General features: G+C 39.0%; 10 protein-coding genes across 10 annotated transcripts in view; 2 read left to right on the top strand and 8 right to left on the bottom strand. All coding sequences in view use genetic code 11, as the record gives it.

Annotated features, from left to right (window-relative positions):
* The window catches only part of EGR_00938 (Rho GTPase-activating protein), a gene marked incomplete at both ends in the record, with an annotated part of 16,120 nt that extends 14,379 nt beyond the window's left edge, over positions 1-1,741 (bottom strand). Inside the window, 3 exons of the mRNA XM_024490187.1 lie at positions 92-249; positions 367-509; positions 1,726-1,741. Coding sequence (XP_024355590.1) covers positions 92-249; positions 367-509; positions 1,726-1,741 — 317 coding nt within the window. The remainder of the gene's footprint in view (positions 1-91; positions 250-366; positions 510-1,725) is intronic.
* A 17,743-nt stretch (positions 1,742-19,484) lies between these two features.
* On the bottom strand, positions 19,485-20,473 carry EGR_00937 (hypothetical protein; the record flags this gene model as incomplete). Its single annotated transcript, XM_024490186.1, has 2 exons — positions 19,485-19,529; positions 19,580-20,473. The coding sequence occupies 2 exons, from the start codon at positions 20,471-20,473 to the stop codon at positions 19,485-19,487; spliced, it is 939 nt and encodes a 312-aa protein (XP_024355589.1).
* A 2,905-nt stretch (positions 20,474-23,378) lies between these two features.
* Positions 23,379-24,095, top strand: EGR_00936 (Calmodulin; the record flags this gene model as incomplete). Its single annotated transcript, XM_024490185.1, has 2 exons — positions 23,379-23,540; positions 23,784-24,095. The coding sequence occupies 2 exons, from the start codon at positions 23,379-23,381 to the stop codon at positions 24,093-24,095; spliced, it is 474 nt and encodes a 157-aa protein (XP_024355588.1).
* Positions 24,096-24,212: 117 nt separating this feature from the next.
* Positions 24,213-25,127, bottom strand: EGR_00935 (hypothetical protein; the record flags this gene model as incomplete). Its single annotated transcript, XM_024490184.1, has 1 exon — positions 24,213-25,127. One exon carries the CDS (start codon positions 25,125-25,127, stop codon positions 24,213-24,215), a length of 915 nt encoding a protein of 304 aa, XP_024355587.1.
* Positions 25,128-30,177: 5,050 nt separating this feature from the next.
* On the bottom strand, positions 30,178-36,799 carry EGR_00934 (Neurogenic locus Notch protein; the record flags this gene model as incomplete). The annotated part of the gene is made up of 3 exons (XM_024490183.1): positions 30,178-30,348; positions 30,594-30,980; positions 33,086-36,799. The coding sequence occupies 3 exons, from the start codon at positions 36,797-36,799 to the stop codon at positions 30,178-30,180; spliced, it is 4,272 nt and encodes a 1,423-aa protein (XP_024355586.1).
* Positions 36,800-45,049: 8,250 nt separating this feature from the next.
* Positions 45,050-50,025, bottom strand: EGR_00933 (tRNA dimethylallyltransferase; the record flags this gene model as incomplete). Its single annotated transcript, XM_024490182.1, has 5 exons — positions 45,050-45,219; positions 46,396-46,680; positions 47,527-47,944; positions 49,245-49,493; positions 49,864-50,025. 5 exons carry the CDS (start codon positions 50,023-50,025, stop codon positions 45,050-45,052), a joined length of 1,284 nt encoding a protein of 427 aa, XP_024355585.1.
* A 2,319-nt stretch (positions 50,026-52,344) lies between these two features.
* EGR_00932 (Protein kinase C and casein kinase substrate in neurons protein) lies at positions 52,345-60,035 on the top strand (the record flags this gene model as incomplete). The annotated part of the gene is made up of 10 exons (XM_024490181.1): positions 52,345-52,373; positions 52,457-52,607; positions 52,650-52,739; positions 53,351-53,436; positions 53,892-53,967; positions 54,418-54,488; positions 54,560-54,584; positions 55,318-55,545; positions 57,369-57,470; positions 59,955-60,035. 10 exons carry the CDS (start codon positions 52,345-52,347, stop codon positions 60,033-60,035), a joined length of 939 nt encoding a protein of 312 aa, XP_024355584.1.
* A 932-nt stretch (positions 60,036-60,967) lies between these two features.
* On the bottom strand, positions 60,968-64,996 carry EGR_00931 (Dolichyl-P-Man:Man(7)GlcNAc(2)-PP-dolichyl-alpha-1,6-mannosyltransferase; the record flags this gene model as incomplete). The annotated part of the gene is made up of 4 exons (XM_024490180.1): positions 60,968-61,208; positions 63,151-63,226; positions 64,334-64,602; positions 64,776-64,996. The coding sequence occupies 4 exons, from the start codon at positions 64,994-64,996 to the stop codon at positions 60,968-60,970; spliced, it is 807 nt and encodes a 268-aa protein (XP_024355583.1).
* A 1,647-nt stretch (positions 64,997-66,643) lies between these two features.
* Positions 66,644-67,481, bottom strand: EGR_00930 (Dolichyl-P-Man:Man(7)GlcNAc(2)-PP-dolichyl-alpha-1,6-mannosyltransferase; the record flags this gene model as incomplete). The annotated part of the gene is made up of 3 exons (XM_024490179.1): positions 66,644-66,762; positions 66,962-67,289; positions 67,323-67,481. 3 exons carry the CDS (start codon positions 67,479-67,481, stop codon positions 66,644-66,646), a joined length of 606 nt encoding a protein of 201 aa, XP_024355582.1.
* Positions 67,482-69,804: 2,323 nt separating this feature from the next.
* On the bottom strand, positions 69,805-70,173 carry EGR_00929 (hypothetical protein; the record flags this gene model as incomplete). The annotated part of the gene is made up of 1 exon (XM_024490178.1): positions 69,805-70,173. The coding sequence occupies one exon, from the start codon at positions 70,171-70,173 to the stop codon at positions 69,805-69,807; it is 369 nt and encodes a 122-aa protein (XP_024355581.1).
* Positions 70,174-70,229: the final 56 nt, after the last annotated feature.

Here is a 70,229-nt window from a genome sequence, read left to right as displayed (position 1 = left end):
ATTCTGCATTATCTGTACCTGATAGGTGGCACTAATGCTAATATTTTAGTGCAACTGAATTTGTTTTATAAATGTATGCAATTCAACTTACACTTCTTTGAGGGGCTCCTTGATCGTGTGATCTTTTTGATCTCTGTCAATAGTCTTTGTAGTCTGCTTCTTGATGGTTGTCTTTTTTGCCGTGGAACTGAATTCGATGTCGACGAGACTGTGGATTCGAGAAGTCAAGTCACGTTGGGCATCATCTACCTATGTAAAAAGCAAAACACGTTTTACAAACGCTTCTCTCCTGAATCCATTTATATGAAGGAGGTGCTGTTAGTAGTACAAGAAACTTTAAGCCTAAAATTAATGTAGCTAACTTACATCTTCTTGCTTTATTGTTGGCGATGATACAGATGTCGCGTTGAAGGCTTTTTGTCGTTCTCGGGCGTGATTTGCGACACCTTTCTTGTCACAATGCGATGCCACAGGAAGAGAGACTTTTAAAGTCTTTTTGCCTCTCACACCTAAGATGACAAAAAGTACTATTTGCAAATATTGCTGCTATTTAATGCCGTAATTCTTTTACCCTGACTCAATATCTTGTCCAATATTCACCTTGAAGGGGTGTAACATGCTTGTTTGAAAGTCCTATTAAAGCGACTGTTGGGTATGGGATTAAACGCAGGTGGATTCACGTACTCATTTATGGGGTAATTTATGATTTACGTGTCTAAATGATCAACCACGGATGATCGATCTTCATGTTCCAATTTTCATTGCATTAGAGCAAATGAACTGATCTTATATGAAATATGAATAGCAACATTCTGCTTTCTCATATTAATGAAGAATAGAGCTAATTTACTCCGTAGTTGTTGTACTATAAATCTGAGAGACGGTCCTTTGTTTATCGCATAGAGAAGTGAACATTTCCAAAGAATACCATGCTCTTCTTAGAGTGGATACTTGAGATTACAACAACTTTCAGTTTGACACTAGCCCATGCACAAAGTAACCTGTTCTATCTTAACTACTTTTGAGCATGCAGAAACATCACTTAAGTACTTTAGCAAGGTCAACCTTTGTTTATATCACATAATTTTTCATCCCGTTTAAGGGCGAAATATCTAAAGAAGAAATAACCTTAACCAGGTGTACCTTAAAATCGATTTCGGCTACCTCAAACTGCATTTAATTTTTGTAAATACCATATCTAACAAAGTTCTTGTAACAAGTTAGATATTTTCAAATACAAGAATTAAATTGAATTTGGACAATGAAAACTTACATGTACAAAATGTGAAGCCGAAAGTCATATTTGCTCAGAGGTGTCTTATTTCGTGTATTCACCCGTACTCAAGGCTACCAAGCCACAAATGAACGCGTATTAGTTAAGAAAGGGCATTTCTATTCTGTTTGCGTATGCAAATGGCACACTAGCCTGCCTTGTCAAGGATCAGTGCATAGGCGTACAATCTGTGCTACTTGGGTGAGTAGGTGAGCACGTAGACGTGTTCACATGTGCCAGCATGCCACCATCCCGACCTGACTTAGTGGATGGGAAACAGTACGACGACTCAGAAGGAACTCAACCATATTCTTGAGGAATACGTAGGAATTTGACGCAATTTATACCCAGGCATACGATTTTATGGCATGTACTTATGTAGATGATGGAGCAGACAAAAAATTCAAGGATGCTCTACAAAAGCTTGCATTTCCACCTGCCACATTACAAACCGTTTATAGCAATCATTGAACCAGCTTATCATTTAATTAGGTTTTCTAGCAGATTTCTCATGCGTTACCCTCCTACTGCCAATCAATTGGACCAATCATGAAACTATTAAAGTGTGGATAGACAATCGCATGGATTATTTACACTTTGATATTACCCACGAAGGAAAGCATTTTCATAATGAACTGACAAACTCAAAGGTTTCTTTATCACCCGTGCTTAGATTTTTATCGTGCCATCATTGAACGTGGTCCATTCCACCCCTTTCCAATGGTTTATTATCGTTCATTTCGCTCCTTAGCACATAGACTATCTAAATCAGACCGGACAGCGAATTCTATTTACTTATTTGAATAATGCTTTATCATACAATTATATTCGATTAATGAAATCTTAAAAAAGCCTACCAGTCATTCGTCTAGTATTTATTCGTTACGACAACTTATTTGATAGTCAACAAGCCGATAACTATTGATAGCAAACAATTTCGTATGAGAAATACAGCTATAAAAAGTATATGATCCTGTTTATCATTCTGAATGTGTTTATCGAGCAGCGTTTGACATCTAATCGCACTTGTAATGCAAAATTATTGACCATGTTCTCACTCCATGGAGCCAAAAGAGCATGTAACTGCTCCTTTATTCATCTAATATATGGCCTTTTACCATCTTCATGATCAAGGTGGTTAAATAAAAAGTCCTAAAATTGCTAATGCTGGTAGATAACACCATTAAAATTTGCCTTATTAAAGCATATCCACCTTATTAATGTAGAATTACATGCAAACTTCAGCCAGTCCATAAAGTAAACTAGCCAGGTTTGGAGTATTTTAACAACAATAGGAAATTTAGATTAAAAATTGTTCTAGACGGTCCTTTTAAGGGAAATGAAAATGCTATAGCATTAATCAACCGATGTAAGGTGCAAACCACTGGTCGATGTTAGTTGTTCGAAATCCCTCTATAGACTTTAGGAAGCTTTAATAGTTTTCCCCTTTCTACCAGGGTCCTATGAAGGGCAACCTTTGATTCAGTCGCTTTTTAGATAGATGCACAATATTAAGCCATGTTAAGGGATATAAATTAATGTTAAATGGGAGAGCTTCTGTCAAGGCCAGTCAAAAAAGCTCGTAAATATGGTGTAATTCGAATGGCCTGTAAGGCGACAGACCCATTTAGCATGTGAAAACGAGATAATGTAACTGAGAAAATCCGCTTTTTGACCTCCTAACAAGTAATCGTTTGCTTCCCTCAGGTAAGGGAATAATTTAAGAACAGAATGAAACCGACTAAAATTAGCTTTTTACTCACTCTTGCTTTCACATTCGCAGCAGTCACCATGCACTTTATAAGAGATGTGCCTGATGCCTTGTGAAAGGGTAGCATATCATTACTACAGACTTGGATGCGGTTATTAAGGGGTTGAAACGACTAATTGTGTTCAAGTATTGGCGCCAGCATTGGCACAGCTTAAATGCTTCCAGTATATCGCATTTATTATTCAGGTAAAAATATTCCAATTAAGGCCACTATCGTTATTATTCTATAAGTGGCCATTATTCAGCTTTCATTTGTCTGCCTAAGTTGTCAGGTGCTTATCAGGGTTATATTCTTAAAAGCAATAACTTTAAAACTGAGAGGATAAGTTCAAGGTAATCAAACGACTTCAGTACTTGTAAGTCTTTTATAACAGAACCTCAATAATTCAAAGCCTCAAAATATTTCATGCTCAGAAATAGCCATTGCTGTAATCTCTAAACCTTTCCCAATGGGGTACAAACCTACAATTCCCACTTTTCTAAGATGCTTTGTATTAAAAACAAGGAAACCCAGTTGCCTTCGTTCCTGTCTTAGCCCTACCTCCAAACTGTGACTTCACAGGTGAAATTTTCGGTACGAGTTCTTGTCATTGACTGACTAGTCCGGATTGTTTCCAATGCAGTTTCTGCAATCATTCGACCTATATGGTACCTAGTAGATAGGTCATGGCCGTACTTTGTTGATTTCTAGCAAGAAATTCCTAACAAACAATTCACGTCAGCCATGTTATGCACAAAACAGTTTTCTGGGGGCAAAGTGTTATCTAAGAGGCATTAGATGGTAAACAAATCGTTTAGGAATTACTCAAATATGAGCTACTTCAGACTAACAGTTTCCGTTGTCGCGCTCTCTCCGAAGGTTATGTAAGTATTATGAAAAGCATCTGCAAATTTGCAAAGCAGACAAGCTCGCATCACATCATGTTTGACCAGCATTGGGTGATATGAAAGTTTGAAAGAGGAGGAAAATAGTAAACAACATAATATCGAACGTGTAGTCTATAGATCGGCACATATCTACGCTTTACAATGTGCGTAAACAATCAAGGACACTCTAGGAGTACCCACTGGTTTGGAGAAGTTAATGAAACGAGATATACGGAATGCCACATAATCTTTTCAGTCACTTGATTCGTGATGCGGGCTGATATTTAAGCGATTGTGATGTTACTGTAGTGAGGTGGGTGGTTGGGGCATTTTGAATTATTTCATTCTCCAAAACACAAATTAGTGGATTAGTTTCGGGTGCAGTTTTTCAAATGGATGCTGTAAATTACGTGAATCCCCCTTTAAGATGGAGAATGAAATGGCTCCAATGAATACTTTGAAATGTAAGTTGCTTTCACCAATCGTATATGCTCTTCTCCTGAATCCTTAAATAACTTTACTGGTAAAACAATTCAGTGGACAGGTCAACCTTATGGATTTCTAAACAACATAACATCATGAAAATAACTTTGCGCAGTAGAAGCACGCAAATTACCTTCGAATTAATGGCCTCCAATATTTGCAATCGGCCAGTCCATTTTACATTTATGCCATGTTCGTTTAGTCTTAAATGATTTCTTTTCCTTCGGCTTGTGAGCAAAAATATCCCTGTTCCGCACTCCTGTCAAAAATGCTTCAAGGTATTCGCTGATCACTCATATTTCACTTGGTTTACAAGCTAGGCAAGACTAAGGCACTTGTTCTTCAGTCCTTGTTCTATCAGAGACTTGCATCCCGATGGTAAGAAATTAGTCCCAAAATTTGTATAAAATCTTTCAAAGTGAAAAGCGCTAAAAAATGGACATGCGATGACAAAAGGAGCTTCATATTTTTGCATGGACACTTTCTGGGTCTTTTGGAATCGTTTTTGACACAATGATATGCATTAAAATCTACCCTTTTAATGTTAATGAGCCAGTGCGTGTATTTATTATTACATCAGCCATACCGACAAACAGTGAAGTTTCATTTGAAATTGAAGCGTACTTATAAAAGTTGAAAATACTGCTAATTACAGTTACAAAACTGCTTTTAATTACAGAATAAACTGCTTCCCCAAGCGCTCGTTTTAAAGGAACCAATTCCGATTGAACTGGCAAGAAGAATTGATACGGTTCTGTAAGAAGGATAGTTGAGTCAAAATGTTACACATGTTTCGATTAAACTTCCAAAAAATACAGCTGAACCACTGCTAACTGGAATGAACTGAGTTAATATGCCTTTTAGGCGTACAGTACAAGATATCAAAAAACCATACAGTATAATTTGATTGCAGCAATATGCATTAAATAGGTAACAGAGACGTGCGCAATGTCTATATAAAGTACAATTTTGCGTTTTAAGGTTTTCATTTATAGTCGATTCTGTGTTTTCCATAGCTAGATGTTTACCTCAACCTCTCTGACAATTTTAGTTAAGAAAAGGTTAAAAATTTCCAAACGCTCCCGACTATCTTTTTTTATGAATGAAACAGAAAATCTAGTTACCAAAGCAGTATTTGGCGTGCCTTTCCTAAAAGTCTACTAAATGTAAGAGTTTCCAAACCCAAAATCCACCAGCCAAATCTGACACGGCATCCTTGTATACATTACTACACAGGTTTCCTATCTCAAAAGGAAATCTACTTTGGTTTACTTTGATGTACAGTGCATCATAATGATAAGTGACTGTTGATGCATTGGAAATATGCAAAAATTTCCTAATCGTCTAGCAGGAAAGCATTCAGTGGCAAGGTGTGGTAAAAAAAGTGTTTTGCATACCCCATCCTTTCACTCATAGCTGCATGATGGGAATCACTCGGTAGGATATCTCGATGAGATGCTTTAGTTTTTGTTTATAGGGCAAATAAACCACTAAAACTCACTCATGGTTTGTAGCACTAGTTGAAAGTTCAAAAGACTTGCTATACGAAACGGATCAACTTACACGGATTTTATTCTGCTTTGCATACAAGTACAACATTGACTATCTGCACGCGTGAATGCACAGACTTCTCACTGAAAACCCCATAATGGCTTTTAAACACAAACCCTATGAGTTATCGTGGTTTAACTCATTAGATCAAAGGATAAACTAACACGGGTCTCATGCGCAGGCACAGAAAGCCTATCAGAAATAAACGGTTACACAATCTGACAGCGCTGTCAATGACTACTTTGTAATGCAATGGATTTATCACCCATTGGTGAGTCCATTACTTTGTATCCACAAAAACGTCACCAAAGTTCACCCATCACAAATTATTTCAGGCCTACTTTAGCAAAACAGTGAGCCGACAGTATAGGCTAACAACAGGTACATGGGAGAAATGCTGTCTTGGTAAATAACTCCCACATTTGAAGAACAAGTACTTTAGCATTTGTTTAAGAATAAAATCGAGTGCAGCTTCTTAAAATACGATCAATTTAGTGTTACAGTTGCTTTTCATGCTAAATACTATCAGAAAGACCTTACTCTTCCCACACTATTAATGTTCCTATTTTTGGTACTTCACTTCATGTTGCATTTTAGGCTGTGATGCAATTCTTTTAAGGGGACTTCACGATTAACCACTTTCCCTGAATTTAATTGCCTGTGAAGTTATGCTCATTCACTCAGCCATCTATTATATACCTTAAGGTTCTGTAGCGATGTGAACAGTTTTCATAAGGCAAAATGATTTCTAATAGAAACTTTTGTCAACTGCGCTGCACAAAATACGGGTGAAAAACACGAAAACTTTTCAACAATATAATACAAATAAAACCCTGGAAAATCGCATGATGTTTTATCAATGCCTGGGTGGATGGGTGAGTGAGTGGGTGGAAGGATATAATATGTGACTCATTTTATTCCGAAAGTTTTACTCACTAAATTTTAGCTTTTAATACCAAACCAAGAGGAGTTTTAAGAAGTCAGGAGTACATACATTACTGATCATGCGGACTTGAAAACCATTGCTGTTACTCCATGGAGAATGCAGAAGATCCCGTCGGTATGCAAAACTTATATCCTGCCAGTTCCAAAATTTTAGCCATTTTAACCCATTGTTTCCAGCAACTCTGATATCAAACTTTACTGCGTGTCAAGCCGCTATTTTGACCACGTTAAAACGTATCAAAGTACGCCGGATAAGTTTGTATGAAACAAGAGAGTGCTTGTACATTCAAACCTGGATTCTGAAGAAAAAGTGGTCGTTTTGAAGCAGTCATTGTTGTTTACGAATGTTATTTAATAACTAATTATTTGCCTTATTTTGCGTAATTTTCCAGTCTTTGAAGTTCCTATGACTTACTCTGATCTGGTTGGTAACAATAAGGTATCAGTCGAGTTTCTTGATTGAGATATTCTCTTTTCTTCCAAACTGTACCTAATTTTGAGCCTTCAATCCAGTAATAATTTTCATTTCTAAGATGTTGTTTTAAGTCTCCTAGTCTAAAAATAGGCTTCGCAGATAAACAATTCTACACCTTCAATGAGTGTAAACTATTGACCGTTCGATAGCCGTCTCAGTAAGTGTTAAAATTCATTTAGGAACGATTCGTGTGATAACAAAACATCAGTTCGTCTTATACTGGTTTTTACTAGACTTGTGTCATCTTATTTATTCAATAAGTTGAAATTACTTCTTTAATCGAACAGGTTAGCACAGACCTTTGCTTGATTTGGCTTTGTAAAAATGATTAATCCGTATTAAGAATTTTGTTTAAATATGTAAGTCATTCATCATGCAAGACTCAATAAATAAACAATCAGTTCCAAAAGTCGATTCGTTTGCATTTCTAATAAAAAATAGGTATAAAAGAAGAATTGGAGTACATATACAGTTTTTTTATGGAATGGTACCACTATGTTTGATTTCAGTTTAGTCCAATTAGAGATTTGCTTTAAATTCTTTGTTCATCTTTATTTTAATACATTACAGTGGAAAAGTTCTCAATACCATTTTGATTAATTTATGGTGCTTGCTTCCCTTTAATGTGTTTATAAGAACTAAAGTCATTTGATCTAGTAATCCACCATCAAAATAGTTAGAACACGACTGTCTAAGTCTACATAACAATTTTCACCTGGTTTCTGTCCTTAGAAGCTTTAAATTGGCATCTACAAAAAATGATAGCACGAATAAGACCATAATAGAAACCTACCTTTTTCACGAAAATTATTCCGAAATTCATCCAACTGTGATACGTCGGACTGTAGAAGCTCCAAAACTGGATCCAATTCCGCTGTTTTCGATAGTTCAATGGACACTTTGGGAATCAGCTGTTTTGTGGAGTCAGTTTTATCAAACGATTGTTTATTGTTGTCATCCGTTGGTAAAACAGTCCCGTCTATCTGTCTCGAAAGCAGATAATCGTTAAGTGTTTGTCCACTTCTGCTTTTGGAATAAAAACATGAAGCATCACTTTTTCGGCTTTTTCTGTTATCCATTGTGTGCTCCATAAATGTTCCCAGAAAGCTGCCCGTTCGATAGTTAATACAACCAGTCTCCCCCAAGTCAATTGAGTCATTTTTCAATGCATCGCCGAGACTATTCTGGTCAGATGGATAAAGGAAATTTGATGGACATAAGATAGGCACTTGTGTGGTTTGATCGCTTAGTTCCTGACTTTTATTCCCCTGTTTCATCTTTGCCATGCTGATTGCAGCCACGGGAATATCAAATGGCGACACTGAAACGCTTCGTTGTATCAGTACACCTCCTGGATGCTGGACACCTATTTTCAAGTTGGGCGATGAATGTAAGTATTGATAGGGATCCGAAGATGACACTCCAGCGTTTAAGGCACTGAAAGGCTCCACAAGTCGATTATCAGCTGAAAAACTTAAAATTGCTTGGTGTGATATACCACTAGGCAGTAGAACTGATTTTGGGTTTGCTCGCACGCCAAGAGTTTTTCTTGTTAGAGGGACTGACTGGGGACAAGTCAGGAGTGGTCCTTTTACTTGCAGAAACTCGTAGTCAGCTTCTGTCACTTCACCAGACGCGGGCAGAATCTAAGAGGTTAATACCCTGTGATGAGAAAGTTGCATTACTTGCGAAATGGCAGTGATGAGAGCCAGTGTATTACCTGATTGTTAAGAGGTTTATGTGATTGGATGATAGGATGGTCGTTCTGATTGGCCTGACGTCAATACTAGCACAGGCCGATCTTGTAAACAACTAAGCCACTATTTTCAACGCTTTCTTAATGCTCTATGAGTGTGAGCGTGGTGAAATGTCATTCACATGGGCTTGTTTAACTCAACGATTCAGCTACCAATTCAGCTAAGGTGCATCTGTGTTAGACTGTCTTATTGCCCTTCACCACAAATTCGTTCTACCGAATCTACTTCATTGCAATTAATAAAATCATGTCAGATGTTAATCGTATGTGTAAATGACATGAACTAGTGGAATCAAACCTACTGACACTAATCAAACTCATTTCATTCCCTTCCATTGCCATGATCAAGTAAATGAGAGTAAGAATAGCATTTGATAGCATATTTCGCTCTCATGAATCCGATCCTAGCATTTCAGTGATCTTAACGGTTTAAGACCTTGTGATTAAATTTGAAACTAATTTGCACGCTTTAATTTAGAAGTTTTTTGCCAGACAAGTTTGTTTAAAAACTTGGCAATAAAAAGGGATTGACTTACAATGGCATTGCATAGTCGCTTATTACCAGTTTTCCAATATTGTGAATTAGACGAATAATTGCAGATTTCTAGATTGCATTTTGGATTTGTATCAGCCAGATGTGGTGCCAAGGATGAGATGTGCACGTACTTACAACTACCATAAAGGAAATATAAAACGTGGTTTAAGATTTTAGTGGTAATACTAAACGAACATAAGTTATTGCTTGGGAATCATGAAGTAGAAAAAGCATGGTAAACCTATTTATAGCTTATGAATAATAACGCAACTTTGTTACAGGGATCTATCGAAAATTTGTTTACTTGAGAATTGAACACATATAAAGGGTAAAAGATTTACTCTTTTTTATTTTCTGCTACTTTATCATGCGCATCGCTATCCTTTTTAGTTGAAAACGAATGCCCTCTTCGTACCATAACACTGCCACATTGATTGAGGAAATCGAAAGATTGACTTTTGTGGTTTTGCCGATTGTTATTTCGCGATTCCAACTCCTCTTGAAATTCACCTTCGTAGATGTGCCCACCATCCCTCTCTATGCAATGAACATCTCTGTGGACTTTCCACTCCGATTTCTTCAACTCGTTACAACCTGGAAGTTGAAAGTATGGGTTCCTTTAGGGTATGCAACGATGGTCATTGCATATTTTGCACGCCTCTAATTCCACATTTTACCTCCTAATTACCATTCTAGCGGCCACCTGGTTCATAAATGTAGTTGATTATTTAACGGTTTCCTGATGTGATGCATTACTCTGCAAAATTTCTGGTGCTTCTATTTTGTGCATTTTTCGTTGTGCTTACCCGCTGTTTGTTGCCATTGTATAGGTTTTAGTCAACGCAAACATTAAAGATGTGTCTCATTTTAGGGAGTTAAGGAAACTTGAAACCGTGTAAACAATAAATCTTTATACAATCTAATAATGGTTAATTCTCGTTGCGCGCCCATATGGCATTGTTTATACTGTTATAATTACGCGGTGGATGTTTTGATCCTTTATCTGGGGGTTCTACTGGCGGTCCCACGATTTTTAGTAGTAACCATTAACTTTAACTCTGAAACGGTAGTTTGTAAATAACAGTTTGCTTTCCTGCTATTGTTGAACCTGACTATCTGTTCCTGCCCTTATATTTTTATTGGTATTTCACACGGGATGTTAAAACTAATTTTAGAACTTCTGCATTTATTATTGCTTCATTCATTGGATCATTTTATTAACCCCACTTTAGATTTTGCAAAGTCAACAGTGAGCTAGGTTTGAAATGAAATTAGTACACCGATTAACAGCACAACAATCCGGTCTTTGTTGTTTAAAAGCACAAATTTTCCCCGTTGTCACAATTAGTAACGCTAAACAGTTGAAACAGGAAAAAGATTCATCAATAATTATGAAATTAGGCAATATAAATACCTATAGAAAAGAATGATTTCTCCTTATGTCGTTCGAAAAAACCAGTTTGGTTACCTCTTTTTGGAGCTTACTTTTCGGTGGTGCAACATGGTTTTAGGCTCTTCCCTTCAGCCTACCGCAAATGAAATTGTCAGAGTGATAAAAGCTGCTTGAAGATTTTTAGTGGGGGATTAGTAAGATTTATAAATATAACAGCAACTAAGGTCTTTCAAACTATGCATCTCGCTGGGCAGTCAGCGCATTATTTAATTTCACCTCTAAAATTTTGAGTCTAACTGTTGTAATTCTCATGCTATCCTTCTCTTAAATCCTTTATACTTATCCTTATTTATTTGCCAATCCGAAGAAAGCACAATCAGATCTGATTGTGTTTAGTATTGGAAAGTTTACATGTTATATAGATAAGGATAATGATAATGGCTATACTTTTGGTTAAAAAAAACTGGGTTTCCTTTGGAAGATTTTACGAAGTGCTTGAATATTTATATTTCTCTTAGTAATACGTAAGTATCTCGCTTCAGATTTAGTCTGAAAAGTTACTCACAAAGCAGTTTAATACATATTTGTGAATAGTGTACGGTTGGATAGAGTTTTGTATTTAAAAATATGAATACAAATTATTTAAAACACCAAGCGTTGCATTATTTTCCAGAGCACTCAATTTTAAGTAAACAGGAGAAAAAGCGAAATGACTACGCTAGAATTTACCATCAGCCGAAGCGTAATACTGCCGAAGATTTGGTGATGGTATTTCCTTCAGATCATCATCGACCTAGGGGGTAATAAAGTGAACAATTTTCAGTTTGAGGGGAATATTTTGCATTGGCTTCGAGCAAAATAGGGCATAAGGCTTTTTGGAAAACTCTTAAAGTGTCACTCATTAATGTTTTAGCTAATCGACGGCATCGCAATAACCCATGACCAGAAAACAAAATGAGATAATTTTACACCAGAGCACATGCAAAGCATCACCTGCGTCAGCCAAAAAGTAGGAACGGTAAGTTAATGGGTTTTCACTTTTTATACCATGTGTGTGCTTTCATACTTGCAGATTTGGCTCCAAATCATTAAACGACCTAACAGCATTCTTGAAATTTAGTTATATTGGCGCATCATGACAGAGGAGTTCACAATGCGAAGAGTTTGAAATATGTATGAAATTTCTGTTCACTAATAAGCATGCGATTTTTCAGAATTTGACAAGCTCATAAAGCAAATCATGGGTGAAATCAAGTTTGAGAAAGCGCATGTGCGCGTGATGTAGGGTGATTGTGCTTACATGACTTACGAAGCATGTTAGTGCATGTATTTATTTTGCTAGTTCATCCAATGCTCAAAATACTTCGGCTCTGCCAAATTTGCATCACTAGCGGTATATCTTCAGACTGTACACACTGAATATTGAAAACTCCTCCATTGCAAGGAATGCATATTAAAAAGGAATTTTACCGAGTCCATTACCAGGAATGGTGGAACTTGCCCTAGCATCTCTTTTCCATTTCTTTTCCTACCACGTATTTGGATGACAAGCAGTTTCTCTTATTTTCAAGTCAGGAAAGGAATTTCCATTTTTAATTAACGTAAGTTATTTTTATTACCTCGTCTAGGGTAAGTATATCTTCGGGAGAAACAGATGAGTTTGAAATTTTTATATAACTCCCCACACCTCAAAAATTATGCAAACAAATAGTCGGAGTTGTTTTGGGAAGCCTAAATGTGGGTAAAATGACACTTATTTCTAACTAGCAATTCACACAGAAATAGTAACCGTCATTTTATCTCAGTAAATAACGTATTCGTCCCAAGATAACAAAGAATGCTCAAGACCACAGCTTCGGTCCTAATTTTTCCTGATAAGCCTTCTCATTTGGGGGCATTCAATAGAAATTTATTGATCACATTAACGCTTTTCCTTGAAAAGTGTTATCAAATTATTGCAATTTTTTATTACAAGGTCGAAATAGGTTTTCATGTCGACGTCTATTGTATGTCGAGCATTTGTAGACAAATCATTTCTACTGCATAAATATAAGTATAATGACCTAACAGAAGTAATGATGAAGAGAAACGGCATTTGAAATGCAACAAATTGAAGGGGAGGCATGCAGTGAATGTGAAATTGTCGAATACAGATATTTGCTGAAATAAATTTGTCACCACTTTAGTTATTTGTTAATTTGTTTCATTGCCTGTTCGTGACTGTGGGCTTGATTGTGGCATTCAAAATCTGACATACCGCATTTTTTGCTACTTAAGTGATTTTTGAAAATATCTCCAATAACTGCTGCCATTTTGGCTCTTTAGATTTGTGCAACTACTTTTGACATTTAATAATAGCTTGTAACTTGAGATAAATTATTATTCAGTCATTTTTTCCCACTTATGCTTGCAAGTGAGTCACTACATATCTGATATTTGAGTGATTCACATTACCGAATTGAAGCATTCATTTATCCATACAAATGGATATTTGAAATCAAAGAATTAGAGCTCGTAAATCTTCAGTGCATGGAAAAGCGATCGTTGGCAATATTAATGGTGTTTAGCATGAAGTTATCAAACGATGTACCCGTCCTCAAGTCATTCAAAAATAATTGGTAAATTGGATTTTGGTGAGTACGTCAATGAAACACCCTTCGTGCATTCTGACAACTGACGAATGACAAAAAGTATTCCCTCCACAAACACGTCAGATATACCATTTTGTAGAATGCACCATTAAGCACATGAAGGAGCTAGCTAAAAAGAATAAGTCCAAATGCAAACAAAAAAGCTCCCAAACTGTGAACAGATTTTACAAGTCGAAAAATATGACTTCGATAGTAGTAACTGGTATAAATCCATGGCATTGGATAATAGAAGCCTTTGGTTGCCTGTGACATTTTACAGATGTGCGGGTATAAAGGGTTTACAGACAATGATGATTAATTTCGTAAATTAGAGTTTCCTTTTGAAGATTGATGACTGATTGATTTCCCTGGTATCGATGGTATCCAAATCGCATCACTCCTCACAGTCAATGGGGTTCTTACCTGTGTAAAAGGTGTCATTAATGAGTTACATGTGTTTTCACCTCTCTGCATCTTTACTTATAAGGTTTTAAGCGTAAAGCAAAGTCAATCTTAAGACAGAGCATAAATTATGTGAAACAAAATATCCTGATGATTGATACTTTCAGCAGCACAGCTATACAGTATTTTGGTTTGAGAGCCCTCCTATTAACAATGGAGGTAGTCTCTTAATTGTAATTCAAAGAAGATGCATTATCAAATAAATGATTTGATGTAAGCCAATGGAGCCGTGCATTATTATTACTGCAAATGATTGCCATGTTTTTAAAGAATTTTTAGGGCCACTCAACGACAGGAAAAGGTGGGCTCAATACGAACTGTGATATTTCTCTTGGATCTGTCAAGCAAATGCTTTCTTTCAATCGTTGAATTTATTCCTATTTTAGACCTGGTCGTAAACGGAACTCCTCCCTATGGAGGGACTGGTAAATTTTCGTCTATTGTATTGAATAAACTTGTCAAGCCCTAATTTCGGGCTCAATGCCCTCGCCAAATATTTAAAAAGTGAAATGAAGCTGATTACAAGAAACATTTTCTGGATACTTTAGTGCGGATACCGAACTGTTCACCAAGCTATGGACGAAGTCAGCAAATACGGCATTTAAACCCCGTTTATGATGCTTTCCTTGATGCGCAAAATGCTTTCATCCTGCTGTCGCCGCCTCCATCACAATTGCTGTCTTTAAGGACGGGGAGAAAAGGAGCAAATATAAACTGCTGCACTGCTGAAAGCGCGATGACCCAGCACACTCGAGCTAGCAAACACACTACAAATTCTCTCTACTAGTGTGTGCGATCCACCCATATCGTACTGTTTTATTTTCGTCTGTTGTAGTGAAGACGATTTGAAGGTGCATTTGGGTCAAAATGCCCTAAAATAACACTAAGGGAAAATGAAATTTACTGCAAAGGTACAACAATATCAAAAGTTATAATACATTAAATTGCACTTCGCTCTGGTTGTGGTATACCGATTACGTCGCTGAATGTTTAGTCGTAACTTATGACGACCAAAAATTTTTAGGCACTCTCTGATAGAGCTAACTGATCAAACACAGAAATGTCATTTCTTCGTTTTGTACCTTTTGCTGAAATACAGGGGAAAATTTAGTAGAACACAATACATAGATTTTGTGGTTCTTTTTCCCCTTTAACAGAATCCCCCGCATTAGTTTTTTCATAATTTTCAGAAAAGCACAAATGATCGATTTTGTCGTGGATAATCTTTGTGTTATCTCAAATAGACACAACTTTGTCGACACCTGTCTTTACCTTTTTTCGCTTTAGATACATAACGGCTTATTATCAATGGTCCTTACGACTTGGTAATCGAACCCACCTCACGCTTGGAGTAACTAGACTGAATTTTATTCCATTTAAACATATAAAGACAAACTTACCCACGTTGGATTTTAAGTATAATCCAAAAAGTGTCAAACAAACTCTAGGTTGTCTCTATGAGAGGAGCTAAATGTCTAATTTCCTAAATTACATACACATTAAACAAGTGAACTTTGACAGAGAAATGAATTTTAACGAGTTGATTCACAGATCGTAGCTTATTGAAACATTTTGCTTTTGTTTTCAAGCTAGTAGAAATGCGTTCGTTTTATCTTAAATTTGCAATATCTGTTTAAGATAACACTCTAATTGCTGTTCGGTAGCATTGGTTAAGGAAAAGGCAACTAATTAGCATCCGACCCGATATTTGTGGGCCAGCCAGTCAAGACCTCAAATCCATCTCCGAGTTATCCAGTGATCCACAACGAGGTTAAGATATCAGGTGGATGAAGGTGAAGCATATAAGTGTGCAAACGTTCTTTTCCATTACTAAGATGACATTTTAAACTTCAAAATCTGTTTGTGAAAATTGATAAAATTAATTTTTCCTTGAGAAATTACTATATTACGGTGGATTAGTGTAGATAGAGAATGAGATAATTCATTGCTTTTCTTTTTATTTGTTCATTTCGCAAATTTAGTAGTCGCAGAAAATTAACACACTAACATGAAAATGTGCGAAAACTACCATGTGGCATTCACAAGACCATAAGGCATCTTATAACTCCCGTACACTTAAATGCAATCAGGTAAATGTGCAAATTGACAACCAACAAAAAGTAAAGCATGTATGCTTAAATTCAGAGGTGCCTTTGCAGAGCATATTATTCGAATATATGCCATTTTTACGCCATCAGGTTCGAAAAAATACTAACAGCAGCTCCTGTCTTGATCCACATGAGGATAACTAGGTTCTTTTGTTACCAAATATAAGGAGGTTTCGGTCAATATACAAATCAATTTCTCATATCGGATGACAGACTGTGTATGCATTTTCAGAGTTCTGTACTTCGTTCTGCTTTAGCCAAGCACTTGGCATGCACAGCCCTTGGATTCTACTGTAGCTAAAATCAGCACTCTGGACTTCAAAATCATGATATGACAAGAGTGTAAATATTCTTTTGCAACAGTTGGTGGCCGTCAAATTGTCTTTTTGTTGCATCGATAAAAATATACAAATATCTAGTTGGCTGCATAAAGCAAACCTTAGGGCCCGCATGTATGCTAAGGGCTCTGAGGTTTGCCCCATATATGGAATGCTTTTAAAGCAGGCCAATGAAATATTTGAGTATCACCTTTGAGATGGCAAAAGGTAGGGAAGAAGGGGCAATTGTTGTTATTTGAAGATTTGTTCTTTGTTTCATTTCGGATAAGTTCTCCTAATCGGTACAAACTTTATTGTCACATAGGACAACATCACATCGCCAATTCTACTTTCTTTCAATTAAAAATGGGTGCTACATTTCTTGTTTTTACTCATGATTTTAGCCATTTGTAGTAAACAATTTGTACTCTTTTTGCCATTGTTAACGCGACGGGTCTCATGAGACATGTTGATATTTCGCGGAAACACCAATCATAGATAACTCAGAAACTAAAATTGGTAGCCAGAGTGCATGAAGCAGTAAGATGTGACTGTCAAGGTAAGCGCACATTATTTGTGTTCGACCTTTCACGGTAAAAGTGCCGTACCTTCAAATGAGGTCAATGTGGCCTGTAAAATTAAAAGTGCTGTAGGAAGCTGGGAGGAGTATGCCCAGGAAGCGTGTGCCACCGATTAAGTTGTCGGTTCTTTGAAAATGACACCGAGTATATCTCCAACCGATCGCACACTCTGCTAAGTTTCTGCGACTTTAAGGGCTAATGAAGTTACCTTTGGTAAAGGAACAGTAGAAGTACGATTCCAACATTTGAGAAAGCACGATTTCCGATGTGGAAAAATAGATATAAATACTTCAAGTCTACGTGACATATTTTACGTTCATTTTTAAAGAATATCTAAATGAACACAATCTTTCATAATGCCTGAAAATGTTGTTGCGGTTGATTAGCGTTTGCTTTTAGTCACTACTATAGCAATCAACACTTAAAAGTTCAGCATTTTTGATTTTATTGCAAATAAACTCCAAATCGAATAGTAGAACTCATATTTCAGGACTTTTCTTGTTTTAGTAGGAAAATTGACATGGAATGGGTTTACCTCAGTATTATAGGTGTTGCTGCAATCCGTCCAAAGTTGTAAGTACGTAAATAAGTTACTTTTGTCACATGAATTTAATAATTCTTTTCTGCAAATGTATCAAAGTTCATATCTTTTTTCGTTTACCCAGTGTCCCAGTGTACAATGGGAGTTTTTACATTCCCTCCATAAATGTTGGATGAAATATGATATTTGAGAGTGAAACAATAGTAGCATATATGGTGCAATTCCCAAGGCTTCGCTTAACCTGTCATCTATTTAGTAAAAGCCGAATGCACAACTGGCTTTCATACGTTTCTTTTTGTAATGAACATTGAGTTGTGATAACAGTCACTAGCTGAGCTGGCACATTACTTTTTATCGTCCAGAATCTTAAGGCACATCTATGACCTCTTTACTAAAACGAAAAATGATCTATTGTAAATAACTTCTAATTATTCCCCAAATTCATTACAAAGCTCTAGAAAAATATTTAGGGGATTGCATATTTCTGTATTATTATCGCAACAAAATATGAAAAACCTTAGTGGGTGCTGTTTGCAATTGAAATGGCTTTTTGCCGCATGTCGGTGCTGGCCAAAAAGCTGGCTTCATTTCTGGCCATCCTTGACCATCACTCTTTTTTGCCCATGCTGACCGCTGTATGGATACCGTATGACCGGACTGGGCTGGGATAAAATGAAATGTCATGGTGGATAAAATAGACCACGATGAGAAGACGCCTCCCACCCGCATTAAGGGAGTCAGAAGCCATTTCTTAGCCTGCCAAATCACGTGATGATGTGGTAGACAAGGCGCACTACATCTTTGGCAAGCTGGGGGCCCCTAATCCGGTAACCATGGCATGAATAGCCAAGATCGTTGATTAACTACATAAATGGTTATAATTGAAGCTGTTTACCAATGGCAATCGTGGTTTAGTATTAACAGAAAGTCCACGCGACGGTGAATTTGATCACTTAGAGAATAATTGCCGCTTCAATTAATGTATCCGCTCCAGAAAGCACTTTATCCATCAAATGTTTAATTGCTCAAAGGTGAAAGCAGTGAGTCGGTCATAGATTCATCACCGCTGGCACAGTACATAATCAACCTATTCAATGCGCTCGAATACCCCGCCATGTTTTATTGCATTTCTATGTATCCTCCCCACTTCATTAAGAAGGCTGTTATTTTGAGCTTGACCTACAAATTATTTTACTTATGTGGCATTGTGACCGAGAAGCAGATCATATAGCACTTAAGTAGATAATTTTGCAAAGCAGAATTTAATTTGGTTGAAGATTTCTTCCGCTACCAATTAATAAATACAGAAATTAACTAATAGCATAAATCTTGCATCAGGGACTAAATTTAACCAACGTGGGTCGCAAGGATGATTGCTCACTGAATAATAAGCAGTGTTTATTTAGAGTTGGCTGGCCTAAATTAAGTGAAACAGATTGCGTTTTCTGCCAGCAAGGACATTTTGTGCGTTCCACGAAGATCTGCTTAAGGGAAAATTTGAACTTTTTCACTAATACCACCTTTGTGTACACTACGTTTGGTTACTTTTGTCTTATAGTTGCAATCAAATACCCTATTTCAATATTTCATTGAAAAGCATTTGGAGATGTAGTTTCGTAAAAAGGTTTATATAATGCAAAGGACACAAATTTCAAAATTCTTATAACTATGCACTTTTCATTTAAGGGGACACAAGCAGACAAACGCTATTGTAGGTCCAAACACTTGGCGCAACTGTTCAATGCAATGACAGATAGCAGATTGGAAGCCACGTTTACTTTTCATATACATCTTTTTTATTTTGCCCCGTACGAGGACTTAGTGTTCGATTGCAACCGTGACTGAGCCAAATAATATGGACGTAACAAAGTGGCACGGTCGAATAACTTACCATCATCGGTTCCTCCCTTGATACGAGCGAAGAAAAACTGCTGTCCGGCCCTTGCTCATCATGATACCGACTGCGTTCCCACTCAGCCAATATCTTTTCCTTTATTGCCATCTGTTGCTTAAATTTATTTCCTTCGGATACCTGATTCGGCTGCTCTAACCGATCATAACTTTTGTACTTTAATGAAATTTTCTTCTTTGTGACATTGGAGAGCTGTGGTTGAATATCAAAGGCAGTGGCACGCGAACCATCCACAGCGATATTCGCCACCGAAATTACCCGTTTGTCTAACTTCCTGGGTAACGGTGAAAATTGTTGGGTCGCAGTACTACGCACGTCGATCTCCACACTCTCTGAGTAGATTGTTCTGGGTTCAGCCCTTATCGCACACTCCTCTCCCTGTTTGTCATGCAAATGCGCGCGCATCAGTCCCTCACCCAAATCAACGATTCGTATATCATGCAGCCTAGCAGCCTCGGTGCTAATCCGCTTCACATTCGACCGTTTAATTTGCGGAGTGTAGAATTGATCGATTGTGCGGATGCTTGGGTGCGGTGGCGGTGGATGTGGCGACCTGGATAGCACGAATTGAGTGCTGGACGGGGTCACGTTGTTCCCGTACTCGAAGGTATTTTTTCTTGCATCCGAGAGGTATTCATACTGGGAGAAGGAGCGAACTGGAGGAGTAGTTTGATGGCGCTTCAGTGAGGAGGAAATGGGGAGACATGGGGCTACTGTCGTGGGGATAGAAAACTCGTAGACCATCTCTGGTTTTGCAAAAACAGATTGGAAGAGGGAGCGAATGAAGTCCACGAAACGGGTACCCGCAGAACCCGCACTTCTGCGTGAGATACCCCGCGTGGACTTGACGGAGTACTCACTGGGAAATGACATGAATCCAGGCTCGACTTATGGCGATGACGGCCGTGGTGATGGTGTTGAGGGAGGACGACATGCTCCGAAGACGAAGAAATCTTCGGGAGGGGACAACAGCGAGAAGGGGTTGTAGTACGGTGTTTACGGAAGGTGCGTGCAACTACCTCGTGATAGGCTGACAAACCGGCCAATCCTATCCGCTACGGAAATCTTAACGACTCTTCAGGTAGCATCTATTTTAAAAAGTATGGAACTCAAAAGATTATTTCTGGCTCATTCCCTAAAAACGGTAAATTCCATTTCAGTCTTAAAGCAGTGTTCACTTTTACCCATCATTAAGGCTGTCTTGATAAATTAGGTTAAATAATTTCGGTATCCACTGTTGCTTCTAATATATATTTCGAAAGAATCTATCTAATATTTCATTTAAGAAGCAGTCTGAAGTAAAGTTGGAGTGTTTTATCATCAATATTGCATGCAGCCTGGTAAGGTGCAGCTACTCTTTTTCACACATGAAACCCTAATTACCGATTTAACTTAACGGAGGATCATGATTACATTATCTGATCGCTAAACACCCAACTTTTGGTCCAAAATTCCTAGCACTGAACCAAATATACATTAAATTACCAGGAATTCAAGTAAAATTATTAGTCAAGAGATGCATGCAGCAATCAAAGCGATAATTGTTAGACTTTTGTTAAAGCTACTGATGTGTGAATATCCGTTTCAACATCAAATTTTCTCACTTGTTACATTGGAACCTATTTCTGATGTTTGACAACTACAAATTTGTTGGTTTTTGCACTATAATTTTGTTGTTTTACAGAAAATTGGCAAATTTTTACCTATTAACATACAAGCATTTGCAGTTTTACCAATTTTGCTTACAAAATACTTTCATAGTTGTGTAATACGATGGTTGTTTATCTTTCGGTTTTGGTGGGGAGCCACTTTTTTGACTTGGTCATTGTACCACTCCGGGTGGGCTGGCCTTTGGGCCATGCCAGTAGCCCTGATACCTTTTCTACGTCGAATATACTTATTCTGCTAGAGTATTATGTCTTCTTTCGTCCTCATGGAAATCCCGGGACGCTACACTTAACAGTGTTTTGCTATTCTAAGGGGAGCCTGCCATCGCATTCCGCTCCGTTGGTATTTTTTCGATTCACTATCCATAAGAATAGGAACACAGATTATCTGCATGATATTTGGTTATGTTGTATGATCACACGACCTATTCGACCTCTACATGAATAACGCTTATATCACCTAAGAAGTAGTCCCCCAGGCATTTGGTATATTTATTACCTCTTCTGGGATGACTTGAGAACCACATTTCAACTTAGTAAAAGTCTCCGACTCCACTAGGATCGAGAACCATACCCATAGTATTCACTTCATTCACTGATTTGCTGGTTTTTATTTCACGCAGCCTACCTATCTGTTCGACAAAATACTTGAAGTGGGTTAAATCCCTCCACGATTTTCCTTTTATGAGTCTTAAAATTGTGCAAGCCTTTTATGGGCAGATGTGCTTTAGATTAAAATTCCCAAATAAATGGTGAAATGGGAAGGATTGTAAAGTCATTGGCACTCTTCATGATACGCATATGGGCGAAGTAAATCTTCGTAAGGTGAAATGAAGTTACTGGATGCTACTTCAGCTTAATCCACTAACAAGATAGCATCTATCGTGGAGATCAAGTATGAACTCCACAGCATATCGTCCCAATGCATTGTCACAAGTGACTATGTATTGTAGCAGCTTGGTATTTTGTTCATCTGCGTGTCTAACCACACACTTTCTCCAATCTCCGAAGGCTATACTAGTCCTAGCTGACAGTCTCCCGAGCATGCTTGTGGCTTCCCAGACCTTCTTCACACCATAACCTGAATATATCTTAACTCATTGTGGATCGAGAGAAGACCAAGAGTGCTAAGTATCGGTGTGAACTTATATTAACCTAAAAGCATCATGCACAAAATGTCTGATCTTTGAACTAGGATAGCATGTTAGGCTATTTATTGGGTTTCTCGAATGAACACTTTCTAGATGCAGGTGTAGGTTTAGGAAATCTTTAAAATCTTTAAGTGTGTCTGCTTAAAATCAGCATATTCGGGTCATGTTAGCAGTAGTGAAGGAAAGTTGGGTTCTGGATGTATGATGCTACGTAATTAGACCATTAAGCTATGTGACGTTGGACTAATTTTAGACGCACTAATATTTTTCAGTGCATAGTATACTTCTGAGAATAAACAAACATTAAGTGAGATCCCATAAAGCACTATTCGCATTTATTTGCTTGTGCTAAAATTATTTCAGCCGATTTCACCGTAAATAGAACAGTCATTTTATCAATTGCAAGCTTTGGAACAAAATTAGCGTGATACTAATTACAGGAGAAGATTAGTTATTACATGGGGTTATGCACATTTCAATGAATCGGGGAAGTGGCTTGTTTTTGGTTCTGAAGTGACCTTATTGGTACCAGTGTTATTTTGAAACGTAGCAACTCACAATTCAGATAGCATACACTAGGTAATTTTCGCAGACAACGCGTAATAATCACCTAATCACTCTTCATTATGGCAACCATCTGTATATGCGTCTCGCTTTGACGTAGTATCTACCAAACAACGGCTTGAGAACCCATCATATTCTCAAAACTTCAGTAAAATGAAGCTCCCGTAGGTGTGACTTATCCAAATGTGTTTGTGTATGAGTTGGATGTGCCACCTCGTGTATTTTTAATGCTACCAAGGTAATTAGTTAACACCAGTCAAGCACTTTTTTGTAGAATTGCAGCTACTTCAGCTCTAACATCAATAGAATGGTCTTGAGTTGGTTGGCAATTGCCTTAAAAATGGTGTTATTAAAACTAACGCATCAAAATGACTTCTTTGGTTTTAGGAGCGTGAAATGCCACCAAAACTAGCGACATATGTAACGGAGGAGCGACTTGTTGAATACCAGGAGGCATTCGACACTTTCGATCCGGATGGTAAGGGAAAAATACCTTGTGAACACGTACTGGTCTGCTTGCGAAAGGTCGGACTGATGCCCGCTGACTGCGAACTGGAGGTTCGTAGTGACCTCAGTAATTATATCTAATGATATTTCAACCCCTTCTACTTATTTATAAGCACTCAGTTAGTGCTCCAATAATGATCCCCCCCCCCTACACGCGACATATACATGATGCAGGCAAGCACGACCAGAACTGCTGGATACACTCAAAATACTTTTGCCTCAAAAGATAAGCACTAGTAGCAACAGCTGCATCCACTAAATGTGCTTCCCACACCCCCCTTTTTTAAATTGCAGGATCTACTGCGCTCTGTTGACACAGAGAAAAATATTTTTTCGGAGGGTATCAACTACGAGCAATTTTGCCAAATAGCTTCCAAGAAGGAAAAGGATGTATACAACGAAGAAGACATAGTAAATGCATTCGCCCTCTTCGATTCAACGTCTAAAGGCTACTTGACAACGGAGGAGCTGACACAAACCCTCTGCACACGAGGAGACAAATTATCCGCAGGTGAAATGGCCGCACTTATTAAAAGCGCTGGGGCCAGTACAAATGGACGCATACACTACGAGGACTTCATACATCATATGATGTTAAGAGACTAAGCCATTTTTCTCAATGTCTTAGATGCCTAAATTTTCATCGAAGCAAAACTGAACACAAAGGTTACTTTGTAAATAATTGACGAGGTTTTGTTAGAATATATGCATATATTGGAATATTTACAATGAAGGTTCACCACTTTCCCGTAGACATGGAATAAAAGCAAGGAGATCCCTGGCATTCATGGGGCTAGGGTTCAAAACCAGATTTGGAAGAAGATCTTTCAGTTTTGCATGTCTCAACGCGGCATTTCGGCGTTCCAAGGCAGCCACCCAATACTTCAGTTTCTTGTAGGCCAGCTTTGTCCTAACTAAACCAACTATCACCGACCTGTAGGCGTGTTTGGTCCTACGCTGCAGTTCGCTCACAGTCGAACTAGACTTGTCCGAGGAAATGAATTCTACAAAGGGACTCAACATCGAGTTATCCATCATCTCCTCGAGTTTTATGCAGGGTGTCTGAAGAGGGGATGACGCCTCACGTTCCAGTCGATCCAAAAATCTTGGCCACGCGGAAAGTTCTCGCTCATAACTTTCAAACAAAGCATCTATCGAATTTGGAATGGGCTTCAAGTCACTTAATACAGGGATTTTTTGATACTGGGAGTGCTGAGCAGAACGATGACTTGGGGATTTAGTAGAAGGACCTGAAAAAAGTGCACCTTCCACATGCGAGTGTGGAGAGGATGCAGTCACCGGACCAGTGGGAACTGGAGGGCTAAATGGAGCTAATATTAGTGGTTGCTCCAAATGAGTATTCACGCGTTCACGGTCCTGCTCTCCAAGGGACGACACTGAATGACGAGGGACAAAAGTGGAGGAAATGTGAGAAACACAATCGTCTTTTAAAGCGACCCCAAGACTCTTCCGTCGAACCACAATTTTAGGGCTACTGTAGCCGATTGGGGGATCTGAAGAGGTAGGAATGACCATCATACTGCGCCGAATCGACTTACGCCGCGTCTTTTGTGCAGCGAGAGAAATATCAGATGGAGAGATTTGATCTTCCCAATCGCCAAAATCCCCAACGGACATTGCATTGATGTGATATCTGCTTGAAAAATAGGCTTTGTAATCAATCTAATGAGGTTTTACGAAAAACGACTGAAAAGGACCAAAAAATTGACCACCACATTTTAATCTACATAAGTAACTCAGCTGAAGTACCGACAGCACCAAAATACGGTATAAAATGTGCGCATGATACTAACAAACCATAGAGGTTGTGTAGCATTAAATAAGCCTTTTTCTCCAGAAAAGGGGCGCGGAGCAACATAAGGAAAGTGTCACATAATTATTGAGTATAAAAATGTCTGCATAATTATTAACCGAGTTCCGCAACTACATTAAGGCGAGGCTAAATATATCGAACAAAACCACCTACATGTGATCAATTGGATTAGCAAAAGGATATTTTGACGAAACCAAATAACCTCATCCAATTAAATTCATGTATTTGTCAAAGATGGTTTTAAAGTTATAATGTAATAAAACGCTATGTGCAATTTCAACGCTAGGCGAAGACGCCTTAACCATTGGACTGGTCTTACAATTTTAACTCTTACTTTCTATACCTTAATTTCGCAGTACTTGAAGTGGTCCACACCTTCCTGGACTATTTTTGAATTTACATTATTATCACACTGTATAAGTATATGTTAAAAATGCTTTAGTTGTCTTTTTTCCCAAAAAAATTCCGAATACTTAGAGTCTTTGCACTTTTTTGTCGTGTTTGTGTAAAATGATATTACGATAAGAATATCCGTTTTTTCCAAGTGACTGAAAAATGACTTCTGCTGACTCAAAGAATGCCAATTTACCACGTTGGTGACAGAAGTGGCACAGTTAAATTCCGAATCTCAGTAATTGCATCGTATTCTGCATGTAGGTGTCAATTTGGCTTTTATTTGTATCTAGCAGTAGACTTCTCATAATTGTTCCCGTTTATAAAAACAGGTCTTTTTGTTTCCTAAAAGTTGCTATATTGTTTATCCCTTGACCTTATTGTTGTGGAAGCACACGTCACGCATTCCGAATCGGTCAAACTACTAATAAAATATTTTAAATTAGTATTAAGTTTAATTTCGACATAAACATAAGCTAAAATGCTAAAACTACTTATTATTACTTCACCCTGTAAGGTTTTTAGAAATCAGGCGCCGATAAAATCATCTGCTTAAGATCGCGACGCGTGATTTTCTTTTTTTCTCAAAAGTTCATTTAATGAATAATGGTGAAACCTGCAAAAGTCTTAAGATTTATAAATCTTCTGACAAGCATCAAGAAAAACTTTGAAGTTAGTCTAACACAATTTTAGACCATATCGTCGAAGAAAGGAACAAATTCGAATGCGTAATTTCAAGTGTTTAGTTCGCAAATTTAACGGTCATAGGTAACGACGGTCGGAATAACCAGTGTTGAATTGGTACGTAACGTAGGATTAAGCAAATCAAGCTAATCAAAATTGGTCGGATTAGGCATCTTAATAATGGCTGCTGAGATTAAACCATCGCCTCCGTGGATGTCTATCGGGGGGCAAGACGTATATTAATACACCGGTCACAGTGAAATCTCAATACCCGCTGCAAGAATCGTACACAAGAGTACGCATAAAAGGCGCCCTCAAGTGCCGATTTTGTAGCATCCAGTGTGACTTCCTTTGCTGGTCAATGGAACTACACCATTGATTCTAGCTACTCAGCCATTATGAGCTAAATGACTAGGGCGAGATTTTTTTTAAGAGATATTTTTTGCCTTGGATGTAGGATACTTTGTGTTTATGTATCTAAAGAACGCAAATATTTGCAGAACTGGAAGCAGTCGAGTGAATTTTCACCTTCCCTTATCAGGCCTATTAGTGGGACTACGTTTGAAAACATTACGATTACAAAATCCTTTGTGCTTTAGAAGACCACCGATGATTGTTTAATCGAATTATGAAGCAGAATAAAGTATTCACTTAACTGGAGTCTTAGGGGTCTACACCTTTGCTAGTTTAAAATAGGCATCTTCATTAATAAATTGTGAAATTTTTTAGAGCTTCTGCGATTTCCAGTGTCATGAGCAGCTAGAACTGGAAAAGTGAATCTTGGTTAGGCACTTCTTAAATGGTTATTAAAAGGATTGTCCATCTGAATAACTGGATAAATGTATAATTGATTTCCTTGCCATAATCAAACGTTTCTGACTTCCATATGAGTTCCCAGAGGCAAATGGCCAGTTTCCATTGCAAAAGTGCATAATGATCGAAAGTGATTTTGCTGTAAAAACAATCAAAAACTGCTTCATCTTGCGTATCGAGGGTGGAACTGAAAGGTCAGACCTTCTTAGACGGGGAAAATTCCGCTAACGCAGCAGCGGTCAATTTTGATTGTGGCGTAACCTTTCACCGTGACCACTGCATATTTCAGCCGGAAGCAATATTTCACGTGCGTGGGCTTTCAGGCTCACAGGTAATACCTATTTTTATCCATAGCCTTTGAGATCAAAAAACCCCTTTAATCCCGACATTTTCGGTATATACAACATGGGGCTTCCAGTGTGATAAATAACAAATCATTTAGTCTTGATAAAGGCTACATCACGCCTCTCAGGAAATTCGTGGACGGCAATGCTTTGCAGTCAATACCAGGCAACAAGATTAGGTCGATTTGAAGGTGAAACTAATCTTCAATTATTCAATTTGAATAAATTTGAGGAATTTTGAAAAGTGATTTGGTAACGTCTCAAGTATTGCCAATAAGCTTCTCTAGACTCAAGAAGGAAAGAAGTATTCGTGTATATTTCTTCAAGCACTACTTTGTATGGAATTAACAATCAAAAATTTACATAAGAATATTCATGAGTACTGAAAGCAAAACAAAGGGCATAAGTTTGGTCACCCGAAATTCTAAGTACATTTTGATCTTATCACCAAAAAGGGAGATTGATAGATTTTAGCATTAAAAAAAAACACCAAAAAGGATAGCTAGAATCCAGGACTAGCGAAGCCAGCGTTTGAGGGTAGATAAGTGAGAGTCTCGGAGAGATGAACCAGACTCCACCCGGGTGCCTAGGCTGATGCCTTTGACCCTGTGACCGCGAAAAACGAGGTGGGGGGCCTGTCGGGCCCTAGCCTCCTGGATGCAGTGCCGTCCATCCAGTAAAAGGATATAACCCGGTTGACAGACACACTCGTAGCCGCCGTAGCGGTTAATGCACGTGCCAAAGTCGGGGTCGCAAGGTGCAAGGGTGACGCACTCATCAATGTCCTGACTGCAGTCGGAACCCTCAAAGCCGCGCGTACAGGAACACATGTTGTCGCCGCGACAGACACCACCATTTCTGCAGGGGCGAGTGCAATCGTCGGAAGATCCCTCCATCTAGTTTTTGAAGCGAGAAAACAATTCAAGTGAGCTGAGTAAAGTACGGTCTGAGAATAAAAATTGGATGGACATGATGATAATTGAAAATGGAATAGGATTGTCTTTTGATCAATTTCATGCATTTGTGCAATTCTACTATTTTTTTCCGTTTTAAACTTACCTTAAAGTCGCTCATTTTTATAACAAGGAACTGTAGTTTGTGAATCAAAAGTGATATTCAAGAAATTCATTTCCTGTTGGTATCAGATGAAGGCGAGCTTTCTGAAACCGATTACGATGCGTTTGAGCGAGGAAATGGTAAATGGCGACGAGCTGTTTTATTATCATGTTGCAATTTCCAAGGGTCATACTTTCGAGCAGCATGCCAATGTGGCGAATCGCTTCACGCAAATACAAAACATTTTGATTTTGGCAATATTAGAGAAAGCAACTTGTTGACGGTTAGCCCAACTTATTTTTAGATACAAAATCAAACTTGAACATGTTTGGATTCAATTAATTGTAGAGTTAATGATTGAACTTCGAAATAAAGCTGAAAAGCTAAAGGCATGAGTCGTGTAGCTAAGATGGTTTTCTGATATTAGCTTCATTTGAAGATATGACGAGTATCAGTTTGTAGGCAGTATGATCAAATATCCGCGCCAAATAAGTAGTACTGTTATGCATTTAGGAGTAGTAATAGTAGTGAGTGAGCACATTGAGTGAACTGTTAAGAGATAAATTTTAAAAAGCGCCGTGCTTTGGTATGCGATGGAAGGACGATGTTGCGACTGATTATTTAATGCACTCTTACAATTTCCTCAACAGCGACGACTGGATTAACTTCAAAATTTGCACAAATTGCAGAGGATATTTGGAAGATGGGCCTTACAACCAAAAACAATTTGCTAAACTACTTCAATTTCCAAAGGATCAGTCAATCGACTATTCCCCCTTAGGGGACTTATGTCTTGAGACATGATAAATAATCTGCCCTATTCAACGTAGCAACTGATCTACAAATTGTAGTCGAAGTCAATAAAAGATGCCACCTTAACTCAAGTTGTGCGATAAGGCCATTTGCTTTAGCCGTGTAGCATTAAAAATTAGTCCCATTCTTCGGAAGATATGACTGGGTTGCCTTGCAGAAACAGTTTGTGTTTTGTGATGCGTCTGGAGCTAGCGAAAATGGCACGATCAGCACAATATAGCAAAGAAAATACCCAAATAATTTTTCTTCACAAGCTATTTAATTTGTATGCAATTTCTGCTAAACCTTTGGGTATGTTTTATGCCAATATAAGCATTTTGCCGAGATTGTGAGCAATACCGAGTGATATACGATGCGAGATGTCATTGGGTTAAACTATTAGCATCAGTAAAAGTCAGGTTGCAATTTATTTTATCTACCCTCATAGAAAATAACGTGATTTGGGTGAATTAAGGAACCACGGCTCAAAATAGACATTAAGAAACTGAATGTCTCTCTCGTGATGAATTGCAGAGAAAATCAGAACTATTCATCGATATCTGAATAGAGAAAACTGAAGTAGCATATTTATATTGTTCGTCTCATGGTTTTGGAATTGCAAGTTCAACTACATGACCTAGAATGAATTTTCGTAGACTGTTAGACACATGGTCGATGGCCGTGTAAGTCACCATTAACACTCCTTTGGTTTGTTCTAGGTAAGGCCTTACGCAAGTCATCGGTTAACGCTAACAAATTTTATGAAAACCACCTACCGAAAATTTGGCTTTGAGTAGTAAACTCCTTCCTGAGGATATAAACAGCGGGAGAAATCCGGCATGTTGTACACAGATGGGCAATACTTGTCGCAAAACATGTATGGTACGATGATACGTGGCATTATATGAAAGCAACCAAGGAATCGTCTAAGTGACAACCGCATCTGAAAAGGCAATTTTAAATCTTCCTATGCAGAACAGCTTTGTTTGGATCCGGCGTAAAATGGTCCAACAATATCATAAAATAATTCCTTCCACCCCAATTCCGTGTTTACATTTTGGATTTTGTTACTACCACCCCATGTGGATGGAACGAAAATCGCAGTGCTTTAGTACTGCCCAGGTCATGATATGCTGCATGATTCTTAAAAGTCGATCCAGATTTAATAAGGCTATTTAGTAAACTTACAATGCAGGTTCTCTTGTCAGGCATTTGTGTATATCCGGGCGGGCAGATGCATTCGTAGGAGCCATGAACGTTTCTACAGCCGTGAGCGCAGCCATGGACGTAGGCAGGCATCGCACACTCATCGATGTCCGCATCACAGCGGGGGCCCTGAAAGCCGGCCGGACAGATACATCGACCGCGTAGGCACTGTGCTTTGCCGACACAGGGCGGATCACAGGCCTCCGAAGGACTACATGTCCTACCGTTTGGATTCAGCTCGTAGCCCTCGTGACAGGCGCACAGGTAGCCCCCGTCCTTCAACAAGCATATGCGTGTTTCAGCAGGTGTTAGACCAACAAAAGCAAGGCGAAAAGAGTGACAAAGTCTGTTAACGGAAGGCGATAAACTCTTTAACCATATTTTAAAAAATAGCAGTTTCATAAGAATGAACCGGTAGCACTCAGCCGAATTCCTTACGCATTCAAAGATAGCAAAAATACTTAGGTTTTGTACTATTTTGCAAATGATTTTCACAATCAGTGCTTGTAAGGAAGTTTTTCCTCGAAAATTATTGACTCATTTCAATTAATTTTGCATGCCTCTGTAGAATAAGAAAAATTTTCTACTAAAATGCTAATATTATCGGTCCCGGAACCAGTAATGCGCGTATTATGGAGTCTAAAAAAAGTGAAAACAAATGAATGCAACACTTAAAATCATACCAAACAATCAAGCTTCTGTGACATAATGCCTAAGTTCATTGCCTGCCATAGGATCGTTATTTGAATACATTTGCTGACATTCAGTGAGGCCATGTGAACGAAATTAAAAGGGCAATTTTGATGTGGTCTCCAACCCCAGAAAGCTATAGTTGGCGGCTCTATGCTAAATTAGTATCAATTCGACACTGATATTCTGACACACGTTCTAAGTCCGACGCCAAGATTTCAACTAATAATTGCTGGTTATTCTACTGATTGACGCAAAATAATCTAGTGGGAAAAAGTAACGCCAGGCATGTTATACACTACGTACTATTTTAAATCTGAAAAGGAAGTTATAGAACACAATTTTATTTCAGTAGCTGCATTTAATCAATTTGGAAAAATAAAGTGACTTGACTTACCTGTGAGTACCTTGAACATTATTCTTTTTAGAAAGATAAAACTCGCTTATTCGTTAAACCATTGTTTTACTAGTTTAGTAATACAGTTCATTTAGTACTTTTCAGTTTTATTATGCATGCCATTGTGGAGGCAATACCACTTCATGTACCTTTTTTAGCATAAACTCATTCTACGTTTTATGAACAAAATGTTTTGTATGGTAAACAATTCCCCCCATGCTTCCAAGGTTCACATTTAAATGCTACCCTGAATTGTTACTAAACCAGATGTATTACTATTAGGCAGTCCTCCATTCGAAGCACTTTATTGGCATATTTCTAGCTTTAGCAACAAATTGGACTGGTGATTGCGCGATGATAGAAGTGATGCATAGTCTTTCTAACTGAGTTTGCAGGGACTGATTTCAACCTAATCCCAAGAGCAAATTAGCAAACCACGGTAAAGCTACGCATTCACAGAAAGTGTGTGCACATTCCTCCCACCAGTGGTGAAATAAGGGACCGAATCGAGAAAAAAATGATTTTTTTGTCGATAGCAAAGAAAATAAACGTTTAAGTGGTTTGTCATCACCCAAGAGGAGATGAAATGAGAAAAACGACTTTACAGACTTCGCAGTTCAACAATAAATCAAGCTACGATCCATATCTCATCGCATACCTCATCTTGAAACGGTTTTCCAGGAAAGAATGTTATTTGTGCGTGAACAAGACTCCTGGGGAATTTGTATTTCGGGTAATCGAAGCCTAAAAATAAGATTCAGTAATCGACCGAAGACAGAGGAGATTGACAAGCAGTACTTAGGACGCATAAAATCACTACAATAACTATCTACCGTCTTAATAAAGCTAAAGAATTAGGTGTTCCATGACTTTTAAAGAAAATAACCTTGAAAAATCCGATGCACTTTAGCACCGGCTTGCTGAATAAGGCCGATTTGGAGGTGTATTTTGGTACCATTTTTCAAAACTTAACACTTCGCACATAGCGGCCTCTTAGGGCACAATTCAGGGTATTGCTGTGGGAAATCGCAAAACGGCTTTCACTTTCACTCCTGCATTTTCACCAATTTTCTTTCCACTTCTGATCTTAACATTATTTCATTACTTACCACCGACTTGTAGATTTCTCAACCATCAAAATGTTAAAATGATTCGTTGGATTTGAAGTGGCAAGTTCGCCAAGAAAATAAACCTTACGACAATCCTTATTTATCAAATAAATAAAAGACAACTTACTTCGTCTGTCAATGCATCAAATGCCTTACTTCTTTTTGTTCATTTCATTGAAGATAAATAATGAAGCCTAATTGATTGATGCAAAGTTGCTAAAGTAGGTCAAACACTCGCAAGTTAAGAGATTACACTATGTTGATGCAGAAAAACTTACCGGCTTACTGTAGCACACCTGATCGCATGGCTCCTCCTCTCTACAAACGTCGACAACATCTTCGCAACGCGTACCACGAAATCCAGGCGGACATTGGCATCTGCTGACACAAACACCTCCGTTCAGACATCCACCGGGGCATTTGTTCCCATTGTCAACTCTGCGACATGAAAATCCATCTGGCTGGAGCTCATAGCCTGACTCACATTGGCACTCATACCACCCTGGGGTGTTGAGACAGCGCTGTTCGCACATGACTTGGATACCTGCTTCTCCGCTGCACTCATCAATGTCCCTGTCACACCGTTCACCAGCAAATCCTGGCTGACAAACGCACTGACCAACCACGCATCGACCATGGATACAGTTTTCCCCAACTTGGCAACTGGGTTTACATGCGGTTGCGTTGTTGGGCTGAGCTGGTACGTAACCTGTCCGGCATCTGCACTCGTACGTTTCACCTCCTAAATTGACACATTCCTGTTCACAGGGTCTAAACGCTTTGCACGCATTTTGAATGATTTCACAGTACTTCCCAGCGAATCCGTCATTGCATTTGCAGGTATTCGCAGCCACGCAAACGCCGCGACCCAACCAACAGGGTGGATCACAAAGCTCATCATTTACACAGATGGTGGTGCTATTGGGCGCGAGATGCATACCAAGGGAGCATTCGCAGTGGTAAGAACCGTGTGTGTCTACACATAAATTCGAACACCCACCATTATCCACCGCACATTCATTTATGTTGCGTTCACATCTCTTCCCTTCAAATCCGGAATTGCATTTACACGTTTTCGTCTCCATGTCACACTCTCCTTGACCAATTTCACAAGGCGGCTGACACCCGAATTCGATGCAACGGTTGGGATTCTTGGGATCGGGGATATAGCCAGAGTAGCACCGACAGAGATGGCGTTTTCCCGGCAGACTAACGCATATATGCTCGCATTCATGATGGCCCGTTGAACATAAATCAGCCTCGTGCTGACAGTAGGGACCTTCATAACCAGGGCGGCAGATACAACGGCCGTACTTGTCGCAGTCACCTTTACCTGGAACGCAGTTAGTCATGCAATCACCAGGAGCACATTTGTGAGAGTCATTCAAAGAAAGCTCATAGCCTGGATCACATCTGCACTCGTAGCTGCCGAACGTGTTGACACATGTGTGATCACATTCATTGATTCTTAGCTTGCACTCATCGACATCCTCTTCACAGGATTTTCCTGTGAAACCCGGATTGCATTGGCAGACACCGTTGTAACACGCTCCCTGGCCCGGCACGCAATCGGGCTCGCAACGAAGTGGTTCACAACGTCGTGGATCATACGGGGAGGGCTGATAACCTTGGCTGCAAGTGCACTCATAGGATCCGTGAGTGTTTACACAGCTGTGTTCGCAACGGTGGCGATTTTCACGACACTCGTCCACATCCTTTTCACACGCCACTCCTGTAAACCCTTCCTTACATTCACATACACCTTGAATGCATTGTCCTTGGCCGGGGACACAACCGAGTTCACAACGGATGGGCTCACAAAGGCGAGGATCTGAAGGAACAGGATGGTAGCCTTCATCACAAGTGCACTGGTAGGATCCCTGGGTATTAATGCATCTCTGCTGACAGTCATGTATTCCTTCATAGCATTCGTCAACATCTCGTTCGCAAGCTTTTCCCGTGTAGCCCCGGTGGCATTCACAGATACCGTTGCGGCAATAGCCTTGTCCCTTAACGCATTCCGGGCTACATGTGAGAGGTTCACAATGGTTTGGATTATGGGGTGATGGTCGATAACCCTCATAACATCTGCACTGAAAAGATCCAGGGAGATTCACGCACTCCTGCTCACAGTTGTGTAGCCCCTCACGACATTCATCCACATCTCTTTCACAGAATCGTCCTGTAAAGCCTTCTCGACATTGACAAATTCCGCCGTTGCACACGCCTTGACCCGGAACACACTCCGGCTCACACTTGATTCGTTCGCAGCGACTGGGATCAGTAGGCAAAGGTCTGTACCCTTCGTAGCAAGCACATTCGAAAGAACCATGATTGTTGATGCATCGTTGCTCACAATTATGGAATCCTTCTTGGCATTCATTTACGTCACGTTCACACGCTACCCCTCGGAAGCCTTGAGTGCATTGACACTGGCCCTCAACGCAAACACCTTGACCGAGATAGCATTGTGGAATGCAGTCTCGAGGAATGCAGGAGCGATTGTCACGATTGTCTAACATATAGCCATATCGGCATTCACAACGGAATGAACCGTAGGTGTTTACACACCGATCTTGACAGTTGTGGACACCGGCAGCACACTCGTCTATGTCGTTTTCGCAGGTCCTACCTTCGAAGCCATCTTTGCATTGGCATCTTCCTTCTACGCACTCACCCTGTCCTGGTGTGCAACGAGGAGAGCATTCTTTCTCAATACAAGTCTTGTTATCCCGAGAATCCAGCTCGTAGCCCGGTCTACAAAGACATCGGAATGAACCAAAGGTGTTGATGCAGTCGTGATTACATCCACTAGTCCCTATAGCGCATTCGTCCACGTCAAACTCACAGCTGGGACCCTGAAATCCGGGTCGACACTTGCACACCCCACCTGTGATACATTCCCCTTGTTCAGGTAAACATGGAGGATCACAGGTTCGTCCGATACATGTCCGGTTGTCGCGAGGGTTTAGAGTCATGCCTGGAAGACATCTGCATGCATACGAGCCAAATGTATTGACACAATAATACTCGCATTCGTGGATTCCTGTTAGACACTCATCAATGTCATAAGAGCATTGTGGTCCAGTTAGACCTGGAGGACAGGGATTACCACAGCTGACTCCATCAGGTTGAAGAACTAATGTCTCTGGACAAGTACACAGACGGCTGTTATTTAGTGAAATGCATCCATATTCACAGGGAGGTAGTTCGAGACTGTTGAAACAGTAATCCTTTGAAGAGCAGCTGGGACCGGTAAAGCCAGGATTACACATGCATTGGCCAGTCTTGTGATCACAAATTCCGTGGTTTGAGCAGTTATTGGGACATGCAAGCAAACTTTCTGTGGCACACATAGGCTGGAGACGCACGTAAAACGGAATTAAGCAGTCGCAACCAGATGGTGGAATATCTGTTGCTGGCTTGAAGCACCCGAATGCACAGGAGAGACCAAAGAAATTCTGGCAGTCTGAAGACCTAATTAGGTTGCATGCAGATTGCCTTCGGAAGGCGTCACAATGACAGATTCTACCAATACACTGGGACCCGCCAATGCAAAAAGGAAAACATCCGACACTGCAGTTTTCAGTTACGCAGTTTTGGGGACACAGAGGTCCCGTACCTGTATCCGAGCACATAGCTGGAATGCAGTACGGTGGAACACAAGTAGCTTCATTCCAGGCAACTCTTCGGGGAGGTGAATGCTGATATCCCCAGTACTGCCCTTCTTCATTCCACTGAGCCCCTGGAGGCAGTCTGCCGGCTGGTGGAAATTGTTCCTCATGAACTGCGTTATCTATGATCTCTGGAATTTCTATGTAGTTGTTGTTGAACTTGTCGCTGGGTAATGGAGGACGCAGGCCAACCACGTCTAGATTTTCTCGGCCTTCACCGTGCTGTTGAATGAGTCTTGCTACTTCGCTGTAGGTAGTGCTATTTATTGCAGCAACAATTTGCAAGAGAGCTAAGAGTGAGAGAGTAAACCAAAACATTCTACAAGAGTAGTGTTTCCTATGCAAGTGGCATTACACGATTGGGGAGGAAATTAATGCCAAAAACATCCGCTGTATCACGTGATCAGAAGAAAGCCCCAGGTGTGCGGGTGGTATCAGTGGCTAGGGTGACGAATAAGGTGCATAAGCGATTCACACTGACATTTTCGTTCACCTAGAAACCAATCCAATGGCACCAGACATCTGAACAACGGTTAATGGGGTCCTGACCAATCAGCTTCGTCTACCCTTTTAAGACCTAAAAACAAATTAGAATAAAAAATTCACTATTTATGCTAAATTGTTTCATTATTTTTCCAGACCTGCTAAACAATAATCGACAAAAATAATCGGATTCGGAGTTAGATGGAAAATCATACGGATTTCAAAATAAGATACCAAATCTTGACTGCATGGTTAGTCAAGATTGACAAATAAGCTCAAAATAAGTAGGATTTATATCAGATCAATAATAAGCCTAAGCTCTTACTATGAGACGTCGCGCCAAAAATCAGATTGGAAGCTAAAAACTTGAGAGGCTATTTGATCTGAAGCGCTGAGAAATGTCGAGATGTCATATTCTAGGTCACTAGAATGCCTTACCCTTTAAAGGTGTCAGTTTTAACAAATGCATCAAGAGATGACATGCTGAAAATTGAAATGACCCGCTAAAGGTTTCCTGATGATGCAGAAATTATTCAGTTATCTACCAAGTACCACGAATTCCTATACTGACCAATTTTTCATAAGAAGAGATGGATAATTTAGCACGGTCTTATTTGTCTTCGATATACCCTCAATTTACTTTAAGTACTTGGCATCAACCAAGAATTCTTGACTATGAAAAACGCAATGATATCGCTTTTGTCTTGAGATTAAGTTTGACATTAAGCAGAAGCCGGATGAGCTTCTTCAGATAAAAAGGGGATGATATTCACCAAATTAAACTGACGAAGGATAAATAAGATGCATCTTTCAATAGTGATTTAAAAAGGCGAAATTTGCAGTCACAGTTCTATAAATAGTTCACTGTGTTTCTCTTTACAAAATCGTGCACAGATGCTAATGATATCACCTAACGGTAGTTTTATTTGACATGTATCCAAATTGAATTTTACCATTCATCATCATCCGTAAGTCAGAGAGAACACTTCCTGTACAATTCCATTGCAAAATGAAGCAGAAAAAAACGTAGGCCCCGTTGACAGAATTCGCCGTAGATAACAGACTAGCATCGCTTAAAATGCACTCAGCTTAAAGTAATTAACCCATAGTAAATACTTAAGGACTCTATCCCAACCCCCAATACGGAAATCAATGCACTCCAGTTTTGATTCCCTAAATATTTATTTAGAAGGTTTCTCTAATCTGTTTGAACCAAATTAAGTCAACTTTTACTTGTCAGTCACCACTATCATGAAGTCAAATGACTTTTGAAGAAGTTGCATTCGCCTTGCCAAAATTCAATTTTTGGCAAATAAACATCACCGAGACCTGAGTATACGCACTAAAAAAGTACTATAAAATCTTGCGTCTGGGTGTCTTTTGCATGTCAAGAACACCGGTTCTTAATACTGGTTATAAGTGTTTTGTGCCTGTAGGCGTGGCGAATCTTACACAACAATAGCGGAGGTGTAACCCTATGCACTAAAAAACGTCAACAGTTTTCTCTATCTGTTACATCTATATGCTGTTGCACTTGTTTACTAGGATCCCGAATGGTACCGACTTGTAAATTTTGTTTGATGAAGTTTCTTGTTTGAAGACTAATCGACCAATTTACACAAAGGTACGTAATTTTAGAATTTTCCAACGACACTTGCAATAACGCAACCGAAGTGAGCAATATAGGGTGTGGTAGTAAAGTTTGTAAACCTTTTACCGGCACCACTTTAAGAAAAATCTAAATAGCACTTAGCGTTCGTCAAACTGACATGAAGTTGCATCACATATCCATAATGAATCGGACAGCATTGAACGGGCAATCTTTCACTAAAATCAACATTTCAAAACAAAATTCCGATCTTTGTGTAAAAAGCGCATCATGCCATCACAACACACATAAAGGACAAGTGGGTGAGTCACCGCCTTCCTGACTGGTCATACTTTTTACCTCCACTGAGGTTGAGGGTGCAGTGAGGGCAGGAGAATGTGGGAGGGGCATAAAGGTGAACGGCCGGACGAACGGTAGAGGTGGGAAGGTAATGTCTTGGCAGGCGGCCATAAAACCTGCAAGCTTTGATGATGATGTTACTTGTTGCCACCGTGAGCGTCCCGCATTATGACTTTGCGGAAGCCTTTGCTTTAACAACGGCCGAACTGTAAATAATTTGATTCGGTGCTTTCAATAGGTACACATATAAGCACATGGTTGAGGCCTTCATTCAGCATCAGAAAACTCTATAATCCAAAGCCAATTTATTTGCATTAGAGCCTTAAAACGAAATTGTTACCTTGTTGAAACATCAGTGATTGTTGATCTTAAAAATTTCAGGCTACTCAGTTGGAACACTTAGGCACAAGGTTCAATGTAATCAAAGCCGCATAAAGATAGTGCTCTACAATTTCCTTTACAGACATTTGGGAATGATTTGTGAGTGAGAGCACTGAACTTCACCATTAAAAAGGGTTTTTAAATAGGAAATAGGTTTGCATGAACTTTTCTGGAATTATCAGTGCCAAGAACTTAGGTATTTTAGGCTTTTAAGAGAAGATTAACGAAAAGGTTAACAAAAAGGTATACCTCTTTGACAAGGTGAGGGTGATCGTTTGGATCACCGTACTATGTGGATATCACAACTTGGCAAAGAAATGCTACCACATCTTTTGCTTTTCCAGAACCTGAAAAGAGTATTCAGGGAGTCAGCATTTCAGCACCGATGGTAAAATGAAATAGCTTGGCGTAGAGTGGTTCAATTGTGCTAGAGTTGAACTAATAGAATAAATGCATAAACGTAGTAGAGTGCTATTTGAAAGCAGATAATGTTCTATCTGAACCGTAGACAAGTTTATTAACACCGAAAAAATCATTAAGGGAGAACAGTTCCCATCCTCAAATTAGCCATGTTCTAATGTGTACCTTCGTGCGTGGGATCAACACCCATGTCTCTCCTCGCCGGATAGGCATTTGTTGACCATTAATGTCCAAATAACCGCCAACCATCACCGGGTTTTAAAAAAGTGCTTTCGACTTCTATAACAACTTGAGAAACTGTTCAAAATAGTTAAAGGTACCTAATCATTAAGTAGTACCGATCTTGAACATATAAGTCAGATACTGGAAAGTAAAAGTCGTCTCATTCAGAAAAATTCGGGGATCGCTTTAAAGTAAGTATCCACTGGACTAACATCTAACAGTACAAATTGCAGAAAATGCATTCAAAATAAATATATATAAAGGAAAAAGGAGGGCTAGTCCGCCACAAGTCCACTTTTATGACAATAAATGACTTATAATTATAAATTAAAACGCTGAAAACTTATTCGGGGACACGAGAAAGATAAATATGGAATTTTCAGAAATCACACCCTAAAAAACCTATTGATGTTTACTGTCCAACAATAAATGTTTACTTATCTTGCACGTTGACAAGTCTGCCGTTTTGGAAGAATTCATTATTGGCAAACACTGCGGGGATTTGGGAAATAATGAAGTTACCTATTTTAACACCCTAAATAAGCGTTCACTCACATACGGAAGCAGTTGGGAAGACTTCCAAGCGGAAGAACATGGTCCAAGTGTATGGCTCCTGAAATGGTTACTTAGTCGTGGTGAAAGCTCACTGGAACTAGTAGAGGTCAAGACAAGTGCTTTAGTTTGGCCTTTAAAAACAGGAATAATTTGTTCGAAGTCAATCATGATGTTTGAGAGCGGTAGTATATAGGCTGGTGCTAAAAGTAGGCGGATAAACAAATTTCTACTCAATATTCGATTAAATTTAATGAAGTAAACTAGAAGCAGATGAAGTGATAATCTAATAACGGCAATATTGACAATGGATAAGCTAGTAATACAAGACTTCGGCTTGTTTGCATAGGGTGCGGGAAGAGAGGACAACGGGTGGGTGGGAAGCCGCAGTATAACCACCAACCAGTGTGCCCATTATCAAAATCCACATGAACTTCAGCGTGCTAGAAATAAGAATACGGTAGCTCTTTTGTGAAGCATCGACAGTAAGGTAATAACCTACAAATAGCTACCAGATTAATAAAAACTGTCATTACGGATAGGAACACTAGGTCTTGAGTGCAAATGAACAGAAAAAGTGGGTTATTTTAGAATTATAATATAAAATCCTCGGCTTAAAGCATAAAAATATTTTTCCTGATCAAAGTAGGTTTGCTGAATTCTAATCTTTTCAACTGAGATTACCTAATTTTGATTTTAATCCAAATTAGAAATCACGATTTTTATCAGCAGATTCTAGCACTATGAGAGAAAACTTCAACATCTTCGAACAAAATACATTATATAAATAAAGAAATAGTAGACACATGGTTTCTTACTCAGTGTACTTCATAAAAACTTAAAGTAGGACGAAAATTGCGCAGTTTTTCAATGCTCGGAACTACTTGTTATTAGAACATAATCCACATCCTGATTTACCCCTACTCTGGACACAACAAATACGTTAATGTTCTACCACGTCTTCCAGCTACATTGGATAACGATTTTATGTGGATTTGTTTGTTTTCTCGTCACTAATTATCTTCCCTAAGACATAATATACATCGGTTTTGAATAAAGATATTTGTGATAACGTGTAAGTCCCAAGCTTAATTTGTAGAAATCAGTCGACTGATGTTTTTTAGCGCCTTAGGTGCCCATATGCAATCATGTAACACTTCCCAATAGGTTTAGATCCTATTCTGATAGCTCCGGCATAGCCCACTATACGAACAGCAGAACAACTCGACTCGAACCTCTTAGGCAGACCACTATGGTGAAAACATTAGAGAGCATTAAAAGTAGCGGCGCAGGAGTGATAAAGTTGATTAGTGCCCAACAATATTGAATTTACGACCTAACCGTACTCTATTAAACGTGAAAAGCTTAAATGACATTAGACGGCGCAGAAGAGAAAAGCTAACGCGAATTTTCCCTCGGATCTATTTCTCCCTCGCTTTAATGTCACATTTTTTGGCAGTATTCCATTCATATCCAAAAGGTTCTATCCTAAATTATGCAAGCACATTTCGCGTAAATTTGAACTGGAATTTCACTATCCATTCCGCTATAACACATATATTCAGGCTCCGCTCTTAAAAGAAAAGAAGATTAACTAAAATATGATGCCATTTACTAAGTAGATACAAAGACAAAATTAAATGCTCTTTCATTCCTTGAAAATATCGACAAAAATGTTACCTGGAAGGCAAGGAAAAAGGGTGAATGAAGACCGTAGCTGTGATTTGTATCGAAATAAGGAAACAATTTTGCGCAGAGGAATGATTTAGTTCACTGTAAATGCGAGCAAAAGTAACACCACTGGCCTTCACATTGAAATCAGTTCAATTTCCCAAAGCGGCCGCGAGATCCAAAGATTCCAAGGTATAAGCATTAATTTCGCGGGTGAGATGCAGCTATCAGGGGTGATAAATTAAAATTCTCATGCAGCTTTATTCAATGGCGTATCAACAGCAATACCGAAAGCGATACAGATCGCCGTTTCATAGTGAAAGTACCTAGTTCCGAACCTAAGTGACCCATTTGAACACAAACCAAAAGAGCATATCCGCTCCTACCCAGCTAATTTTTCAGAAGAACCCATTCCCAGAACGTTTTTTTCTTGAGATCTTTATGAGGGACATTATCCCTATTCCCTACATCACAAGTCAAGTCTTGGCCTTCAGCCCAGATAATGCTCGCCTTTTGCTTAATTTTGAACTGCTTTTAATGGGATAGAGGGTAGGACCTGGGAAGGAGCATCGGTATACCACAGGTGTTGGGCGTGTCTGCCTGTAGGAAACCAGCCCAAGAATGCCCACACAGGATAGTCTGGAAATGGTACATATGAAAGAGCCGGGTGGAGCATGACAAGGAAAAAAACAAACAGAAACAAGTTTGATTTTGAAAAGAAAGTAGGCATAAGTAATTTGATACTATAATCAGGGGATCCTTTGAAATAGTTAATGAAAACCTATTTTAATAATTGCATTGAAATGCTAGGCTACAGAAAGCTGTAAATCACCTTTCAAAAAGCGTGATGCATATTAAAAGTGATAGCTTCCTATAGTGCCATCCGAATTTGGCAATTGTGGAGAAAAAGTTAACATTTTGTAGATCAGTTCAACTTATTTGTACATCATACAGTAACCTGATATTCTCTTTAAAACTGGCAAAATTAAGAATATTTTGACTAAAGTAGAGTTAACAGTTGAAATACTAGCGGGTGCGCTACATGAAAACAGCTGATTGATGGGCTATGATAATCAGGAAGGAGCATTAAGAAAAATGAAAATTGTCTTTTTTTTTTCTAATTCTATTAAAACCTTATCTTCATTACAGGGATTCCGAACCTAATTTGACAATTGCTTGAGAAAAAAGATGCTCAAAAAGCACCAATTCGAACCAGCATTCCAAAAGTGAAAGAAAAATTAGCAAAGCATCTGATCCACTTAGACCAAGTACATATACCAGCTTAGGGCACCTCATGATCATGACCACAAACTTAGAGGTGCAGCAGCGGGATGAATTCGAATCTAAACGCACAAGAATAAAATTGCTGCCATGTTATCAAAATCTTTCGGAGTGAGTGGGCCAACAGGAACTTTCAAAAATGGCTATTTCGAGCATAAAGAGATGTCGTATCACGTTTAATCTACCCTAAGTTTGGAAACCAAAGATGAGCGCTGCAAAGTGGCACTTGATAACGCCAATATGAACATTAAAATTGGTTTTGTCGCATTAAAAAACAAGGCGTAATGAAGAAAAGCGGAATCAATCAAACCGATTTCGCATGTGATAGAGAGGAACCATTGTCAGGGAACAAGAACATTGGGCTAAAAGCGATCTATTCTGGAAGGATTGACGTTAAAAGGGTGCACCATCTGCGCTACTCCCCGACGGCGATAAATGACTATCAACTTGGACGAGAAGCACATCAAAAATAGATGAGATTTAATGCAGTTGCACGGAACTGTGTACCTGTAGTGCTGTGGTAGAAGATATTACCACAAAGCTCCTCAATTCTAGTTGAAGTTAACAAGAGCAATAATTCCAAAATATGGTAATTGGAAGTGATACGCAAAAATAGCCAACAACTAAGTTTCGTGGCTAGTTATCAAAACCAAAAAAATAACACCGATATGAAGTCTTAACGTACTAAATGCTGACTGCAACAACTTCGCGTTATAGATACCACATCCAACGCCGATAATGTTTTGTTTGATTTACCAAATACACCATTGCTTTGACAAACAAATTGGCCTGGAGATCTCAACAAAACGTTTGGCCAAGTCCACATTCAGCCCGGGTAAACACGTATTAAACTTCGGTTTGTCAAACTTTCTCCTTTCAAAACGAACGCATGAGAAACATGCGGGGAAACACGGGACCAAAAAAGAGAGAGGAGGATTATCTGATGCTTCGCTTTGTGGAACCGCTGATAATGACAGAGGACTGCAAACAGGAAAGGGAGAATGGCCACCGTCCCAGGAAGTGGCACAGCGCCGGGAAGAGGAGCCCGCCAAATGATGTCACTAGGATCCTAAAGCGGTGAAATTAAAAAGCAGAGGCATGCGTGGGGCGTACTGGCTCTATCAGTCGTTGAACTTTTAGACTGAGGCAACTGAGATTGCCAGAAAACGTTTCAGATCTGCGAACGATGAATTGATGCCTGTAGTGAAGTTAATCAGTGGAGCGTGGGTTTCCCGATAGATTTGAGTAAGGAGTATCACTGAGAATATTGGCTTTAATAAGATAGAGCACTCTTTGCACGGTTTGAAAAAATATTTCCAAAATCATCCCTCCATCTCACTCCTGTTGCAAGATGAGAAACACGGATGTTCACTTCTGTATGAGCTTTGATTGTTCAAGCACAAAGCAAAGTTGACAAGGAGACATTAAAACAATTTCATCATGAAATCATGCTCCTTAAAACGTCGAGTGAGGAAAACACTGCCAAATCGAATTAACAGAAGCTCTGTTTCTATTCAGTATCAAATATCTACCGTCACAGACCTAAACTGCTACACTTTATGGGAAGAGGAATGCGGTAATAAATAAGCTGATTTATTAAAAAAACACATTTATACGGTTTGTTTTTTAAGAGTAGCCACTCGTTTCTTATGTGATCGGCTGTTAAGGTGCTCCTTCCACTGGAGTGGATTGACAAAAACACGTCCTTTGCAGGCTGCACAGATGTAGGGAGGAGGTGGGACCTCTGAAGCATCGGCGGAAGATGGCTCCACAAACGGCTCTGGAATCAACAGTGAAGAGCTCTCCTCCCCACTCAAGGTAGCAAGGCAAGGTTCGATAATTTTGGAGCTCCAGATTAACTCCGCTTCTTCGGGCGAAGTAGCAGTCAGCACGGGTGTTACGTCAAGGCGATAGACAGGAATGCCACCAAGAGCAGGACGCCGAAGAAATCGATTGTTTATCCAGCACAGCTGAACAAAGGCAGAGAGGGAAAGCATTTATACGCATATTCAGTGGTACATAGTTGTGGTAAAATGGCATTTAACTGCATTTGCTACAGCCCGGACTCCTGAGACTCCCGAAATGCAATCTCTGTGCTGGTGGGATAAAGCCCTGCTAACGCATGCTATGTCATTAGTCCTTCCGTACCTTTCTGGTACAGCTACCATCAGACTCGTGTGCCCAGTAGCCCTTTGGGGAAAATCTAGACAACACAGTAAACTTTATTTCGTTTCATTCATTCAACTTTGCTTCCATCATAGTGGAAGTCCCCTAGTGATATTTCTACCATAATAGGCTATTTTTCAACACAATAGAGGCATCTGTTTAAACCTTGCACGTGCAAGATGGACCCGTTTTTTCCAAGTTATCATGACTATTATCGATATCCAAACCAGGTCTGATGCAAATGTCCGTTTTGTAAAATGGGTGCATGAGGGCAATTTTCGGCAAGAGCGTATTACTCACTTTCCTGAGTTTGCGCAATTTCCTAGTTGTTGATTACATTGATGACTTCCGATTTTACAGTATTTTATGCTGCATGGTGAAAATCAATGACAAAGCTATTCATAAAGCTTAAGACCTCTGATACACTTCAGCGCGTAACCTATATGGAGTTTCAAGAACACTAATAATAACAAAAAAATTTCACGATTTCCATCTGCACTATATGATACTACTACCCTATCTTTAAATGAATGCCAGCGCTGGAGTCAACAGACGTCACTTGGAGATCATGATAAAAATTTTGAAAAAGCCTTATATATTTCATATTCATCTCCCGAATTGGATTATCACACTCGTGAATGCGTTCCCATTCTTGTACATTATGATACGCTTTACGAATTTTTTTCACTTTTACTTTATCCACCAAACCAGAATCAGTAAGCCATTTTCGCGCTTCTGCTTACGTCAAATGAGCTTCCAGCACTCTAGACATTCAGTATGAATAACTCACCGGTGTCCTGAGCACGCCTTGAGGACCAGTTCGGAATAAAAAACAAACAGACCTGTCGTCGAGCGTAGTGTCGCGTGGCAGCCTTCATCTTCTTGATGGCCTCATTCAGCACCATCTCGCCGGTTGGAGAGTCTCTTTTGGGCGGTGACAGTTGGAGGAAATCCTCAAACTCCTTAAACCCAATGCTCTGTAGAACACCGCGACACCAGTGTTCCGTACCGACTGAGGGCAGAAGGCCCTTGTTGGCGAGCTGGAATAGCGCCTTCTTTGCCATCTCGTTAACAGCTATAAATGTACAAGAGGTTACCAATAGATACGGTGAAGAATTGACTTATCAACCGATAGTGTTAGCAACTTTCAATTCGCTAACGTACTGTAACAAATCACAAAAAGAAAAAAGGGAATAGGCAACCACGATGCTAACTCATTCAGACGGCACTACTACAGTATCAAAACCACCATCCATGATAAAATATTTCCATTTTTAAAAAAAGCATCGCCTAAAATGATACCCTAATTTTGAAATTATAGTATATGAACCTTTAGTGGTGACAACGATCCCTAAGAGGAAGAGAACAGTTTTATTACCAGTCACAATAAAATAGTCTTGTAATCATTTTCACTACTACAATCTCTATGATTCCTTCATCTATCCAAAAAACGCGTTGGTAGGTACTTATAGGATCAAAAATCGAAACTGCAAGGCTTCAGAATACGTTACTAGGCAAAACAGGCTATTACTATGGCTCTAAGAGATGATAGGAACTAGTACGCATAGAGAAAAACCAGTCTTTTCCAGTAGAAGAAAATTCAGAGGATAAACACAGCTTGTTTTAGCAGCTTCATAGTCAACAATATGGTGGATAAAAGCACACGTACAAGTGACGGCGCTAGTACAAGATAGAGAGAAAATTGCGATCAAAATCTAAGCCTAAAATAACGGACTAGCTTTAAATGGGATAAGTTGTATTTCCATCTGGACAACAACTAGCAGCAAAGGGGATTAATGCTTCAATGAAGTCAGGAATGAATAACATCTATAGGCAGAGAGAGCAGCTAATGAAAAGAGGGAAAGTGTGAACAATAACCCGTCAACACAGATTTATGCGCCTAGGGATCTCCAACACTCACTGCCATCTTCGTTGACCACCGGACCATTTGGAAGAAGAGATTTGGCGGCAGCAACGAGAAACTCATCCAGCTCACGTATGAGCCCACGCTGCACCATTTTTATAACTCGCTCGTCCAGACTAGGTTTGAGCACCGAGGGTTGGCAATAGAGCCAAAAAATGAGACTGTCTGGTGGAGGATAGCGCGGACAAGAGCTCCGATTGGTTGACATCCGTGATGACAACGCGCCGGTGGTGGATGCATTGGTCGTCTCACGGGAAAGATGGATCAGAAGAGCCTGCTGAAGCTTTCTAGTGTCGTTTGGATGAAGACGCATGGCTGCCTCCGGATTAGCATTGCTCAGGGCAGCGTAGTAATCCTTTGGATCCTCTGGCAAACGTGCCCTAGGAGGAACAGTATAGTTTACCAGTCCATCAGACTGGAAAAAGACCGTTTTGCATTATTTGCGGATACTGAAGAATTTGCCATTTCCCACGGATAAACTCCAAAGGCACATCCTGGAAAATGCTTTGTTTGACTCATTCTGATGAAAATCCTTAAAAAGAAGGCGAGGGAATGTTCGGCATAATCCTACTTATGCGAAATGACCGTCCTCAGAGCAACCCAGTGAGAGATTCCTAAGCACCACAGGTATAAACTAGGCACATCCAGTTCAAGAGGAAAATCTTGGCAATGCTCCCCATATGTTTCAAACTCAGAAGAATTCGAAAGGCATCATAGAGATTTCAACCTAGAACAGAAGCCTACAAAATCTCACGCGGATCCGAAATTCAGAACAAAATAGTTCACGTTTTTTCCAAGAATAATATCGCTCGTCAGAGCAAAACTGACTGCTTTTTTATCAAGAAGTGGACATCAGCTATGAAATTGGCGAGATTCGAAGGCAGAAAGCAAGATATCAGGAGACAATCAACCTAAAAAATAAGGTCTTTACAGTTTTGTCAACAAAAAGTTAATGCGAGTACCAGAAGAGGCCTTTGCTGATTAAAACGAAGCTTCCAGATGCTTCAAAGCTCATCAAACTCTGTACCACTAGCGGTTTGGCTGGTTGTCCATATACTTGCTTACCAAGTTCTAAAATTCCCTTAGCAGGTTAACAAAACTGCACGTGACAGTTTCCAAAAGCACCACTTTTAACCACTTGATGTTTGGGCAAACCAGACAAACTTTTACGGTAAGTTTGAGTGTGAATTTGTTTGTTGGAAATGGAAGTTCTCATAGTACCGAAGTATTTGCTCTCAGTAATGATCAAACGATTCCATTATCGCCTGAACAGGAGTCATAACATTTTCATTTCCCGCATTATTTTTTGACATTTCAAATGAAAAGCACCAAAAGAAATGCCTAAAATGCTTTACACATAACGAAGAGATTCGAAACAGTGAGGATGCGCATCGAAGCAAACTTTGCATACCGTTTGTCGAACTTACTTTGTTAGTCTTTACGTCTCTTTGGTCCAAACAACTTGCATTTTTGCTATATTTTTTTGTCATTCACGGAACCTAATGGTACCATACATCTTGCTGACGGATATTAATGCGCGGTAAGATCACAGCAAATCCAACATCGCAATGGGAAGTACAAAATATGAATGAACAAGTAGAAAAAAGCGAGACGCAGCATAAATACTTTAAGAGTGACATCAATATTTCACTTTACAGAAGTCCAGTCGGCCAGGAGCGCTGCAGTTTGCCCGTATCCGCTGCCGCCGCCTTTACCTCCCCCGCCTTCACCTCCTCCTTAAAATTCCGCTCGTCTGTAGGGCGGAGGAAGTCCAGCCAGAGAACTGCTTCAAGGTAGTAGTGCGTCCCACCGACCACCACCGGCGTCACCCCGCGTGCCCTCAACGCGTCGATTAGGCGACAGCAGTCGCGGCGGTAGTGGTGCACGTTGTAACAAAACCCTTCTACCGGATCCAGACAACCCAGCAAGTGGTGAACCACATCCTTTGCCTCCTCCTGCGTCACCTGGTGTAGTATGGGTTGGTATACTTATGCATGGGTAGTCCGAGAGTAGTCAATCTGCGTAGGCCAAGAAGCTTTCGGATTTGACCGTTTGCTTAAGCCTTCACATAAGCAGACTAGTACTAATTACAAATTGATAACCAATAGGTCTGAAATCCATTTGAGTGCACCATAATGGCTTCCAAAAAGCACGAACAGGGTCCCACATCTGTAAAAGCCCGAATCAAAATAAAAAATAAATCATCTTTAAAAGTAGTTTCGTCATGCCGACGACAAGTAAGTTACTTAGGAGAAGCTTGATATCGGACAGACATGAATGAAGAAAATAACGGTGGAAAACATATAAATAGCCATGACCTAACATCGTAATTACCTTATTTGTGGCAATATCAAGACCTCTGTAGAGCTGAACGGCATCGGCGTTAATGACCTCTCCAGCCAAGCGCCTTGCTAAATCGATAGCTAGTTTTGATTTCCCTGTACCTGTAGCGCCACAAATAGCAATTACAGGGCACTTCCTTGATAAATTATTCATGCGACTTCCCACCTAAATGATAAAAAAGTTTTAGTAATAATTGCCTAACATCCAACTTATTTAACAGAATACAGGGTTGTATGCTTTTTACATAATACACAACCTCGTCCAGCAAGCATGGGATATCATTCACAGAAAAGTGGAGTAAACAAAAGAGTGTCAATAAACAGCCAGAAGACGTAGCCAACTACCAACCCAGATAGCGCCAAGCAGCAAGCTTGTGCAATTAAGTTCGACTTCAAAATAGGCTGTTTTACTACAAAATGGATTCAATCCTTGATGTCATAAGTAGGCAAAATATTCAGACATTATGACAAAGGCTCGAAAGATAAATAACAAATTTACAATACCTTTGAGAAGTTGCTACATAATCCACTAAGGATTGCGAAAGTAAACCTCATGTTGACATGTCACTAAGCCAGAAGACCGGAATTTTCCATTCATTGATGACCAGATCATTATTAAATCATTCGAAGCGGGAAACCCGTTTAAGCGGAAGCTTCGTGCAAAATATCCACATCCTTATTAATTAAGGCATTGCCCTCTCGTTGATAACTTAAAAAAGGACCAAAAAACATTCCGCCTTAAAAATGAAAATTATACTCGGGAATTGACAAAATTTTTGCCTGAACTCCAACCAATGTAATGTTTCAATATTGGTGAAGTTGACTGCTGAAATTTGGCATGATGGGTTGATCTTGTTCAATGTAAGAGGAGAACAGCAAGAAATATGAAAGTGGAGGACTCCAATGGATATTTAAGTACTCCTATTCGGTTGGTTAGCAGCAACGTCCTATAAAATACGGTCATTCAGAGGAAACGCTTAATCCTGGATGCAAATAGAAGTTCCAATCTGTTGTAAGATTTTTGTTGCATCCTCGGTCTTCTTTACAGACTATCCGCTATATCCTCGACAATTTGTATTTCTGGTCGATTTTCCCAGGTTTCAACACGGACGGGAAACACAACTGACTGCCTTGAATTGCTTGCATTACATAGGGTAAATCTAACCCCAAATTGAAATTTACTTGCAGCCAAAACAGACTTTCAAAATTTTTCGAATTAATCGGCCTGCACCGTAACACAAGTAATTATTGTCTTTTTTAAGAGCATCCGTTGCCTAAGTATTGTAAAATTTCACTTCAAGTTAATTCAATTCAAGTAGCAGTTTTTTTGGTCATCTTAATCAAATTTACATAAGCCCATTCTCATTTCCTTTTGGTTTATATCAATTTTATTAAAGCCAGACTTTTAAATCTGACACTGTGCGCAGTAAGTCATTCACCGTAAACTTAACCAGTATTATTCCACGTACATAATTAAATGTTTCTTTATAACTAAATTATTAAAACCATGTAAAATTCAGAGGGGATCGAGGTAATATTAGGTCCCTTTTGAGTCCGTTGTGTTTTCTGCATTTCAGTGGTCATCATCAAAGTGAAATAAACATTGTTTCATGCCCCACTTCATTCTTTAGAAAATAAGCATTTTCTTTAACTTTGTGTTTAAATACATGGGATAAAAGTTTTGTTCGGAAGAGTCATAAGTGAAGTCCATATTCTGCAGTTTCCGCATCTTTTGCTTTGCACATCCTAAAATTTTTCTTGCTTGTTTGGGTTTTGACTGTGTAGCATCAACACACAATTTCCCACAAACTTTTAATTTTAAATTTTGACGTTGCTGCGCGCCACTTAGTTATTAATACAGTAATATTTGTACGGCGTAAGATACTAAACTGGTTAAGTTTTTGATGTGACGCACATGCAGAGTTTGTAAAATAGTAATTTTGCCACAGAATGTAGTGATTCTTGGTACGATGCCCCATAGACCATTTTTCAACTTTATATGTTACAATAGGTGTAAAATTAGATTAATTCGTAAGTAAAATTCAACTTAGCGTTGTAGGGTAATCGCTAGCAATGCTTATTTAAAGCACTATAATGCTACAGATGAAACTGCACTGCACACGATTGGGTAAATACAATGTCAGTCTTCTGACAGTTTCGCTTTTTTCGAATTCACTCAGGACATCGTAAACATTTCAGACTTGTTTTTTATTAAATAGGAATTTTACTATGAGCAGTGTAAAGAATAGGCTTAGCCGGAAAGTGAGAGCAACCTTTGTCAAAACAGAGCAAAAGGTAAGCTTGGTTTGAGAGAATAAAATCCTGTTTTACCAGCTGGGACTATCTCGCACTCCCACAAACGAATCAGAAATCCATTCTCTTGAGCAATTCAAAGTCCACGTAAAGAAACAAAAGGTGACTAACAATTATGAATAATTTGCTTTTAGTCACTTGTGCGGGAACTTGCTGGGCAATGGAAAAAGTATCTGACTCACGCTCAGGGTTTGCTATCAATCAAACGTTTTACTTGTAGAAGTTGAAAAACCAACTGTAGAATTTGAAAGCGCTCTGCTACATTCTTTTAGCTCAAAGGAGGAGACTCGAGACAATATTGAGGTACTAATGTTTAAAAATAATATTAGCTTTCAGAGATCTCTAACGTTTTTTCCCGATTCCAGTACTTGTGATCTTGAAAAAGAACTTAAAGAAGTAAAGAGCAGGTTAGAAGAGGCCTCGGTCAGCAAAACCTTTTATTAACTAACTCTCCCCCTGTATCAGAAAAGAATCAAAGACGCAGAGGTGCTTAAAAGAAATTATCTTGCAAACAAGAATATGCACGAGAAGGCAAATGATCAGGAAAAGGAGCAGGTCAGTCCTGTTTTTACTTTAGTTTGAATGCTGATTGATTTGACGGACTTATTAAATGCCACCCTTTGGATATTCTGTGAGCGTAAATCACTGTACTGGTGTACCCTAGAAATTTTAAATACTTAATTCTATAAAGTGACTGCAGCGTACTTTTGCAAAAGTCCAACTTGTTTGTCATTTTATGATGTCCCACAAGAATGACCCAAAAGATCGGGGCCTCTGTTATCATCCTCTCAATTTCTCCTCATTTTTATTTTCCTGAAGAAGCCTAAGATATACAAGATTCCCAGCTGCCATCTGTGAATTTTAGTAGCATAGTTTCGCTTCACAAGTCATCGTATGCTACCTGTATTGCGTAAAAACTGCAAAACCTAGGCCTAAGCAGTGTAGTCATGGTATTGTAAATCCTCTATAATATCCATGTGATAATGCATAGTAGAAGAAATGTCATACAGCATTATATGACAGGGGAGTTTACTATGCGGATCGAGTCACCTTATTTTAAATTATACGACTTAGTTCATGATGCAAAATGATCATTTTTGATTATTAAAAACCCACGGCACATAACAAGGTTCCTTAAATAAATGCACGCCCTTATTTATGATCAGGAGAAACGGGTAATGGAGGATTCGCGCCGGAAACTTAGCGACTTTGTTAAAGAACTTGACCAATGCATTCCTCAGATGCTTGCTAAGTATGTTCATATTTTAACAAAAGCGTTAACAATATCTTATGTCAGTTTTGTTTACTATCGAATCTGAAATTTCTTTAAAGTGAATGCTAGCTGTCTGTAAATCACAACCAGTATTATGAATTACGAAAAACACAGTCAAATTAAATGATTTGGAAATCGGTAATGCTCTGATTTTCGGTACCTTATGTGGGTTTTTTGTGGACGTAGGTATGATATTTTGCTATGTTGATATGCATTTTATGGTTAAAACACATTAATTCCTCTTGGATTTAAATATAACCCCTAGCTCTAACCTTAAAAATGCTTGCTTTTAAAGCACAGCAAACCATAAACCTTTTCATAATTTTTGGCAGTAGATTTTAAACATGATAAAGGATTGTATAATCATAGGAGAACCGATCTCATCGTGTATCTTTATTCACAAAGGCAAGCTAATGAAGTATATCTCCTTTTAGGAATGATGAAGAACTTTACAAGTACATGCTGAAATACTTCACCAGTAAATGCGAGTACCTGAACAGTACACTCTCGGTGAGAATAGGGTTTTACCTTCTAAGTTTAGCAGACATGCTTTTAGTACAATCGGAGCCTTTACTAATGCATCGAATATTTAGAAAAAAGGCGCTGTAAATTAGCAAAATTACTGTGTGTAAGTAATAAAACACATATCATCAATAATGTGCAGTAAAATCCGATATTAATGGGTTTAACTAATTTTTTTAAGTGCTCATAAGTATAAGTCATTGCTTACAATAACCTAAAAAAAAGTTTTCTGAATACGTGTAATCTTACTAATTTGTCACGTCATTCGTCCCCTTTTTCAGTCTAAGCACGTAGAAAGACACAATCAGTGGCATTTAGACAAGATTGAGGAAAGTTTTGTCTCAAGATATGCGAATCACCAGTTCCTTTTTCAATTTCCACGTACTCATTACAGTTTACAAATCAAAGTGCTTTTGAGTCGTCTTCCTTGTTTTACAGGAGACAAGAAAAATACTGAATCAAATGAAATTCGCAAGAGAGTCTAACCCTGCATCATCCAAATACCCCAGGTATTCTTAGTTTATTCATTGAGGTAAAGTACGGGCATATGTACGCTTGACTCCACCGTTACTCTTTGTAGGGTATCTCCACTTTCTCCAAGCTCCGTAAGTTAACACCTTTACTCTTTTCAATTAATTGATCGTTGACTGTTACGGCACTCAAATTAGCATCCTGAAGATTAATGCCATTCTTATCCGTAACTGAAGTGAAGAATACCGCTACTCTAAGTACCTGCCGACTAATATATCACCAATTTTTTTAGTATTATTAACTTATTTTGGCATTTTGGTTGACAGTTATTAATTTCAAGGAAATAATAACGGGTACCATTCAGCAATTTCATGTAAGAATATTGGAATAGGCATCATGAAAAAGAAGCTAGCGATTGAAATTTTAAAAGTATTTAAAAATTCGCGCCTTATTTACAACTAATATTCAGAGTGGTGCAGCACAGCAGTTCTAAAGTCCAGTATTTTAAGGTGTATCGGTTTAATTATTTCCAACGGATGAAAACAGTCAATATTACATCAGTTTGTGAAAAGGCATAAATCGTTTGGTATCTGTGCCGTGGTAATGCTTCAGATACCAGTAAAAGCGTTCTTTTGATTGCAATGTAATTTACGGGAAACACTCCGAAAAAGACACAATAATGCAATAACGGACGCATTTCATTGCTTAAAATCTCATACGTTGCTGAAATTTTAAAGCGTTCAGTTCAGACTGCTTGCACTGTTAATAGACTTGAGTCAAGATCATTAAGGTAGTCCGCTTTCTACATGGTTTCTGATGCCATCGCGTACCCCAATTTCATATCTGCTAATCACAACGTACTTTTAGCCCCCTGGACACCAGGCCCCTTCAAACGGCAGCACAGCAGATGATAATGCCTACACTCAGCCGCTCAACCCTCCACCAAAGTCGGCTACCGATGACCATCAGGCCGAAGGCACGGCGGCATCAACTCATCCGACTGTCTCAAACAGCGACTCGAGGCACAACGGCTTAGGAACTAGTACCCACGATCAGGCCAACAGTGAACTCGCCTCACGCACACCGCCCTTTGATGTAAGTCCCACATCTCTGTCTATCTACCTACTTGAATACTTTTTAATTCATCAAAACCTTAGTCTATTTACTGCGAGAAATTTGAACCATTTCCTTCAGAGCATTGATCAAGGATTATACATACTGATTTGCCAATACATCACATTGATGTTAATGGAGCATTCACTTGGGCTCTTCTGCTTCCACTTATTTCCAGCAGGCTGACTCAAAAGTTGATGACTTTACGGAATAATCGATGATAGAATGCATAAAAACAACCAAGTAGAGAATAGAGGTTTATTTAGAGGCAATTAGGAGCCTAATGAGCAATTCATGAAGAAAATATACACCTGCTTCTGTACTGATAATTTATTTCAGGTTCGAAATGAGCTACCTTGCTCCAACATTTTAATTGTTATGTGGTGGGAGTGAACCCTGTAAAAACACCATCCTCTGGTCCATTTTCAACAGCTTTTTGTTATTTTTCATTTTTTAACTCGTAATTTCTCGAGATTCTATTTTCAGCAGGCTTCTCTAAAATGTGAACTTGCCCTCTTTTATCCCTTATTTGACAACCAAGCATTTCATTTCGGCTTCAATTTATAGATTGCTTGTATGACTGCCTCTGTTGAGATGTCACATATAAAAGTCCATATGCATATTTCACAGCCAACATAGGCAGTGAAGTTATGGGCCTATGGGGACGAGAGTTAAACTTTTGATAATTTCAAGGGTTTTATTTATATCTCACTATGCATTGAAAGCTAATTGGTTAAAGTTCATGTCATTCACGATCATCTTGGTATCACAGACTAAATCATGTGTGTTTGTGGCGGTGGCAGTGCTTGGACCAGTAAATTTCTAGGATCCCCTGATTTTTTCTTTAATCAGGCTTCTAAAATTTTACTACATTAATCTTGAGCTTACATCATATACTTGAAACATTGTGAACTTTTGCGAAGGTGGAATTCAATGTCAAGCAGCGCCAAATTAATTTGGTGCCCGGATCACATGAATGTGCCACCGTCCCATCATGCAACGCCGATAAATTTGCATATTTTACGGGGGCTCTTGATTTCGTGTAAATGTATGTAGTAAACATCTTCATGGACTTCCACTCTATAACAGAATGCTACCATTCTATGAAACAAACCGGTGACGAACTCAAAATTCCTTTAAACAGCCGAGTTGGAAAACTTTCGAATGCATCAATGTAGGCAGAATTAAAGGTGTCTTTTGATTAATCATGGTAACAATAACCAGTTCTACACTATTATTTACATTAAAAAAGATTAATTTGGAGATAAATGCTTGGTATGTTACGGCACGATAATGCATATTTGTTTCGCCTTATAAGTTGTAATCTCTTTGATTTATCACACTAGGCTACTGTAAGCTATATTTCTCATCTCCTAAAACGACGCATATTTCGTGTCATTTTTTCTTGAAAAAAATATGAATTATAGTAGGAAGTGAGCATTTTGATCCCCTAATTTTAAAACTTCTACCAACGCTGTGGACCTATTTTTACGCCTACAATAAATGTGAATTCATAAAGTACGCACACTTCAACTGACCCTCAATTATCTTTGGATGTGAATCAGTTAACGAGTAAGCAAAGTTAATACTCACAAAAAGTTTTGTATTCTGAACAAACTACTTGTCTTTATAGGTAATGTCCACGCAACAAGCAAGTATGCAGTGGGTATCGAAAGCCAAGCCTCATCTTAAGCTTTACTTTATGGAACCTCACAAATATTCCAAATAGACCATGGCTCTACATAGACTCTGCTAATTAAGGATGTGTTGCAAATCATTATCAATGAATTTGTCATGAACTTTAGGTTATTGCCGCTTTCGCTTACACATCCGAGGAACAAGATGAGCTAGATTTCAAGGTGGACGAGCGTATTACTGTTCTTCCCTGGGAAAATTCCGAAGATGAGGTAATAGGTTGTGCTTTTACTAACATCCTTCATTTCATACCATCCCATATTTTGGTATATTTGAAGACTACAAACTTCCCCATTTACATCTTTTTATGGTAATCTTGGAATTCCTGATATCATAACCAATCCATTTATTCAATAAATTGCCAACCATATTTTTGCATAGCTTTGAATGAGGGAAGTGAATAGTGAATAAATAAGTGTTTTACAAAGCATATGCGTCAAAGTGGTACTTGCATATTGTTGTGCAAGCAGTAGTACAAAATGAATCTATTGGTGAAAGTGCCACGAATGAGTTAATGCAAGCAAATAGATTAAAAATCAGTTTTATTTTGAAAGTGTCATGCACAAATTTGTGTGAAAGGGTTGGTCATGTAGAAGTAATCAGTATCCAAATTCTGAACATGTCCAGAATCAAGCACTCCGACTGTGCCAACCTCTCAGGTTCAGTAAGATTACGCCCCAATTTTGAAGAATTGAAGCTTTTTGCCTCAAAATTTCACTGTATAAATAAATGTAGCATTTAATTTCAGCGAAAATTAATGCGGTCAATGTCACACCCTGAGTTTGTGCAGTTTAACATCTCACATACTCCAAGTAAATCATTTTAGGAAAACTAGGCTTATTTTAGAATTTTAGCATATTCGATGCTCCTCTTCGCATCTATAAATGGTTTTAATGCAGGTTCAGTAGATAACTTAATAAAAATACGAACAACGTTGTTTAAGCGCATTTTACCCATACGTACCTTGCTCAGCAAATATGGTAATAAAAAGTTGTTTTATGCGGGTCCCATAGAGTCGGTTTTGTCTACCTGAAGTCACATGCTATATACTGTTAGTACAGGTGTCCCGGCTCAACATTCGAACTATTTCGGTATTTAATGACTTCCTAAAAATAGTTGTTTCCTGAAAAACACCTCATTTCATATTCGCCTTGATGTCTAGTTTAATTAATAAAAATGCGATTTCTGATTGGACCTCAATGTTTACACTAAAATCAAACCAAATGCAATAACGTTATATTCAGCCTATAAATACCAAGCGAACATAAGGACTATTATTTCTGTATTATGTAAAATTAAAATTATAAACAGTAGTGATAGGAAAACGATTTCAGTAAATCATGGGAAATTGTGTAGAAATTCTTTCAACCCCTTTTTATCGTAATTGTTTTCATATCAAATCACTGATCAACTACAGATTTATCCATGAAGTGTTTCTACTCTCCAATGCGAAGCCTTCCTTGATGCGTGAAAACTGGTCGATGTGTTAAAGGTGTGCTAAACCAATAAAAGAATAGCAAGCTTATTATCCTATATTTCTCCCTTGTGCATAAGTCAAAATGTTTACTGCAATCCACATAAATGTGAGTTTCGAACACACTCCCACAAAGTGGAAAATTTCTGACATGTAACAAATTTCTGAGGCCGTTTTAGTCCGGCTCTACAAAAAGGCGTATTTTGGAATCTGAACGTATATCCTCCATAATGCGTTGTAACACCACGAGAAAGGGTGTGAACCCAATCCAGCAGAAGTGTATAACTGAGTCATCAGAAATCAACCCTTCAACCACCAAACATTTTACTGAAACTTAGGCTGAATCTGCATCATATTTTCGTCAAGTTTCTTTTCCAGCTACTTAGCCCAAATACCTCAATTTATTTTTCTTGCATTGTCATCCATGTAAAGAAAAAAAGCACCGTAAGTTGTGCCATCCAGCGGCCATACGCTTTTAAATCACTGTGATTGCATGCTCATAAACCGCAAATGCTGCAAAATGCACCACACAAAACTGTCTGCACAATTTACCTCTGTTCCTCATTTTACTTTTCTGTGATTTAAACACGTGACTGAATGAAAGCAACGCAACCATTTTGGAAGATGTGCGTCATGCCTAATCCTGTACACTTTGCAGCTAACTATTCCTAGCGTTTTTATTTTTAAGATGACATGTTCAACTACTTTGAAGCAAGTCATTAAGTTCAATTTCTTCTTTCCTCTTAACTACTGCGGTTTTAAGGGTTGTACGAAATTGTGCCTATTGCATCGCCATGTTTCAAATGTGGAACATTACTGTTTTTTGCACCACCAGGATGGTCTGCCTCAGATTTTTTTGTAAATGCATCAGTCAGTTTTGTTTGCGTGGCGCATCTGTAAGCGGAGCCTGAATAGAATTTGGGATAGACGGCAGTAGATAAAGAATAAAACAACAGGAACATGCGTCTCGTAAAATACCTTTTATCATGAACGTATTGAATTAAATACTGTCAATGCGAAAGCGTCACAGTAATTGTGATGGCTTCACAATTTGCCTAGTATACCACGTCATTTGCCATTTTTATAATGTATCTAGAACAGAAAAGTAAAAAAATACCGACTTGTTTTGAACATATTAAGTGTTGCTGCAGTTTTGTATTTGGAAACTCTGCAAGCAATGAAATTGACAAGATTTTAATTTAACTAATATTTTTATCTTTAGGAACCGGGCTGGCTTTACGGAAAACATCACGGAAGTGGACTAAAGGGCCTATTTCCGGCCAATTACGTGACACTAGCTTGAGTTACCTCCTCATCGGCGCACTCAGAAAAAGGCAAAAAGAGCATACAAAATACAGGGAAACCTGGCGTATTTGAATAGGGTGAATATAACCCCCAACTATGATTATTCTTCTCCCTCACTTCCATTCTAAAAGGAACCACCTCACTTTAATTTTGAAATTGCAATTTTTATTGAAATCGACTTGTTCTACGCTGCAGTTTGTGCCGACTATCTTTTCTAATCATTCTGATATCAATAAATTTACGCTCTGCACTTCGCAATGCTTCACAGTAAATACGTCTACAGGAAGACAAGTTGGTTTAAAACCAGGAGCTAACTCGAAGGCTACACATACCAACTCATGACCCTGGCAGTGGTCCTGTCAGCACACACGTGTGAGCCTACAGCGCCGAAATTGATGCAGCACTTGAACCTCAAATCGGGGGGTTAGGGTAGCAACTTTGTGTTCTGCAGTGCTAGAATTTGCTTTGATTCTGAATGCTAGGCTGATGGAGTCCAGAACAGAATCCACAATGTCTCAACAATTGTAGGTGCAAAAAAGGTACCTCTACTAGGGCGTAATTCACAACGATTATGCATTGCACAAATTTCCGGCTACACTAGTCTTACACTTATGTGACGGGATTTCAGGGGTCAAATTGTAACAGCTATTTGAGTGGAATGATTTCAAGACAAAAACGTTGAATTTATTCACTAAAGTGACGCCACGATGACATAACAGAAGCATAATGATATACATTAAAAACGACTCAAAATAGATCTGAAGGTTTTGAAAAAGTGCGAGTTTGCCATTACCTTGGCAGCATTAATCAACAGGTATAGTCAACGACAGCTGAAGAGTTGGAAAAAAAACTGACCGAAGTAAAGAATTACGTGTTATTCTTCTAAAAACTACATCTGGAGTAACGAAAGTAGATATAAAAAAGACAATGTCAAGGTCTGGCCACTCTTTCATAAGTCACAAGAGCAGGTTTTATGAGGATTTTCAGTTTCTTCCAGAGGGATCCCTCAGGGTTGTATGTAATGCCTGAGAATGACTTTACGGTGAACAATTGATGGAAGGCCTCGACACGGCCGGAAAGAACGTCTTTCGAAGCCTCCAAAATCAAGTGCGTGAAGGGTCCTTCGACTAGAGCCCGAACATCATTGTCGATTTTCTCAGTCTTGTTATAACTAAAATACAGAAGCAATTAGCATGAGGCAACTGTGTAAGGCAGTGATTTTGGAGCACTTTGTCACGCATTTTGCATTGATCTTAATCATTGGTTAGGTGTCGCCTGGGCCTAACAAATTATGTCGCTTCAGAAATATCACATGAGCGTTTATTATGGAGTCGAAAATCACTATACAGGCTTAAATGTCACGTACAGTTTACCTAATGAGAATCGTAAGGAGTAGATAAAGTCCTCAAGAGAATTTGAATGCGGGGCACACTAGGCAGTGTAGCAAATAGGGATTGATGATGGTTCGAAGAGCGTGGCCCGAGGAATAAGCCAAAAGCTCTACACTTTGCCAGGAACGCAAATGCTTGGTTTATTAACCCTACACAGGCTTAAAGAAACTACTATTTTAAGATTGATGTATAAGATAGATTAGTCAAGGGACGGTTAAGTTCACTGAGGCTGTGCTAATCAGTTCCTCTGGAAATGACGAGGACATTGTGATTAACAATGCAGATGATTGAATTCAAATTCCTGTGTAAACAACAAGGGTAAAAGGGCAGTTATTTTTGAAAATACGGACTTCCACGCTACATTGGACGGTGTTTCACCTAGGTGAAGACAATTTACACGGAGAAATAGGAGAGGAAATTCGCTCGACCCAGAGGATGCACTATTTCTAAATGAAGCACATTTATTTATTTTTCAGCACAAACATTCACAAGGAAATCACGATTAACAATTCTAATTTTAAAGCTAGAGACATACAATAACAAAAGAGTTAGCTCAAGAGCGAAAATTTAAGCTACGAAATAGAAAAAAAGGAACACTGAGCAGTGAACCCGAACAGCCTCACAATACGGAGAGGACTTTCACACTACTCGTTGCACACCACCAGGACACGATGATGCATCAATTACTCCGTCGAAGGAAGGGTGCATAAAGTCTAAATTGAGCTTCTCTGAAAAAGCACGGGGATTTAAAAAAAAAGCGAAATAAAAAGCAAAAAAATCTAATTAATAGAAGACCAAACGAAGGTAATATGAAAACGGTAAAGCTTACCATTACTACAATAAAACATCATAAAGTTAACTTATTGTTGGAAGATGAAGATGAAAGAGATAAGGTACAGAACACAGTCGAGTTGGGAATCAAGCATTTGGGTACATCGAGAAAAGACTTCTGTCCCAAGAGGGAGGAACAAAACATTGTCAGGAACTCAGTCATAAAAATTCCAAGATCCAAGAAGAATGACACTCCAAAGTCAAAATAAAGGAGTATATTAAAATAATATAAATAGGAAAGCGCAGCCTGCAAAAGTTAAAAGAATGGGTAACCTAACTGTCTACACAAATGTGGGATACTATTCAAAATTATAGCTATAGAGTTTACTCTCGAAGAAATTAGGCGCTTTATTTAAATCTTAAAAAAATAAGAAGTATCAATAAAAAATATTGAAATAACTGAGGCAACCGTATGATGCAAGCGACTCAAATACATTATTGAATACTTTTGGAATATTGTTGTATAATTAGAAGACGTAGCGTCTAAAGGCTATCAATGGAAGGTACCAGCTCTGGGTGATAAAAGAAAATCAGTTTTCGCTTTACCCAAAAACCCAGCTAATTCAAAAGAGTGGAAATAAAATCGGAATAATTTGGATCGTGGAAAGGGTATTCCCTCACGCAGCAGCCGTGATATCCGTTTAAAGCTCGGTTTCTAGAATTCGCACTACTTCCATTACAATCGTACAACAATGGATGCTGAAAAATACCTTCAGTTTAGGAGGTTATGGCGTAGTAAATCAGATTGGGACACAGTAGTCATGAGGATGGAAAGTAAAAGCGTATCTTAAGGTATAGGGAGTTGTTTAATGTATTTACTCACAGACATCGAGCCTTAAGTAGGACACAAAAGAAAAGTGGTAAAACTGAAAATGTGACATTAAAACTCACATCCAATGGTCATTAACTTGTTGAAATCGACTGACTCCCGTCTGAGCAGCCAGATTGCTAATGTAGACGTGAACATCTACAAGGAGTGTCATTAAACGATCAATGTGCAAATCATTATGCTGAAAGAAGAATAAACGGAAAGACCTGCTACAATGGCGCTAGCCTTTCAGTAAGTTGAATGCATGATGTCGGCGACTTTTTTGCACTTTATGAGGAAAATTAAAATCCAAAACTTAAGCGTTTGACTAGGAATAAAGTCAATAATTTTGTGCCTCATTTCTAACCACACACCCTACAATAAACCTAAGCTGTGTCTAATATCGGCTTAATTACTATTATGATAAAATTTGGCGAATAAAGCTAAAGTATAATCGCCCAAAGTTCTGTTATAACACGTTAGGATATGAAATAACAATGAGGATGCTAGTGTTTACACAGCCGTTACATGCCTAACCAAGGGAGCAGTTTCTGAGAGAAATGGCACTAATTCTAAAAAAACTTGGCATGTAATACATTCTCTTGTGATTGCTTATGATAGTGAGAACAACTGCCGACAGGCTGTAGCCATAGAAGACAGTCAGCAGGTATGTACCGAAGTAATTAAATATTCCCAACACTCCAGTGAAATGCAAATTGACCCTCTCACTTAGGTGGAGTAAGGGATGAAGAAAGGAGTTAACTCAAACAGCCTACGTGCATTTGCATATCATTTTGAAAAGTGACAGCTTGAACCTGGTTAAAATGCGCTATGTTTAATTAATTAGATGCGAATAAGGAAGCTCTGTGTAAACCATGATCGCAACCGTTAATAGGCTTGATCGTTGGGCGACAAAAAGTTATCATTAGTTAAGACTAGTTCCAAATGAACGTATAACCTTATCTCAAACATATTTCACCTCAAGTAATTTGTTATTTTAATTCACTGTAGCTCTGAAATGCGTGCATTAAAGTAAATTTCATTGGCGTAAAATAGTCAAACCACAAGATTGCATGAAATAATCAGTACCTTTCATAAACTACATAGTTCAGATTCCATCATTAAAAGTACCTTCTAAATTCTTTCATCCCAGATGGAAAAATGGCAAGAGAAGTCTAGGATCAACCGGATTGATACTGATTGACTGATTGATTGATTGATTATACTTGGTTTATATAAGTAGAGCGTATTTTTCAGCACACCTACCACGTCGTTCACTCAATCCGGGCCAATTGTTTAGCCGAGTGATTGCCTCACCTCCAGGATAGTTGTAGGATGAAACGTAGAGCAGTCCGATAGAGACGCAGAGATTGACAAATAAACTAGCGTAGCACAAAAGAACCGCTACTCGACAGACCCAGTACACAAAAGCCGAGGTCTCTCTCCAGCGTTTATTCAAATTTTCCACATTCTTCTCTTTTGAAGAGAGCTCTCTGACTGTTCTCTTATCACGGCATATACACAGACGGTGTTCACTAAAAACCAAACGACACACATTAGTAGCTCATTTATCACACTCAATTCAACGTCTGGCAGTGCTGTATTTGAGTGTTGCTATCACGAAAATGGAAAATTCATCAAAGATGATTTGTGGTGTTTCTCATTTTGCAGTGGCAGACCAAAAAATTACCCCCTGTGTTAAACTCACACATAGCTCCAAAAGTAGGCAGCCACAAGGTTGAATATTGGAATCGCGTAGATGATGAATCGAAGCTCTTTGTGTGGAAGGAAGGAGTAGATCGTGATAAAAACCAGAGCCACGATCTCCAGCCCCAGCAGGACATGGTATTCACGGTTGGGGAGTTCGGAAGTGAGGGATAAGAAAACGAGCACTAGGTTTGCGCACACAACCAAACCTATGGTCGTCATCAGGGCTTTCGGCAAGGCGATTAGAAAGTACCAATAGAATGGCACTGTCTAGTTGTGTAATTCCAGTTAAGGTGTTAGAAAGTTCAGATGAAAAGCATAAATATCCACATGTAAATTAGGCTCGATGGTACCATCAAGTTGACCAAGAGAGGTAAAAACATTACTTCAAAATTGGCAGATGATAACCGATAATAGTAGATCGAGGTACAATTAGGAACAATATTTGGACGAATTAGAATACTCTGGGGAGTAAGATTTCGGGCTCTGTATTAAATTGAAAAGCGAACAGTCAAGAACCGATGTAAAGGAAACAAATCAATAGAGTGCTAAAGGAGAAAGGACCGCATTTAAGCTGTAGTGATATGCTTCTAGGAGAAAGGGAAATGAATCATTACCGTAACTTAATGGAAGAGAGGTAAATTAACTGGCAAAACATAATCACAGTTTCAGAATGAGAACGTTAAACATGGGAAACAGGTCGGAGAATAAAGCAAATAATACAGTAGAATAATTTACTAAAGATATAAGAACACTTAAAATTCACTTGATTACCCAGAAATGCCTAGAAATGAGGACAAAAACAAAACAACACACATAATTTTTAAAAGGTTACACCCCAGAGATGGCTTTTATTTTCAATAACATTGAAATAAAACACCTCTCCTTCGGGCCAAAGCCAACGTTGCCAAAAGTACGAATCAAAGACAATCGTGAGCACTAAAATTTCCACAAAAAAGGGAAAAAATTACCTTTTTAAATGGAAAAAACATGCAAAGAACCCAGTGTTAAAATTCTCATAGGTCAAGCAGGTGATGTATCACACAGAGCTCTCGCCAGCATCAATTTCGAGAGTATTAATTATCGCAGGTTAATGTCGATTAAGGTGATCAATTAGGTGCTGGTTTAAGACAAAGCTCACGGATACTTCGGCTTAAATCAAGTATACTAATCTTGGAAAAGCAGGTGCTTTATGATCTAAGATAAGGAAACGTTTTCATCATGTTTGTCCCCCAGCAAAAAACAAAACATCGGAGCATGCTTTTGGAGATACAGATTATGGAAAATTTGTTGCAACAATTAGATAGGTAATCGTGAAATCTTGAACATTTTAGTATTTTGTAGAACGAACTAGTAGAAAAGATGTTATGGTAAATCGAGCTTATGGCAGATAGAGAAATCTTTCAAGTAATCGTGCTCCAGCAAAGTGCGGCAAAGGTAAGGACACTGCAGATTTGAATGACAGAATATTTTGGTAGACTTACTTAAAGAAACTGAAGTGGTTATGAGCCCAGTCAATATGAGAGTAGGGCGTATTTTGACAAAATTGTAGCAGAGGCCAAAAATGAGAAGAGGGCCATGAAAAAGCACCAATTCACTTCGAAAAACGAGAATCCCAAATCCGGAAAGCATGATAAATAAGCAATCAGAACCTCGCAAAAGAAAGGCTAGGGCGTAAGTTACTAAAAAAGGAGAAAAAAGGACTGCTACGACTGTAGAAAACCAAGGCTTGGTTTTAACAGAATAAAGTCGGAAGGTGGCGAAATGATGCTTATTTATTAAAAACCAACATCTCATTAAATTTAGCTACTTAGAAGTAGAAGATTACCAACGACAGAAGAGGGTGAATCAACAAAATCATAAGTTATTTCATAAAATTGAACAGCATGCACACAAACTCAAGTGATACACACATTTTTTTCGAAATGCACATATGTTTTTCTCTAAAGTGGTACGCAGTGCACCGAGACGGTATATATGACTAATCACTAGAAGCATTAACAACAATTCAAAGAATCTGGTATGGCAACCACAGTGAACTAAACACATAAATTGAGAACTTGAGTGGGTAATCTTTGCAGGATTAATTTGCCATGTAGAGTGTAACAACTTCGAATCAAATGCCAATATTTCGCAAAACCAATAAAAACACGGAAAACTGGCAAGCCTAATGAAGCGCAATCATACCAGTGATCAAAGCAAATATATTCGGTAAAGTTCTTGTGGAATAGAACGCCAAGTGAAATTGTGTATAAGTTATAAGTAGAAAGCGGGAGCAGAATAGGAGGCGCAATCGCTCCCTAAAAGCTGAGCCTAATTTGCCCATAGCATGAAGAAGGAGAAGACCGAGAACAGCACGAACTACATAAATTATACGATTACATGAACAAAGCTCACCGATGAACTGCAATGTAGCCTTGGGTATAATAGGAGGCAGAAACAACCAAGGTAAAGCTAGGAATAATGGTCCTAAAAATGTTCGTGGAACGGGTCCAGAGAATTCCATGTGATCATACTATGTCTATTAAGGACGAAAAGCAATAGTTACCTGCGATATATTATTCCTGTGGTATACAATATCGTGAATAGCTTGAATATTAAAAGATTCCTCAACTTTATTGTAGGGGCATGACAAAAGATAGATTAAAACTATCAGACCCGAAATAAACAAAGATGAGTAAAAGGAAGTGCTGTTGTTGATTTGCATATCTAGATCAAAATGCGGTGAGCATTCAGGCTAGTCTATTAAGTAGGCACACGAATGTGCTGTTTAGGTTGCCTCTGCGTCAAATAAGAGCTGTGTAATCCTTGAGGGAAATAACAACATAGAAATTACATAAATATTCAGCACAGACTTACAGTAGCACTTATGTCTGTAAACGCTTATTCTTTCTACTAGAAATACAAGAATTAACTCCTCGATTGTCACCAGGACTTGCAACCCGTTAGATAAGAACCTTAATACACCCTTTCATTAAGGGCCAAAACCCATATTAAGTGGCCAGCACCTAATGCCGATTTCTTTGTGATGCTAACACGCATTATGCCGACAAGGGCCTACAATATTATTATGTCATCAGTCCTGTATGAACAGAAGTTGATCGGTGAATCATGAAAATGCTATCCTCGCTGGAACGTAGACGTATGATAGGACCGATCTCTTCACATATTTATTGCACTCTGTGATTAAAGTGTGCACACTTACAATTATGGTTGGCACTTCTAAGAGACGGGTGACGACAAATTAATTGACATTGAACATTTTTACCTAAACCTAGGGACATGTACCCGTGTTAAGTGGAATAATGATTTGTCTTAATACCTAATAAATCATGTATTCCTGGAAACATCCATAAATGCAGTCAACAATTCATATTATCAGCAAGTTCAATGTCTTAATTGCTTATGGGATCATTAACCACTTTAAGATTCTGTCACAGGTAAGCGCATTTGGGAAGGAAACTGAACAATAAATAATGCAACAAATGCCTTGTTATCCAATTCAACAATCGGTCTGGTGGAAGCATTGTAAGTCGATGTATTTTTGCGATTGCAAGCAATGCCTCAACGCCTCTAGTTTCGCGTTGCATGTTAAGTTATATCATATCTGCTTTTTGATAAGGACTTATTGCTACTCTGATAACAATAATCGGAACTTCTAACTAATGCCAGTCACTACATTAGCACGTCTGAAGTTCGCTCGACAAAAACCACATTCAAGTGGTGCAAAGGTTGAGAATATGCTTACCAGAGCTCAAGAGTATAAAGTCGGTTACTTCACAGTCCTCACATAGCTTTCTAATTAGATTAAAACACGATGAATCAAGACATTGGTATACAATCACAAAGATTAAATGTGGATTAAAATTTTAAAAACGTGGGTTGTAAAGGAAATAATACATAGACTCTAGTAAGAGTGGGTGGATATTTAGCAATGATTATTGATTGAGACGCATATCCAAATAAGCTATTCACAAAACACGTGACTTAATACTAAAACCAACGCCTTAAGTAGCACGCACTTCTTATAATAAATACCCAAAATTACGTGCCTCAGTTCCCAGAATGTCTCATATACCGACTTTAGACAAATTACTTGGATCCTTAAGTTGCTTGCATTTTTAACGCCTTAATCTGAAAGGGTGTGGAAGTACTTTTACTGTAGCACCCCAAGATTTCCCTGAAGACGAAAGAAGACACAATACTCGGGCAGAATATATATGTTTAGCACGGAGAAGGTGTCCGGGCTACTGGCATGGCCCAAAAGGCTAGCCCACCCAACGAGGTACAAGGGGGCTAATTCAAAGTCCAAAAGTGGCGCCTCACCAGAACCGAGGGATAAACCTTTATCGTATTATAATAGCACTGAGTCTTTTCAAAATACGAAAGATGGCATAGTATTGGGGCAGAAAATGTTTTTTAGAAGTAGAGGAGGGCTAGGAAGGCTACTGGTAAATCCCACAAGCTACGCCCTCAGCAGATATGCAAAGACGAAGCCTTAAGTACCCACAAAGCCAAACCGAAGAGTTTAACAAATAACCAAAGTATCGCACGGCCTTTCTCGCACTTCGAGAGGCTTCCTCGGTGCTCCCATTAATCAACCAATCAATCACCCACGTCGACCATCACAACGTAGTCGGTGCTGCAAGACACCAACCAAGACACCACCAATTAACCACACCAGTCATCGATTTTGCGTGCAACTAAGACGACATTTGGCTACAGCATCACTGATCCCTCTCGGTAATCCTACTGGATCTGGATTTCCGTCCTGCTTTGGAACTGAATTGGGGGAAGGGGGAGGCGCAGGCCACAACGTATGTCCAGCACTAATCGGATGAACACTGACCTAAAACGGAGTCGTTTAATACATGACGCAGTTGGAAGCAGTTTCGTGCGGATGAGGTCTTGCGTCGATTCCTCCTTGCCACTTGCCTCCCACCTCAGTGGTGCCCAGTCAGATCCATCCTGGTTCTGTCTGGTTAGTAGACAGGTGGAGGGGATATCGCGTTTTCTCCCAAATGACATCTTCATACAGGTACTGCAGACAGCTTCACAACGAGCTTTTGCGGGTGGTGCACAGCTAGTGTCGCCTCACTTGTTAGCAGCGGTCCTGCAGAACGCGAGACCAGGGGTAGTTGCCGAAGGTAGGCGTCGTTTCCAACCCTTTTGTTAGGAGTAGTGACAGATTCTCTCATCTGCAGCATGTGCCCTTCTTCCGTCACGTTGGGGCTTAGCGTTTGATAATAGAAGTCAGTGTGGTTGTTCTGTGGGATGGGGTTTGCATCACGCCACCACAAGTGTAGCATCCCGAGCCTGTCCTGGAAATGGAAGAAGACATAATACTGAGGTGGAATACGTAATGCCGACGTAGAGAAGGGCTGAGAGGCTGCTGGCATGGTCCGGAGGCCATACTGCTTAGGGGAAGACTAAAGGAGGAGCTTTAGGCAGTCGC

This window comes from Echinococcus granulosus, assembly GCF_000524195.1.
Source record: "Echinococcus granulosus chromosome Unknown EG_S00003, whole genome shotgun sequence".
NCBI classification, from domain to species: Eukaryota; Metazoa; Platyhelminthes; class Cestoda; order Cyclophyllidea; family Taeniidae; genus Echinococcus; species Echinococcus granulosus.
The sequence above is the reverse complement of the archived record's forward strand: the minus strand, read 5'-3'. Positions and strand labels throughout refer to the sequence as shown.